Consider the following 72,089-nt stretch of genomic DNA (forward strand, 5'->3'; position numbering starts at 1 on the left):
GCCCCTGCTGTGAGGTCGCAGGTCGTTGCTGAATGTCCAGCTTCATTTTTTGGTCGTCACTCTCCCGCTGTGACACACACATCGCTGTGTGTGACAGCGAGAGAGCGACGAAATGAAGCGAGCAGGAGCCGGCGTCTGGCAGCTGCGAAGCTGTAACCAGCGTAAACATCGGGTAACCAAGGGAAGCCCTTTCCCTGGTTACCCGATATTTACCTTCTTTACCTTGCTGCCGGCGCCGGCTCCTGCTCTGTGCACATGTGGCTGCAGTACACATCGGGTTAATTAACCCGATGTATACTGTAGCAAGGAGAGCAGGAAGCCAGCGCTAAGCAGTGTGCGCGGCTCCCTGCTCTGTGACATGTGGCTGCAGCACACATCGGGTAATTAACCCGATGTGTACTGTACCTAGGAGAGCAAGGAGCCAGCGCTAAGCGCGGCTCCCTGCTCTCTGCACATGTAGCACAGCGACGTTATGATCGCTGCTTCTGCTGTGTTTGACAGCTAAGCAGCGATCATAACAGCGACTTACAAGGTCGCTGTTACGTCACAGAAAATGGTGACGTAACAGCGACGTCGTTGTCGCTGTCGCTTAGTGTGACCCCAGCTTATGACGTTCCCTGGGTCAAACAAGGCGTCTGAGCAAAATTGTGTGATGATTGTAAATGTGACAGTACTGATTCCTTTAGTGGACACACACACACACACACACACACACACACACACACACACACACACACACACACACACACACACACTCAGCTTTATATATTGGATTGTAATTATCCAGAGGTTCTGGTAGTCTGGACTGTAGCAAAAATGTCTACCCATCTCCAATCTTGTTTTCTGTATTGTATTGGTAGTCTTTCAATTCTGGCTCTAGGGAATTCATCTAGATCTTCCAAATAATGTGACAGTGCACAATGTTGCATTAATCACACAATCTATGATATATGTTGCAAGTGCATACAGCCATGGCACCATTTTTAAGGAACCTAAAAGGACAGTCTTCATCCTTTTAATACAGAATATCAAGCTTTTTGCTTATCTGGATATATGGCATATTTAGTATGCGACAATATTCCCCCAAAAAGTCCCATTCCCCCTCGTGAAAGCAATGTCAACTTCCTCAGTCTGCAATCTGACACCTCCACAGATTCTGAAGCTTGGCAGACACTCCCTCCCTCTGTGTGCAGCACATCTTTCCTCTGTGATCCCTGCACATTTTGCATGCGGTGCCTGCAGACTCTATGTGAATTTCCAGGAGCTGTGTACACCCTGATACTGTCTGAACCCCTTTACATGGGCAGATGCACTGGTATAATGTCTGTATATATACACCACTGCTCAAAAAACAGCTTGCATGCATGGACTGTACTCATTAGTGACTCACTGGAAGAGAAGGAGTTAATTTAAAAGAAACCTGAAGCAGGAACCACTGTTACCCTCAAGGGTTAAAACCCCTTCATTGGAAGGATAAAATAGTCCCTCTAGCTCCTGAATCTTTATATAAAAAAGTGGGGTGTCCATAAATAATAAATCTTAGGAGGAAATAAACAAATAAATAAATACAACAAATGATACATTGTAACAGTGTGAGGATAGAAAAGTCACAACAGGAAAGGGAGATTTCATTATAGGGATACAACTGGTCAGGATACTGGAAGGAAGCATGCTGGAAGGGGGAGGGGCAAACATTATGGGACCATTATACATGGATTATTAATGGGGGCACAAATGTGCTGGAGGAATAGGAGCTCATAGAAATGGAGGTTTGTGTGGTCTCCTTATACAGGACTGGATCCTGTCTGGGGACAGAGACAAGGGAATTTGGGACCTGGAAGGTTTAAAACTTGGAGATATGATTTCAGGGGTCATTGCCAGACCCTTCTGTATATACTGAGGAGCCAAATAAGGTTGTAAGAACCCATTAAAAAAAATAAATAAATATACTGTATATAGGCAATGATTTCTATGGATGGTATTGAATGCTCTCTCTGCAGTGGCTCTGCAGGCAAACTGAGCCTGGCAATAACAGATCATGATAGGGATCCTGCAGTCTTAAAGGGGTTGTCCATACTGGGTGCATGGCCTTACACAAGAGAGCGCCTCCACCATGGAAACCTGCAATGATCAAGTAATGATCTAGGCTTCTATGGGGAGCCTGGATGGAAAAAAAAATGCAGCATGAGTCTGCACCAAAAAAGCATAAAAATTTGCAAATAATCCGAGCACATTCCCATAGTAAGAAAAAACATAGTTTTTTTGCAAATGGAAACATGGTCAAGATAAGCACCAAGAGATGAAGACAACATTGTTTTTAAAGGGAATCCGTCACCAGGTTTTTGCTCCCCCGTCTGAGAGCAGCATAATGTAGAGACAGAGACCCTGATTCCAGCAATGTGTCACTAAGGCTACTTTCACACATCCATTTTTTTGCTCTGCGGCACAATACGGCGCTCTGCAGAAAAACCGCAACCGTTTTTTTTTGCTGCCGGTTGCGGTTTTTTTTTGCATAGACTTACATTAGTGCCGTATTGTGCTGCATGGGCTTGCGTTCGGTCCGGTTTTTGCCGCATGCGGCAGATTTAGCCAATGCCACGGCCGGATGGAACGTTGCCTGCAACGTTTTTTGCTCCGGCAAAAAAAAACGCATCGCGCCGCTGCGACGAATTTTTCAATGCATGCCTATTGACGCCGGATGCGGCGCGATGCGGAAAAAAAACGTATCCGGCCGCCGCATGCGGTTTCTTCCACTGCGCATGCTCAGTAAAGTGCCGCAACCGGAAAAAAACGGACGGGCCGCATGTAAAAACTTATGCTAAGGATGCGGTGTTTTCGCCGCATCCGTTGCATAGGTTTCACAGCCGGATTGAGCCGCACTGCTCAAACCGGATGTGTAAAAGTAGCCTTACTGAGCTGTTTGTTGTCATTTTGATAAAATCAATGTTTTCTCTGCTGCAGATCTAGCAGTTATACAGAGCTCATGAATATGCTGGACTACCTGCAGCACGCCAAGTAGTGCTGTAATGATAATCTCCTGCTGCTTAAACAGTGATTTTTATCAAAACTACACTAAGCAGCTGAGTAAGTGACACATCACTGGAATCAGGGTCATTTTGATAAAATCAATGTTTTCCCTGTTGCAGATCTAGCAGTTAGGCTATATTCACATAGTGCATCTTTTCTAACCACAAAGATGCAGCGTTTATGGCACCAAAAAACACACCAAAAACACACCAGTGGCAAAAACGCATCAAAAAACGTATGAGTTTTTGACACGTTTTTACCGCATTTTGCCCAATGTGTTTTTTTTTCAGTCAAATCTATTGACTTGAAGGGCTCAAACGCTGGAAAAACGCAATAAGAATTGACATGCTGCATTCTCTGGTGCATCTTCAAAAACGCAGCAAAGATGCAGACAAAAAAAAGATGCACTGTGTGGACAGCAAAATAGAAATCTCATAGACTTTGCTGGGAGAAGGATATGCATGCAGTTTGGTGCATCTTTGTGACCTCAAAAATGGAGTAATGCCCAGTGTGAACATAGCCTTACAGAGCTCATGAACATGCTGGACTACCTGGCAGCAGGACAAGTAGTCCTGTAATGATAATCTCCTGCTGATTAAACAGTGATTTTATCAAAACTACACTAAGCAGCCCAGTAAGGGACACATCGCGGGAATCAGGATCTTTGCACCTACATTATGCTGCTCTCAGATGGGGGCAGGAAAAACCTGGTGACAGATTCCCTTTAAAGGGGTTGTTCGTTATCATAGCTTGCTGATCACTGAGATCTGCCTGCTAGGACTCCCAATGATCCGGAAAATAGAGCGGAGCTGCGCATGCTGTCCTCTGCTTCAGTTATCGTCTACTGGGACTGCTGGAAATAGAGGACCACCGTGGTCCCATAGACAATGAATGGAGCAGAGGTCGAGCATGCGCAGCACATCTCAGTTTTCAGGACCACTGGAAGTGATTAGCATTTTATTCCCTATTCTCTCTCTGCTCTCTTCTGTCTTCTCTTCTCTCTCCTCTCTCACCTCTCTCTACCCTCTCTTCTCTTTCTCTACTCTCTTCTCTCTCTCCTCTCTTTTCTCACCTCTGTCTCTCTACTCTCTTCTCTCTTCTTTCTCTCCTCTCTCTACTCTCTTCTAATATAATCCTCTCTACTCCCTCTTCTTTCTCTCCTCTCTCTGTCTTCTCTTCTCTCTCCTCCCTCTTCTTTCTCACCACTCTCTTCTCTCTCTACCAACTCTTCTCTTTCTCTACTCTCTTCTCTCCTCTCTTCTCTCTCTCCTCTTTCTCTCCTGTTTCTCTTCTCTCTCTCCTCTCTCTTCTAATATAATCCTCTCTACTCCCTCTTCTTTCTCTCCTCTCTCTACCGTCTCCTCTTTTTTCTCCCCTCTCCCCTTCTCTCTCTTCTCTCTCTTCTCTTCTCTCTCTGTCCTCTCTTCTCTCTCTACCCTCTCTTCTCTCCTCTCTTCTCTTCTCTCTCTCCTCTTTCTCTCCTGTCTCTCTTCTCTCTCTCCTCTCTCTTCTAATATAATCCTCTCTACTCCCTCTTCTTTCTCTCCTCTCTCTACCGTCTCCTCTCTTTTTTTCTCCCCTCTCCCCTTCTCTCTCTTCTCTCTTCTCTGTCCTCTCTTCTTTCGCTGTCCTCTCTTTCTCTGTCCTCTCTTCTTTCTCTCTTCTTTCTCTCTCCTCTCTTTTTTCTCCCCTCTCCTCTTCTCTCTCTCCTCTCTCTTCTCTCTCTGTCCTCTCTCTCATAACGATATATATTTTTTTGACTCTTTATTGATCTTATCTACAGGTATTTGGAAGGGTTCATTTTGATACCAGAGGGACTACTTTTTTGTAAGGAAAAAAAAAAGGCTCCAACCTGGAAATCTATCTGTGTGTCAATGGCCAGATCTGATGAGTGTCGGCCGATCCTGCATAATGGAAGAAAACAAAGTGACTGCCACTGGAAAGTAGGGGAGATGCTAGAAAAAAAAAGGGAGTTTGGAAAAGGCATGGAAAGGGACTGAATGGCAGGGGGATAAGGAGGGGCGACATGTGGGTGGAGGGGAGAGGGTAGTAGCGAGCTGGGAGGGTGAGGAAGGGTTAGAGGAGGGAGGTCACATTGGGTGATGCCGGCAGCTGTGCACTCACATGGTGGGAGACAGAGCAGTGCGCGGCGGAGGGATGCCTCCGCGGGAGTGAGGCGGCGGGGCCGGGTCTTGATTCGTGAGCAGGCTGCTGGTGTGTGGCTGCCTCTCATTGTGGCTGAGCGGCACAGGAGCCGCTGGACTCCCCTTCCTCTGATACTTTGTCACATCCATCCCATGCCCTGTGCTGTGGCTTCCAAGGGAGACATTGCCTCTGCAAACTTTTGTCTGTGCCCCACAAGAGGCAGAGCTCCAGGTATAGATGATGCTGCTGTATATCCTCTCCAGAAATCCTGTCCTCCTGAACTCTCACGTCCCCCCTTTTATTCCTCACCTAAAACAATGTCACCGGGGTTCTTTGTTATCAGGGCTTATTGCTGTCCTCTTCCTCCAGTTCTGCACTGGATACAATGATTTCTGCTCATTTCATATTTATTTGTTATTTTTTTAAAGCAAAAAACAACTTTGTAGCAAATGTGCATAAAAGACCATTCTTGGTCATTGCTGTCCCCCATACTTTACCCTGCAACTGTCCTCTCCAATAAAATAACTTGAGGCCATATACACCAATAAATGGATTACATGTGATGTAAAGGGATGATTGGATTGTAACTTTTTGTATTGTTTTTTTTTATTTTTATGTTTTTTGGAGGTTTGTCAAGGTGATCCAGCGTTCTTGTCCAGGACTGAAGGGTTAAAGGAACCAGCAATGCCCTCCGTGATGGATAAGTCTCCAGGCTCCACCGCAATCCTCTCTCGAAACCGAGCCAAATCAGACAGCTTGGGAAGCAATTCCGAGGAGGACAGCAGTGAGGATGAAGCGCCGAGGGGTGAGGGTTCAGGAATCTCACAAAAAATTGGACATGTCTTAGGGCTCATTGTCTTGCTAGGCTGCTCCGGTAGTGAATGGGTTAAGGGCTTCCTTGGAGCGACCCTGGAACTAAAAGGATTAAGGTCTGCTCTGCGTTACTTTGGCATGGAAGGAGTTAAAGGGAATGGGTTACAGAAGGGAAGGTTTAAGACCGGTCCACCATCCCTCCAAAAGGGTTAAAGGGAATGGGTTACGGTCTGCTTTAAGAAGGGAAGGGTTAAGACCGGTCCACCATCCCTCCAAAAGGGTTAAAGGAAATGGGTTACGGTCTGCTTTAAGAAGGGAAGGGTTAAGACCGGTCCACCATCCCTCCATAAGGGTTAAAGGAAATGGGTTACGGTCTGCTTTAAGAAGGGAAGGGTTAAGACCGGTCCACCATCCCTCCAAAAGGGTTAAAGGGAATGTTTTACGGTCTGCTTTAAGAAGGGAAGGGTTAAGACCAGTCCACCATCCCTCCATAAGGGTTAAAGGGTTTGGGTTACGTCTATTTTAAGATGGGAAGGGTTAAGACCGGTCCACCATCCCTCCAAAAGGGTTAAAGGGAATGAGTTACAGTCTGCTTTAAGAAGAGAAGGGTTAAGAACTGTCCACCATCCCCCTGAAAGTTAAAGGGTTAATGGCTGCTTTACAGCACCCTAGCAGGGGTCCAGGGCTTCAGTAACTGCTTTATGGCTCCATAGCCAGACAGGGTTAATCCCGCTGGTAGCCATTGAGGGTTTCCCCTACAGCTGCCTAGCAGAAAATGGGTTAATGTCTGCTTTATAGATCCCTAAAGGAAAAGGGTTAAAGGTTCCTTAAAGCTTTCCAAAATGTAGAAAAAGGGGTAAGGTTTGCCCCCATGGAAGAAAATAGATTAAGGGCTGCCATGTAGTTCTCTGGAAAATGAGGGATTGGGTACTGTCATGCTGTTCCCTGGCAGGAAATGTGTCGGGGGCTTCCTAACCGCCATGTAGCAGGAGAGATGGGGAGCCGCTTTCTGGTAGGATAAGGACTGAATGCAGCCGCACAGGTCTCCAATAAGATGAGGGCTGAGCGCAGCTCCGGCAGGACAATGGCTAAACGCTACCTCTGCCGCTGTTTGGTAGGGCAGAGGGCCGGGAGCTGCAACTGCAGGATTATGCTCTGATGAGGCTTTTTAATAGGGTTTAGTTGGTGCGATGCATCACTGTAATTAATGCAGTGCGAGGCTGAGATAACGATTATTATATGGACCGTGGCTACCGATTTCAGGGTGAACTAGATATAAAGCTGCTCATGTGACTCGTAGGAGCCCCTGTGTGCCAGGATGACGTCCTGTTATAAAATATGGCCAGCAGTATGTCTGTCTGGTCTTTGTTATACTTCGTTAACCTCTTGGTATATAGTGACCATTGTATTTCTGACCGGATATCGGAATCTGTCCTGGCTTTAGCTTGTGTTCTCTATATCCTTCTTGTCTTCAGTGTTTGGTCCTTTATAATATACATGTCTTCTATTCTCTTTTCTAGAAGCACCTACCCTCTGGACTTTCTGAGCTTTATCCTTTTGCTCACAAGGACCTCTATCTCTTTAGTACTTATAGATTGCATCTACTGGTGTCTTGCTGGCATCTACTGGTGTCTTGCTGGCATCTACTGGTGTCTTGCTGGCATCTACTGGTGTCTTGCTGGCATCTACTGGTGTCTTGCTGGCATCTACTGGTGTCTTGCTGGCATCTACTGGTGTCTTGCTGGCATCTACTGGTGTCTTGCTGGCATCTACTGGTGTCTTGCTGGCATCTACTGGTGTCTTGCTGGCATCTACTGGTGTCTTGCTGGCATCTACTGGTGTCTTGCTGGCATCTACTGGTGTCTTGCTGGCATCTACTGGTGTCTTGCTGGCATCTACTGGTGTCATCGCTGGCATCTAGGGTCTTGCTGGCTTTCTGGGTGGCTTTCATGTTGATGCTAGTGTTGCGGGCAGGGGACAGACCACGGCAGGGGGAATTGCTCGAGATGCTCGGATCCGAGCTCGTGGCGGTGGCTCGAGGGGAAGCCGGACCCGGACCTGAGCACCCGTCCGTCGTCCGCAAGTGAAATGGGGGGTTATTAAATGGGGAAGGTTTTGTCAGTGACGCCACCCGTGGGGTGTGGTGATTTTGGTGGCACCGCTGCTGCCGCTGGGGGGCAGTGATGCCCGGAATTGATGGAGTGGGGCAACTGAATGTTATCCCCTCCACTGGTAGGGGGGGTGTAGTCCCGGGGCCCCACTACAGGTGAGATGGTGCTTTGGAGCGCAATCTGGAGGGAGGGTTGGACCGGGTGGTATTGGTGTACTCACAGTTCCTGACTAAATGCACACAGAGTCCAGATGGTAAACCAAATTGCCAGTAACTGGTGACCTCCGGCGGGGGATGTTTGGATCCCACACCCTGGTACAGCAGACAAGGGTCCCTTCCTCCTGCACTTAGTGTTGTGTCCCTCCGCATGAAACGAGGAAGTCCACTCCCAGTGATACTGTGTTGGCAGCTGTGGCCCGCGAGAACTGACCCGTGGGATCTTAGCAGGCAATTGCAGAGCCCTATCCCCCTCGTTGGGCTTCCGTCTCGCTATATCTGGGCCTCCTGTGGGACAAGACCTGAAATCTTGCCCCCAGCTGGTCACTTAGTAAGGAGCGTGAAGCTGTCCTTGCTCTAGGGTCCAGGCACCCTGTCGTGCACGGCCTCCGAACCGGATTCCCGCTGTCGGTACCGGCGGGCTACAACCCTGCCCCGGTCCACTTAAGGTCTCCCGTGACCGGATCTCCGTCACCTGTCGACCTGTCTGCCAACTGCCACCTAGTCAGTAGTCCGGGACCTCGAACCCCTGACTACCCGGTCACTTCACACTCCTCTCTCTTCCTCTCTCTGAACTCAACTGTCTTGTTCCCTCCCAGGACACCTCAGGACCCCTAGGTGGGCGTCACCATCCGCTTGGCCCCACCCACTGGTGTGTCCCTATTGTCATGGGGGGTGACTAGGCTTTGCTGGCTGGTGTTGTGTACCTAGATGTGGGGTCTGTGATGGAGGGCCAAGGAGGAGAGAATCCTGCACCTGGAAGAGGGGTGCAGTCATCTGTGACACCCTGATTTTGTCAGGGCGTCACACTAGCTTCTACCCCCATGACTACTTGTGAGCCCAGTCTAGACACTTTTTTTTTTTTTTGTCCGGTCTCTACCTCTCTAGCACCTGTCTCCTTATTTGCAGTGTATTATCTTCTCTCTCTCCTTTTTCATTGTATTCTGATACCCTGACCTCTCGTACCATATGCTTCTCCTCATACGGCTACAGGTACAGAGTAAGCCTGATAGCCTATGTGTAGAGTGCCACAGGGCCTTCTATTTCCAGGGCTTCATGTCTCGGCCCCACCTCTTTTTCTGATCGGATCGATTACAATTCCATTTTATCCTCCCTTTTTCTCCAAGGAGCTAATATCAGAAACAGGGACATGCGAGTCGCCGAGGTCGTGTTTTCAATACCTTGCGTTTTGGATTTTGAACAATTTTCTGCTTTTGTCTCCTGTTCTTAGAGATGATGAGTGCATCTCTTTATGCTCTGGCACTGATGGCCTAAGAATGTTACAACCCATTGTCATATCCCTTTTTAGGGAATTCCGAGTCTCTCATTTGTAACATCCGTTAATTAGCCAGTGGTGATGAGCGGTTACAAAGGCTTTATCTGGAGGACCTAGACTTAACATTGATGTCCGTAGACACCACGCAATGCCTAGTCTCCCCTGTGGTGGCGCTGCAATGTCACCGAGGAGTCCTCCAGTGTGATACATCATGTCTTTAAATCCCATGATCATCTTCGGTTATTTATTTTTTTGAAAGAGAGATCTACAGAGCAGACATCCTCTTGGTCATAGACCCGGATCTTCCCTCTGCATTTACTGTTGTTTGCATTTGCTGTTGTGTTTTTTTTTTATTTTTTTGTCGGATATTGCTTGTAAAGGTTCAATTAAGGATAGATATTTATTTTCTAATTATTGCAATTATTTTTACATTTTGTTTGGTTCAACATTACGTCTTCGTCCTGCTTGCTTAGCTCAGAAGTTGGTAATATTGACTGCCCCCAATAGATTGGAACGTTCAGCTCGTCCGAGCAATTATGTGCTCTCTATGGGGAGAGTGGAGTAAGCAAGTATGCTGCTGCCAGATTCCTCTGATGGTGGCTTATCTACCTAGAAAAAAAAAAAAGGGGTCAGATATTTGCATCCCAAATAGCCATTTCTTAACTCCTCTGCATCCCAAATAGCCATTTCTTAACTCCTCTGCATCCCAAATAGCCATTTCTTAACTCCTCTGCATCATCTGTTGGGGGGAGAGTTGCTAGTCCGCTCCGAAACTATATACGGTAGTTATCAAATCTGGGCTAACAAATCTGGCTAGTTCAGATGTCATTGATTCAATGTAGTATATGTGGGGGTCTTTATGGTATATCTATCATCAACTGCTTTTTGTTGCCCCCCCCCCCCCCATTTTTTTTTTTATCTAAATCCAGATTGGATCAAACCTCAAGTTTTATAAAAATATATTTCTATAACATGAATGAAGATTTTTTCTTTTTTTTTTTTTTTTTTAAGTACCAAATATACTTCTCGTCTCACAATTTTAGATAAATGATTCTAGCTGCCTCTAGAGGCCGCTCACAATATACAACAGAAGTAGGTGTAAATTATCTCTGCAGCACCACCACAGGAGAAATTAAGCATTACACATTACCCATTCAAATCCTTTAAAGGGAATCTGTCACCAGGTTTTTGCTCCCCCATTTGAGAACAGCATAACGTAGGGGCAGAGACCCTGATTCCAGCGATGGCACTTACTGAGCTGTTTGCTGTCTTTGTGATAATATCAATGTTTTCTCTGCTGCAGATCTAGCAGTTATACAGGGCTCGTGAATATGCTGGACTACCTGGCAGCACGCCAATTAGTGCTGTAATGATAATCTCCTGCTGATTAAACAGTGATTTTTATCAAAACTACACTAAGCAGCCAAGTAAGTGACACATCACTGGAATCAGGGTCTCTGCCCCTACATTATGCTGGTCTCAGATTAGGAGGCAAAAATCTGGTGACAGATTCCCTTTAATTGTCGTTGTGATGCAGGACAAGTCCTTGAACTGAGATATTTGGATTATGAACATAGAATTACCCCTCTTTATTAACCCAGAATTGAGAAATATAATACTAATAAAATATTTGTCTAAGCTTTAGGCTGAGTATATTTTATTAAAGGTGATATTAACATCAGGCACAATGATTTATTATTGGGGATATAGTTATTACAAGCAGATATTGTCATGGTTGTAGCATAGTCGTATCCATTTTTATGCATATGTCCTCTTGCCGATTTCTGTATTCTTTTCCCTTTGTTTTGCATTGCTTTTGTTTCTTAACCCATTAGGAGGGGGAGGGATAAGAAGCCGTCTCCTGTATGGCAGTCTGCTCCTAAAATTCCTATTAATAGTTTATCATCATTTCTTTTCTCGTATCCTTTAGTCTCGGGTTTTTCGCCCTACTTACCTTTTTACCTTTGATTTCAGTCTGTACCTTTCCTTTTGCTCTGTCTTTTATATTCATTTTCCTATTCTTTTGCTTATGATTCCATAGTGTGTTTTCTTTAGTTGTCACAGTGCTTTTATTAAGGCGGAATTTTAACTCTTTTATTTACCTGTAAATAAACCCCATGTCTGCAGGTACATAGCATTTTTGCATGTTCGGTTCCCTTTAAATGTTGTTTTTGTGGGGGAAACTTCTAGATCGCCTTCCTATAACCAGTACCGGGGTCGCAATACACAGTAAAGAGGAGTTTGAAAATGTGGATGATCATGCACTCTGGGGGTAATTTTTTTTTTTTTTTTGGACAAAACCCCTTTCAAAGGGAAACTATTGGGTCCTCTGATTGTCCCCAAATGCTGCTGTAGTAGAATGCATACAGATTGTCAGCAATGATTGCATTGTTAGTATGACACATCAAACACATGCATACTGCTAAATTAGTGATTGGGGACAGTCTCAGGGGACATGACAGATAAGATGCCCAAAACAATCATTCAGTCAACGTTCAGTAGCTGGCTTTCTCAGTTTTTCTTTCACAAAAATTACTGCTTTGTTTGGCCAAACCTGCGTTTCTCTTTAAATTTGGAGAGACAGACCAGCCATTATCAGTAACGTCTTAGAGCAGATTTCTTCCGGCAGAGTAAATGAACATGGCACATCTGAGTTTTTCCTGACATCTGCCATTTGTGAACAGTGAGACTCCTCCCGAAAACATGAGATTATTAGCCAGATTCACTTACATGAAAGGAATCAATATATCAAAGACCACGCCTGTGAGATTGCCGCCTCCCAGGGCCGCCTCGCCCCGCCGCCTCCCAGGGCCGCCCCGCCGCCTCCCAGGGCCGCCTCGCCCCGCCCCGCCGCCTCCCAGGGCCGCCTCGCCCCGCCGCCTCCCAGGGCCGCCTCGCCCCGCCGCCTCCCAGGGCCGCCTCGCCCCGCCGCCTCCCTGGGCCGCCTCGCCCCGCCGCCTCCCTGGGCCGCCTCGCCCCGCCGCCTCCCAGGGCCGCCTCGCCCCGCCGCCTCCCAGGGCCGCCTCGCCCCGCCGCCTCCCAGGGCCGCCTCGCCCCGCCGCCTCGTGTCCTTCTCTCACAATCTGTATCAAATAGCTGATTTTGTTATGAGCTAGAGTAATGTATTAGATTGCAGCCATTAAGATCATTTGTCATTCTTTGAATGTCTTAAGGGGAATTTGTCAGCAAGTTTTTGCCATTTAATCTTGGAGCTTCATGATGTAGGAGCAGAATCCCTGATTCCAAAGCGATGTCACTTGGCTGTTTATTGTAGTTTCAATAAAATCAGTGTTTTATCAGCAGGAGATTATCACTAGAGGATCAATTCTGTCATGTAGTACTTTGTAATCCCTCCCCTACCACTGATTGGCCGATTTCAGCCTATGCACAGGGTACACAGAAGCTGTCAATCAGTAGTGTGGGTGGGATTATACAGAGCTCAGAATTCAGAGACCTGGTAGATCTACAGCAGCTAAAACAGTGATTTTATCAAACTAAGAGCAAGCAGTCCAGCAAGTGACACATTGCTAGAATCTGGATCTCTGCCCCTACATCATACAGCTTTCAGATTGCATAGCAAAAACCTGCTGATAGATTCCCTTTAAATTCACAAGTGTGAGCTGTTTTTATAGTGGAGTATATTAAAGGGATCCTCATTCTGAAATAAAATAAAAATATTCCGCAGCCCTTTACAGTTCAGAGGTTCGTATACAAACATTCATATGTAACAGTTCAAGAAAATACTATAAAGCAAAAATGACAACCCTGCTCGTAAGAGCTTACAATCTACAATAGAGTGAGGTGGGGGTGATATAATGCAGGTACTTATTTACAATGACTGTGCAGATTTCTCAAAGAAGTGGAAGATAAATGCTGCATGAACTGGTCACCAGCCAATGTTTGAGATTCTTTTAGGGGCAGTGGAGTCTGACGGCATATGTTCTCAGACGTTGTGGAGGGGCTCTATGTGAATTGACTACAATTAGGGAGTGTGATAGGCCACTCTAAAAAGATGTGTTTTTAGAGAGTGTCTGTAACTGTAAGCTGTGGTTCGTCCTAGTTTCTTGGGGTAGAGCATTCCAGAGCATTGGTGCAGCTCGGGAGAAGTGTTGGAGCCGGTAGTGGGAGATTTGGATTACCGTGGATGTTCAAAGTCGTTTGCAGAGCGTAGAGAACGGGTAGGGGGATAGACAGATGAGGGTGGAGATGTAGGGGGGTGCCGCACTGTGGAGAGCTTTGTGGGTGAGAACAAGCAATTTAAATGGGATCCTGTGATATATGGGCAGCCAGTGCAATGACTGGCACAGCGCGGAAGTGTATGAGTAACGATTAGCCAGATAGGTGACCCTGCAGCATTAAGGATGGACTGGAGAGAGGAAAGTCTAGTGAGGGGGAGGCCAATTAATAGAGAATTGCAGTAGTCAAGGAAGGACTGGATTAGGGCCACGGTGAGAGTTTTTGTTGTTTCCATTGTGAGAAAGGGGCAGATTCTAGAGATGTTCTTGAGGCGCAACGACAGGAGCGGTCAAGAGATTGTATATAGGAGATAAAGGAGAGATCGGTGTCGAGCATAACCCCCAGACAGCGAGCCTGCGGCCTAGGAGTTATCGTGATGCCGCACACAGAGAGGGAGATGTCATTTTTGGGGAGGTTCCTAGATGGAGGGTGGAAAAGTTGTTCAGTTTTGGTGAGGTTAAGTTTCAGATAGAGAGCAGACATGATGTTGGAAACTGCAGACAGTCACTGGTGTTCTGCGTGAGATGTATAATTGTGTGTCCTCAGCCTAAAGGCCGCTTTACACGCTGCGATATCGGTACCGATATCGCTAGCGTGGGTACCCACCCCCATCTGTTGTGCGACACGGGCAAATCGCTGCCCGTGCCGCACAACATCGCCCAGACCAGTCACACATACTTACCTGCCCGGCGACGTCACTGTGACCGGCGAACCGCCTCCTTTCTAAGGGGGCGGTTCGTTCAGCGTCACAGCGACGTCACAGCTGCGTCACTGAACCGCCGCCCAATAGAAGCGGAGGGGCGGAGATGAGCGGGACGTAACATCCCGCCCACCTCCTTCCTTCCGCATAGCGGCCGGGAGGCAGGTAAGGAGAGGATCCTCGTTCCTGCGGTGTCACACGGAGCGATGTGTGCTGCCGCAGGAACGAGGAACAACCTCGTTACTGCTGCAGTAACGATTTTTGAGAATGGACCCCCATGTCACCGATGAGCTATTTTGCACGTTTTTGCAACGATGCAAAATCGCTCATAAGTGTCACACGCAACGGCATTGCTAATGCGGCCGGATGTGCGTCACCAATTCCGTGACCCCAACGAGTTCGCATTAGCGATGTCGTAGCGTGTAAAGCCCCCTTTAGTCTATGTGCCCACGTTGCGTTGTCTCCCTGCAGAAATTTTTGCAGCGATTTGAACAGCACATGTGCGCTTCAAATCGCTGCAGAAACACTGCGTAATGAATGCAGTGAAAAAGCCGATTTCATGCGCTCTGGATGCTGCGCCCACCATAGACCGAGCAAGACCTGCATCCAAAGCGCACGGAATAAGTGACATGTTGCTTTTTAGAACGCAGCGATTTGGCAGCATGCAAATCGCTGCGTTCTAAAACGCAACGTGCGCATGGATTATGCACAATCTTCATAGATTGTGCTGGGTACGCAGGACGCATGCAGTTATGCTGCAGTGCAATACGCAGCGTAACTGCACGCAAATACGCACACGTGGGCACAGAGCCTAAACATGGTACTAGAAGCCAAATTTACTGATGGTCTGTCCGATTGGGGCATTGTAGAGGGATAAAGGTAGAGGGCCGAGGACTGAACCTTGAGGGACCCCAACAGTGAGAGGAAGAGAAGGGGGCCAAGGACCTGAACCTTGAGGGACCCCAACAGTGAGAGGAAGAGAAGGGGGCCAAGGACCTGAACCTTGAGGGACCCCAACAGTGAGAGGAAGAGAAGGGGGCCAAGGACCTGAACCTTGAGGGACCCCAACAGTGAGAGGAAGCAAATGATATGCTGAACGAGCAGTCAGAAAGATAGAACCAGGAGAGCACAGTGTCCTTACAGAGTTTCCTTAATTTAATGTATATTTGAAAATAGAACATATTTCTTTGAGATTTTATTTAATTCCCTTCTGAACAGCCTCTTGATCTAAGCTGGCTGTACACTTTTTATATCACTGTAAATTAAATGCTTAACTGGCCAATATATATTCCACCTGACCACAAACCTACGTGTGACAGTCTGACTTTCCACCTGATATGTACTGTCAGATGCACGAATTCTCAAAACTGTCTGCCAACTGATTATTTTGTAGCATTATTGTGATGTATATGGCATTACTTGGCATCAGAGTATACCCATTGATGGCAGTATGACTACTAGTATGCACATACAGTCATGGTTGAAAGTGTTGGCATCCTTGAAATTGTTCCTCAAAATGAACAATTACAATTGCAATTACACGTTTTGTTATACGCGTTTATTTCCTTTTTGTGTTTATTGAAACAACTAAAAAAAAAAATAAACTGAGGGGTAAAAAAGGCAAATTAGACATCATTTCATACAAAACACCCAAAATGTACTGAACAAAATTGTGAGTAAACAACTTTGTTTCAAGCATGTGATGCTCTTTCAAGCTCTCCTGTGGCAATAAGAAAATCACTCCTGAAACCAGATAAAAAAGGGGAGAAGTTGACTCAATCTTTCCATTGTGTGCCACATTAAGCATGGGGAACAGAAAGAGGAAAAGAGAACTGTCTGAGGACTTGAGAACCAAAATTGTTGAAAAATATCAACAATATCAAAGTTACAACTCCTTCTCCAGAGATCTTGATGTTCCTTTGTCCACTATACCTTTCACTATTTTTCAGTTGAAATAAATGGGCCTGAGCTGTAGGTCCCTGCACAGACTGTGTCCCTGGAGCGCAACTTTAAAAGGACCTCAGTGCTGCAGCCCCTTAAGCCTCCGGATTACTGAGGCCCCAACCGTTGAGGAATTATAGCATTATCAGGCAATGTTATCATTTTTTTTTTTGTAGGGAATAACCCTTAGAGGTTGTCCACTACTTTGACATTGATGGCCTTTCCTTAGAATAGGTTATCAATGTCTGATCGGCTGGGGCCCGACACCCCGCATCCCCGCCGATCAGCTGTTCTCGGACCCTGCAGTGGCAGCAGGCGGCCGGAAATGCTTCGTTCCGGAGCGTCTCCGTCGTCTTATAGAGGCCACGGCCCGGGACTGCACATCCGCCTCCCATTGTAATCAACTATCGTAAGGATGGCCATCAATGTCAAAGCAGTGGACAACCTCATTAACTAATTACTGGGAAATTTTATTTCAACTGTTATTTCTATCATCTTGATAAGTGTTTGTGGTTAGTGCTTGTTACAACCACTTCTGAAACTTACTGTATAATAAATTTTGCAACCGCGCTTGATACTAACACTTTATTTTTCTTTTGTTTACTGCTCGTTGCTTATAAAACCGACCACCACTTCTGTCTAGCTTTGTAAATGCTGCCATTCAGCCAAGATTATGCGAGAACACTGCGCTCCAATGATTCTGGGCAGCTTCAAAGCTGTGCTTACAAGCTCATTAAAAAAGCGCTTGTAAGCACTGTGCATGTTTAGCCAACATTGCTAGGTAGTATGGTAGTCTGTCCCCAAGGAAATAAGCTGTGTACAAGAAAGAAAAAGTGTTAATAATAGCTCAAGAATGGCTTTAAATTTTAAGAGTACATTTCAAAAGTGCTTATTTTAACAAGCACCATCTATAAACATTTATCTATGGAGATAAAATAATAAGAAATAACCTTCATCCAGTTTCTTCAACAGTTTCGAAGTGTAAATGATATGCCTGATCATACTTCTGCAAAGCTCAATTATCTCTTGCGTAAAATGGGGTCCATACATAGGAGATATTGGTCAGGCCAATGGCTATCCCTTTTGACTGCCCCATATGCATAAACAAACAAGTTAGCTAAGGGTATGGGTACTCGAATATTTGGATGCAGAAATTTCTTAACCATTTCTGCATCTGTTGTAAGGAAAAATATATCAAAAAGACTGACCCACACATCCAACAAGTGTGAACAGGTGCTAGCTGAAAACACATAACTACAAAACACATACAGCTGCACTCTAGAATGCAAACCATGAATAAGGGAACTCTGGTATTGCGTTACTGCTATTGGAATATATGAAATAGTTATTTAGCTTATGTATTGGCCAATGCATGTGAGCCTGGTAAAAAAAAAAAGTGTGTGTGTGTGTATATGTGTGTGTATATATGTATATATATAATATATATATATATATATATATATATATATATATATATATATATATATATGTATATGTATATGTATATGTATATGTATGTGTATGTGTGTATGTATATAATATTTAATATATATATATATATATATATATATATATATATATATATATATATATACACACACACACACGTACATAACTACAAAAACACATACAGCTGCACTCTAGAATGTGAGCCTGGTAAAAAAAAAAGTGTATATATGTAGGTTCCCGAGATATAGATATATCTAACTCAAATGCCTCTATCTGGGTTAAAAATCTACATATCTGGGCAGCTAGGATCCAGCTATAGAGGGGAATGAACACTTCCCAGACATGTGGGTTTTTAAGCCAGATAGAACTGAGACCCTAGTGGAGCTTCTCATTCAGCCAGATCAGACCTCATACTTTGCACTGACGAGCGACAATCATCCTGAAACACCGTGTCTGCAATTTGCGGAGGTTCTGATCTGGCATAAATCCTAGGTGATATGAAAAGGCTCGTTGGAGAGTCACTTTAGACTTTTAGGATTGCTACTTCCAATAGGTGGCGCTAGAGTTTGTCTCCTTCCTCCCTGAAGAGACAATTTGAATAACCCAAATAGAGGCATTTGTGTTAAGTTCCCGGTATATAGAGATATACCTTGCCGTTGGTGACCGGGCTTACATACATTGGCCAATACATAAGCTAAATATCTTTTTTTTTTTTTTCTTTTTTTCCCCAAATATTCCTTTAGCAGTAATGCAATACCAGAGTTCAATTATTCATTGTTAGCATTTTAGTGTGCAGCTGTATGTGTTTGGAAGGAAAAAGGCAGTGGCAAAAGTGTGTTCGGTTTTTCATCTGCATTTTTCTAGTGTTTTTGGACACCAATGAATACTGTAGAGATAAATACAGATTTATACGGTAGACATTCAAACATATAGACACTAATAAAATTGCACCCTGTGGAGATTATTGGAAATTTTTTAGGATTAAATAAATGGGGGGAAAAAAGAAAAAAACACCTGGGTTCCCCCCTATTTTTTTTTTTTTTTTTTTATCATAAAGGTTTTTATTGAATTCCCCCTATTTTTGATAACCAGTAAAGGTAAAACAGACAGCTGCTGGCTGATTTATCAGCCAGGGAAATTCTATAGTTATTGGTCCCTTTCCAGGCTAAAACCAGCAGCCTGCAGCTGCCCCAGAAGTGGAGCATCTAATTAGATGTGCTTCGCCTTGAATCTTCCCGACTGCCCTGGGACAATGGCAATTTGAATAATGGTAGTTTGGGTTGAGGTTAGCTGACATCAAGCCCTGGTGTTAGTAATAGAGAGGAGTCTATCAGACATCTCCATTACCAACCCAGTAAGTGAAAAGAACAAGAATACAAGCAGACAAATAAGCACTTCAGGATTCTCATTGACTTTGCTGGTATCTGGATTCCTTAAAGGTTTTATGACATCTGCACTCAAACTCTAAAGGTCCAGTCACACTAAGCAACTTACCAGCGATCCCAACAACGATAGGGATCGCTGGTAAGTTGCTAGGAGGTTGCTGGTGAGCTGTCACACTGCGACGCTCCAGCGATCCCACCAGCAACCTGACCTGGCAGGGATCGCTGGAGCGTGGCTACACGAGTTGCTGGTGAGCTCACCAGCAACCAGTGACCAGCCCCCAGTCTCCTAGTTACAGCACACATCAGGTTAATTAACCCGATGTGTGCTGCAGCTAAATGTGCACAGAGCAGGGAGCAGCGCACACTGAGCGCTGGCTCCCTGCTCTCCTAGTTACAGCACACATCGGGTTAATTGCCTGATGTGTGCTGCAGCTAAATGTGCACAGAGCAGGGAGCAGCGCACACTGCTTAGTGCTGGCTCCTTGCTCTCCTAGTTACAGCACACATCGGGTTAATTACCTGATGTGTGCTGCAGCTACATGTGCACAGAGCAGGAGCCGGCACTGACAGTGAGAGCGGAGGAGGCTGGTATCAAAGGTAAATATCGGGTAACCAAGGACAGGGCTTCTTGGTTACCCGATGTTTACATTGGTTAAAAGCCTCCGCAGAAGCTGGCTCCCTGCTCACTGCACATTAGTTGTTGCTGTCTCGCTGTCACACACAGCGATCTGTGCTTCACAGCAGGACAGCAACAACTAAAAAATGGCCCAGGACATTCAGCAACAACCAACGACCTCACAGCAGGGGCCAGGTTGTTGCTGGATGTCACACACAGCAACATCGCTAGCAACGTCACAAAAGTTGTTCGTTACCAGCGATGTTGCTAGCGATGTTGCTTAGTGTGACGGGGCCTTAAAGGCAACATGTGAAACCGTAGGGTCAGACATTGAAGGGAATCTGTCACCAAGTTTTTGCCACCTAATCTGAGAGCAGCATAATGTGGGGGCAGAAATCCGGGTTCTAGCTACAGTTAGGTCCAGAAATATTTGGACAGTGACACAATTTTGGCGAGTTGGGCTCTGCATGCCACCACATTGGATTTGAAATGAAACCTCTACAACAGAATTCAAGTGCAGATTGTAACGTTTAATTTGAAGGTTTGAACAAAAATATCTGATAGAAATTGTAGGAATTGTGCACATTTCTTTACAAACACTCCACATTTTAGGAGGTCAAAAGTAATTGGACAAATAAACCAAACCCAAACAAAATATTTTTATTTTCAATATTTTGTTGCGAATCCTGTGGAGGCAATCACTGCCTTAAGTCTGGAACCCATGGACATCACCAAATGCTGGGTTTCCTCCTTCTTAATGCTTTGCCAGGCCTTTACAGCCGCAGCCTTCAGGTCTTGCTTGTTTGTGGGTCTTTCCGTCTTAAGTCTCTGGATTTGAGCAAGTGAAATGCATGCTCAATTGGGTTAAGATCTGGTGATTGACTTGGCCATTGCAGAATGTTCCACTTTTTTGCACTCATGAACTCCTGGGTAGCTTTGGCTGTATGCTTGGGGTCATTGTCCATCTGTACTATGAAGCGCCGTCCGATCAACTTTGCGGCATTTGGCTGAATCTGGGCTGAAAGTATATCCCGGTACACTTCAGAATTCATCCGGCTACTCTTGTCTGCTGTTATGTCATCAATAAACACAAGTGACCCAGTGCCATTGAAAGCCATGCATGCCCATGCCATCACGTTGCCTCCACCATGTTTTACAGAGGATGTGGTGTGCCTTGGATCATGTGCCGTTCCCTTTCTTCTCCAAACTTTTTTCTTCCCATCATTCTGGTACAGGTTGATCTTGGTCTCATCTGTCCATAGAATACTTTTCCAGAACTGAGCTGGCTTCATGAGGTGTTTTTCAGCAAATTTAACTCTGGCCTGTTTATTTTTGGAATTGATGAATGGTTTGCATCTAGATGTGAACCCTTTGTATTTACTTTCATGGTGTCTTCTCTTTACTGTTGACTTAGAGACAGATACACCTACTTCACTGAGAGTGTTCTGGACTTCAGTTGATATTGTGAACGGGTTCTTCTTCACCAAAGAAAGTATGCGGCGATCATCCACCACTGTTGTCATCCGTGGACGCCCAGGCCTTTTTGAGTTCCCAAGCTCACCAGTCAATTCCTTTTTTCTCAGAATGTACCCGACTGTTGATTTTGCTACTCCAAGCATGTCTGCTATCTCTCTGATGGATTTTTTCTTTTTTTTCAGCCTCAGGATGTTCTGCTTCACCTCAATTGAGAGTTCCTTAGACCGCATGTTGTCTGGTCACAGCAACAGCTTCCAAATGCAAAACCACACACCTGTAATCAACCCCAGACCTTTTAACTACTTCATTGATTACAGGTTAACGAGGGAGACGCCTTCAGAGTTAATTGCAGCCCTTAGAGTCCCTTGTCCAATTACTTTTGGTCCCTTGAAAAAGAGGAGGCTATGCATTACAGAGCTATGATTCCTAAACCCTTTCTCCGATTTGGATGTGAAAACTCTCATATTGCAGCTGGGAGTGTGCACTTTCAGCCCATATTATATATATAATTGTATTTCTGAACATGTTTTTGTAAACAGCTAAAATAACAAAACTTGTGTCACTGTCCAAATATTTCTGGACCTAACTGTATATGGGTGCACTAAACGTTCGTGATTTTAGAATGAACATGACTGTTGCTCCATGCTGCCTGAACCATCGGCGAGGTATCTTATACTTTGGAACGCAATGGCATTTTCAGAGAAAACAATACATTTGTGCTGCGCTCACAGCCTATAACACGGACGAGTGCCATGTCCATTGTTATACTATAGGGTAGTGCCGACCAGCTCTTTCTTTCTCATACCAATTTGGAGCAGTGCCGACTAGCTCTTTCTTTCATATGCCAATTTGGAGCAGTACCGACTAGCTCTTTCTCATACCGATTTGGAGCAGTGCCGACCAGCTCTTTCTTTCTCATGCCAATTTGGAGCATTGCCTCTTTCTCATGCCAATTTGGAGCAGTGCCGACCAGCTTTCTTTCTTTCTCATGCCGATTTAGAGCAGTGCCATCGAGCTCTTTCTTTCTCATGCCGATTTGGAGCAGTGCCAACGAGCTCTTTCTTTCTCATGCTGATTTGGAGCAGTGCCGACCAGCTCTTTCTTTCTCATGCTGATTTGGAGCAGTGACGACCAGCTCTTTCTTTCTCATGCTGATTTGGAGCAGTGCCGACCAGCTCTTTCTTTCTCATGCTGATTTGGAGCAGTGACGACCAGCTCTTTCTTTCTCATGCTGATTTGGAGCAGTGCCGACCAGCTCTTTCTTTCTCATGCTGATTTGGAGCAGTGCCGACCAGCTCTTTCTTTCTCATGCCGATTTGGCATAAGAGAAAAATTGCTGCATGCTACGATTGGCAGCGTATTTCAGACAACGCTCACGCATTCAAGTCTATAGGTGCGTACAAAACATCGGATTGCACTGATGTCATCGGAATGCAGACCAATTTATGCCAACACAGACAATGGAGACGACGTAGAAATATAGTTCCCCATCTTCTCAGCACCTGTGGTACGATTCTATCATGTGAGAGAATCTGATCATCATTTTTAAAAACCCCATTAAAATAAAAGTTGTGCTGTAATTGGATGGTATCCATAACAAAAAGATGAACGTATGGGACAAAGTCATAGGGAGGTGGAATGCAGTTTTTTTTTGTCCTCTGGAGAAGGGAGTGGGCTTCTGCTGACATTGGTTGTCTTACAACCAGACACACAACACTAATATTACTTGTTGCATAAGAGCAAAGGAGATGAATGCAGTATATAAATCTATTGTGTTCTCCTGTGGAAGGGTCTGTGCAACGGAATCTTTTTGCAGAGTTTTCGAACCAAAAACTGAACAGCACCTCCACGTTTTTGAGGATTGGGCTATGTGCACAGAGTCTTTTTGCTGAGTTTTTGGAGCATTATTGCCAAAGTTTTTGAGAGGTTGAATATGGCTATGTTGACTCTGTCTTATTCAGGAGGATTCTGCCTGAAAAACCTATCAAAAGAACGAACATTTGTATTTTTATGTAAAAATGACTCGCTGTTCACCTGTCCAGGCTTTTAAGCATCTTGTTTTTAGAAACCAGAAGTGGTTACGCCAAGCGGATAAAAGAAGTGACCTTAAAGGCCACTTTACACGCAACGACATTGCTAACGAGATGTCGTTGGGGTCACGGAATTCGTGACGCACATCCGGCCTTGTTAGCGATGTCGTTGCGTGTGAAATGCAGGAGCAACCGTTAACGATCAAAAATACTCACCATATCGTTGATCGTTGACACATCGTTCTAATCTTAAATATCAATGCTGCTGCAATATATATATATTGTATTGTATTTCTGAACATGTTTTTGTAAACAGCTAAAATAACAAAACTTGTGTCACTGTCCAAATATTTCTGGACCTAACTGTATGTGTCACTTACTGGGCTGCCTAGTGTAGTTTTGATAAAATCCCCGTTTAATCAGCAGGAGATTATCATTAGAGGACTACTTGGCATGCTGCAGGTAGTCCAGCATATTCATGAACTCTGTATAACTGCTAGATTTGCAACAGAGAAAACATTCATTTTATCAAAATGACAGCATACAGCTCAATAAGTGACACACCGCTGGAATCAGGGTCTCTGTCTCTACATTATGTTGCTCTCAGATAAGGGAGCAAAAACCTGGTGACAGATTCCCTTTAAATGTAAAGTGCCTGATCCTTCTCTCTCCTGACATGTTCTGTTGGGGACAGTTGGGTGACCTCAGCACATTAGATGGTCAACCAGCCTTGACAATATAGATGTTTGCGCAATTTTGGTTTAATGTATATGGGGGGCTGAAGGTAATCAGATTTTCATCTTTCTCATTCTGAATCTATTCCTTATCTACTTGCATATACGGTAATACTTGGAAAGTATTATATGCATGTACATAAAATGGGTAGATTTAGAATTCCGAGCTTCCCTGACTCCCATCACTTCTCTATGATCATTTGATCATACTGTTCCATACTGACTTCCTATTGATGTCAATTAAACTTATACTAGAAATCCAAATTTAAAATTACACATTGTGTGGATTTATATGGGTCATTAGCTTTTGCCATTGTTTTCTAGATAGTCTGGCTTCCCCTTCTTATGTCGCTGTGTGCTATAAGGCCATGTGCACGTGTTGCGTTCTTGATGCAGTTTTGAGTAAAGATGTTATCACAAAATCTAAAGGGTTTCCTGATGCCAGCAAAGTCCATAAGAATCCTGAAGGGTCTTGCGCATGTTGAGTATTTTCTTCTTGCAGATTTGGTGCAGAATATAATCTGCAGCATGTCAATTCTTTCAGCATTTCTGCAACGTTTCTACCCATTTACTTCAATGGATTACCATCAAAAACGCTATAAAAACGCAGGTAACACGATCGCGGATTTGCTTTTTTGCATGAGTCCATCTATAGAGATGGATAATAGATCTAGATTGACAGACGTATAGATGGGCAGGCAGAGAGATTGGACAGCTTTTGAAGAAAAAAAAAAAAACATTGGGTCCCCCCCATCTTTGATAATCAGCAAAGGTAAAGCAGACAGCTGTGCGCTTATCAGGCTGGGAAGGTCCATTTTTATTGGGTCCTTCCCAGCCTAAAAATAGCAGCCCGCAGCTACCACAGAAATGACACAACCAATAGATATGGCTGTTCTGGTCCTTTGCCTCAGCTCTTCCTGACTTCCCTGATATGGCAAAGCAGAAAGTTAGGTCCTGCACCACCGCAAGTTACCTGCGGTATCGCCTGCAGTATCACCTGTGCCTGGGTGGAGAGCCTGGGAAAACCAAAGATCCAGGAGCAGAGTGCCCGTCACAAGGAGGAGTCTGTTCCTGTGGACCCGTGGAAGCCCAATTTGTGGGCGAAACGGCCGTCGTCCGTCTTAGAGGAGCCAGCTCACAGTGCGTCTCCAGCCCTCCACCCTGCACGTGTTTTGAATAAATGACATCCAGCACAGCGGACAGAGTGCGGTTTCTTTATACTCTCACCCTATTATCCATGACTTCCCTGATACGCTACCACTCAGGGTAATGGTAGTTGGGGGTTGATGTCAGCTGTGTAGTTTCTGTTGACATCAAGCCCTGGTGTTAGTAATGGAGAGGTCTCTATCAGACACCCCCATTACTAATCCAGTAACTAAAAGGTAAAAAAATACACATAAATACGTGATTTAAAAATCACCCCCTCACTTTACCTGGTAAGCTTCCACGCAGGTTCAACGTAGTCCACAATGTAAACCTGACCAACATAAACAGAGATAACTTAAAACAAGATACTGTCCCAAGTACATCAATTTATTAGAAAGTAAAGTTACCGTGCAGGTCCAACGTAGCGCAGAGTGAGCAGGAAGGTCTGAAGTCACCACTCCCAAGACCCAAATCCTCTGCAGAGCGGTGATGTCAGTCCTCTCTAGGGGTTCCTGCTCACTCTGCGCTCTGGACTACGTCTGATTTGGGAGGACTACGGAGAACCTGCACTGGAACTTTGCTTTCTAATAAATTGGGGAATGAGGAGCAGCGTCTCGTTTATATTTAACTCTGATTGTTTTTTAAGGGTTCCATTTGTGGACTACCTCAGAATCCCTGGACTGTCTGACTTCTTTTTTTTTTTTTTTACAAAATAGTGAACCAGGTAAAGTATTTTTATGTTTTTTTTTTGTTTTTTTTTCTTTTTACTTACTGGGTTAGTAATGGGTCTGTCTGATAGGTGCCTCGTCATTACTAACCCCTCGGCTTGATGCCAGATGATATTATACAGCTGACATCAACCCCAGCTACCATTACCCCGATTGCCTCTACACCAGAGCAATCCAGAAGAGCCAAGGCGAAGCGCTTTAATTGGCGCAACTGATCTAATGCACCACTTCTGGGCAGGCCTTGGGCTTTTATTTTTAGGCTGGGTAGGGCTAATAACCATGAACCTTCCTAGCTTGATCATATCCGCTCACAGCTGTCTGCTTTACCTTTGCTGGGGACCGCACTTTGTTTTCCTATTTAAGCATAAAAAGCTGTCCAATATGCCTCAAGGTTGTGATTATATTTCTATGTCTTTCTATACATTGCCTTACGAAAATTTTCACCCCCTTTGCATTTTTTTGTTTTAGGACCTAGCGACCTGGAATTTGACTTGACTTTTTTTTTTTTTTTTTTTTGAGGGTTTGCATCAGTTCACGTAAAGAACTTGGCAACAACTGAACATTTTTTTTTTTTCTTGTGAAGCAAACAACAAATGCGACAAAATAACTGAACACTTCAGTGTGCATAACTTCAACCCTACAGTCAATACTTTGTAGAGCCTCCTTTTGCAGCACTTTAAGGTGCAAGTCACTTTGGATAAGTCTCTGAGCTTTCCACATCTTGAAACTGGAATTTTTGACCATTTCTTGAGCTAAAACTGCTCCAGCTCCTTCAAATTAGATGGTTTCCTCTGGTGAATAGCAATCTTCAAGTCTGACCACAGATTCTCAATTGGATTAAGGTCTGGGCTTTGACTAGGCCTCCCCAATACATCTACACATTTCCCCTTAAACCACTTGAGTGTTACTTTAGCGTTATACTTTGGGTCTTTGCATCATCCACCTTCCACTTGACACAGACCATTTTCCCTATACTTTGCCGTGAAAAAGCATACCCACAGAATGATGTTGCCACCAGCATGTTTCACTGTGGGGATGGTGCTCTTGATGCCAGACATAGCGTTTACCTTGGTGGCCAAAAAGTATCAATTTTGGTCACATCTGACCATAGCACCTTCCACCATACATTTGGGAAGTCTTCCACATGCCTTTTGGCAAACGGAAAATGAGTCTTCCAATTTTTGGTTGTAAGTAAAGGCTTTTTTTTCTGGCCACTCTTCCATAAAGGTCAGCTCTATGGAGACTATGGCTTATTGTGGTCATATGGTAGTCTATGCTTGGGAACTCTGCAGCTCCTTAAGGTTACCTTTTTGGAGTCTGTGCATCCTCTTATTAATGCCCTCCTTGCGGTCGGCAAGGTCGTCCCCCTTTTGGCAGGTTTGTTGTGGCACCATGTTCTTTCCATGTGATGATAATTGATTTGATGGTGCTCCAGGGGATCAACAAAGATTGGGATAACCCAACCCTGACATGTACTTCTCAGCACTCTGACTTGTTTGTAGATCTCCTTGCTCTTCATGATGGGTGTGGTTTGGTACCTCGTTGCTCATCCTAGTGGGTGTGGTTTGGAGATCTCCTTGCTCTTCATGGTGGGTGTGCTTTTGAGATCTTGCTCTTCATGGTGGGTGTGGTTTGGAGATCTCCTTGCTCTACATGATGGGTGTGGTTTGGTACCTCGTTGCTCATCCTAGTGGGTGTGGTTTGGAGATCTCCCTGCTCTTCATGGTGGGTGTGGTTTTGAGATCTTGCTCTTCATGGTGGGTGTGGTTTGGAGATCTCCTTGCTCTTCATGGTGGGTGTGGTTTTGAAATCTTGCTCTTCATGGTGGGTGTGGTTTGGAGATCTCCTTGCTCTTCATGGTGGGTGTGGTTTTGGAGAAAAACTCGTGCAAAAATACATCGAAAACGTGGCAAACTGCGTTTTTTCCTGCCAAGAGATGCAGAAATGGTGCAAAAATTACTGCATCCAAATACGGTACTCAGCGTGCACACACATCCTAATAATTTTTGGAAAACTTTGTGGTGCATTTGCTTCTACCTGACCATTCCTCAGGTAGCTGCTTTTTCATTATCCTGCCCTATATGAATGCATATTGTATTGTTTGGACTTTTTTTTTTTTTATATTGTTTCATTTAATTTTTCTTTCTTTTCTTTTAGACAGCATGATCCGTGTGGGTTCGGATTACCAGGCTCAGATTCCAGAGTGCAAATCAGGTAAATCCTATTTAAGGTAACATTAAATATTGAAACACCTATTGATACCGAGCTACGAATTCCGTGCATAGAACCTTTTTTAAAGTTTTACAATCTAATTATGTTGCCTGCAGCAGCCACTTTGTTCAGCCTGCCGTGTGTGTGTGTGTATGTATATATATATTGCGCACACACACACACACACACACACACACACACACACACACACACACACACACACACACACACACACACTGTGGTCCAAAAGTAGGTGGACAGTATGTGTAATAGGGTCATGAAGAGGGAGATTTACCAAACATGGTGTAAAGTGAAAGACTCAGTTGCCCTTAGCAACCAATCAGATTCCACCTTTCATTCTTCACAGACTGTTTGGAAAATAAAAGGTGGAATCTGGCTGGTTGCTAAGGGCGACTGAGTCAGCTTCACAGGTCCAGTTATTTTCTGTTCACCTACTTTTGGATATATAATTATATATAGCGCTAACATATTCCGCAGCGCTTTACATACATCAGGAACACTGTCCCCATTGGGGCTCACTATCTAAAGTCCCTATCTGTATGTCTTTGGAGTGTGGGAGGAAACCGGAGAACCCAGAGGAAACCCACGCAAACACGGGGAGAACATACAAACTCCTTGCAGATAGTGCCCTTGGTGGGATTTGAACCCAGAACCCCAGCGCTGCAAGACTGCAGTGCTAACCACTGAGCCACCACAAGACTGCAGTGCTAACCACTGAGCCACCGTACATATTATATTCCATGTGATAGACAATCATTTACTAAAAAACCCCTGATGAGTCCTATTTTTACCTTCAGATATTCTTAGTAAGGAAGGACTAAACGGATTACATGTTGCTGTTATAAATTATAGCTCATATACAACTATATTAGTATTGATATTTAAGGGGAACCAAACATCAGGATTTTCGTGTATAAGGTGCAGCCAGTGCAGTACTGGCACTATCGGGCACATTGTGTACATACCATTGGTGGGCAGCTCGGATGTTTAGGCTGTGAAATCCAACTTTATAAAGTTTGAAAATTCATCCACTTTTTGATTGACGTGTGCTGGTAATATCCGGGTGGGTTATGCACATGATTCCACACACCCCCCCCCCCCCACCCCGCCGCCTGTTCCTCCCTATCTGGCCGTATGTGCATTTCTAATCTTCAGTTACACGGCGTCGGAGTTGGCGCCTGCACATAGCGCTTATCTCCGGCGCCGTGTTTCTGAAGCCCGCAGTAACTAGTATTGTGCATGAGAGGGCGGCGCATGCGCCCTCGATTTTTAAGATCTCGTTGTGACCACAGGAGCGCGCGCGGTCACAACAGGACTGGAGAACAGCTGATCTTACCGATTAGCTGCAGCAGATGATATCGTAGCAGACGTCTGCTGCAGCTAATCGGGGTAAGATCAGCTGTTCTCCAGTCCTGTTGTTACCGCGAGCGCTCCCGCGGTCACAACGAGATCTGAAGAAGCGAGGGCGCATGCGCCGCCCACTCATGCACAATACTAGGTACTGTGGGCTTCAGAGACACGGCGCCGGAGATGAGCGCTATGCGCAGGCGCTAACTCCGACGCCGTTTTTTTAAATAGAGAAATTTACATACAGCCAGTGAGAGGGGGGAACAGGCGGCGGGTGGGGGGGGCGGGGAATCATGTGCATAACCCGCCCGGACATTATCAGTAGAGGTGCACACGTCAATCAAACTTTATAAACTTGGATTTCACAGCTTAAACATCCGAGCTGCACACTAATGGTATGTACACAATGTGCCCGATAGTGCCAGTACTGCACTGGCTGCACCTTATACACGAAAATCCTGATGTTTGGTTCCCTTTAATGTAATCCTCTTGAGTTTCAGGGGTTTGAAGGCTTTCTTTTAACCCTTGCAGCTTTACTTATTTTTTATTCTCTTCATTCACATTTGAATGAACACATTTGTGTCTTCCACAAAGTCTTGGCATAAGAGTATATTCACATTAGTCAGATTTTGTTGCAGAATTTTCCGTGAGTGAAGATAAATTTTCTACATCTGAATGAATGGGGCATTTTCATCAGCACAAGCCTGGATGTCTACAGGTTCTATTGAGATAAATTACTCAAATTTTCGCTTCAACGAAATGGTGGAAAACTATTGTTTGGGTGCACGGCAGGGGTCTGAAGGGAAGGAGCACCATTTAAACTTTTGTAGCGCAAAATTGGCTGAAATAGTTAAGCAGACGCCATGTCGCGTTTGCCGAGCCCCTGTGTACTTAAATAGTGGAGCTCCCCCACAAGTGACCCCGTTTTAGAAACGAAACCTCTCGAGTAATGGATCTAGGCATGCAATTTTAAGCCTCAGGTGAGTCACAGAATTGTATAACATTAAGCGAAGTAAATTTCACATTTTTTTTTCCTTTTTCTAATAAATGGTTGCTTTGGCCCAAGTTTTTAATTTTCAAAAGCTGTAATGGGAGAAAATGAATGCTACAAAATGAACTGTAAAATTTGTTGTGCAATTTCTCCTGAGTACACGAATACCCCATATGTAGTTGAAAACTACTTTGAGGCACAGTGCAAAGCGCAGAAGGGAAGGAGCACCATATCAGAGTTCATACGTTGCTGCAATGGTTTGAGGATGCCATGTCACATTGGCAGAGCCCCTGAGGTGCTAGAAATGCAGACCCCCTCTCCCCTATAAGTGACTCCACTTTACAAACTACACCCCTCAATGTATTAATTTAGTGGTGCAGTGAACATATTGACACCACATTGACATTTTGGATCACATTTATCCTGTGCTCTACAATGAGCACTTTGAGGTTTACACCTAAATCTCCGAATGACGGGATTCAGATTCAACAAATGTTTGATCCTTTCACTATAATAAGGCAGACAAAGCTACTTTGTACTCTGACCTCTGTTCAGTGGAGTCCATCTTTTCAGAATTGTACAAAATTGTGGTCGACCGCACTTTTATGAATGTTTGAGAAGACGGACACCATCGAATCACAGGCCAAAGAGTGTCCAAAGTGACTCAATCTGCCTCATTATAGGGAATATTCAGTCGGGACTTCTGTCTGAATAACGCATTTCAGATATTTACATGTAAACTGCGAAGTAAGTGCTCAATATAGAGCGCAGGATAACTGTGAGCCATGCCGTACTGTGATCTTACGGAGACAGAATAAGAAGTAAGCGCTCAGCATAGAGCACAGGATAAATGTGAGCAAAGCCTTTGGGATCCAGAATGAACAAATGAAGGTGAGGTCAAGAATTTTTGATTTTTGTATGCCGTTCATTATGCGGTATAAATTATATGGTTTTATTTTTCGGGTTGGTGCGATTACAGTGATGCCAGGTTTATATTGTATTTTTATGTTTGGCTATTACCACACACTGAAACAACACTTTGAAAAAGTGGAACACATCCTCATATTTGGAAGCTATCATTTTTTCATCCTTCTTCCAGTCATGTGAGGGCTTGTTTTTTGCTGGATGAGTTGGCGTTTTTATTGGTACCATTTTGGGCACATTACATTTTTTTGATCACTTTTTATTCTGATTTTTCTTTTGGAGGCAAAATGAACAAAAACCAGCAATTCAAAAATTATTTTTTTTTTTTTTTTGTAACTATGCTGTTCACTGTTTGGGAAAAGTAATAAACAGCTTCATTCCTCAGGTCAGTACGAATACATTGATACCCCTTCTTTTTTTTTTTTTTCTTCCTCCTTCACACAATAAAAACAAACTTATGGAAAAAAAGATTTTGCACAGCTATGGCTTTTTTTTTTTTTTTCCGCTGACAGAGCTGATTGGGGGGCTTGTTTTTTTGTGGGACGACATGACCTTTTCAGGGATTCCATATTTTATTTACATTTAACTTTTTGATCTTGGGTGAAAAGCTTAATTTTTGCTACTTGTTTTTAACCACATTATGCTGACAGAACGTCTGTTAGACCATGCTCTTGGCATGGTCTAACAGGCTACCTTAGATGACAGATCAATAGGTCATTCTTTGAGCTACTGCGGTTATGGCAACCATCCACCCGTGATCTCTTCAAGGGTGACCTCATTGAGTGAGAGAGGGGGAGCCCACTCCCTCTCTCAAGCTTCTATATGCTGCAATCACTATTGATTACAGCATTTAGAGGGTTAAACAACCAGAGACGGTGTGGGGACCAGCCCTGGCTATGACAGGCAGAGCTTGGCTATCACTGGCTGTGATCGCGCGTGTACAGCTCCGGTGCCTGCATGATCTCCAGGACGTACCAGTACATCCAAGGTTAGCAAGGTTTCATTGAAGTCTGTGAGTCACAATGAGGCTCTCATAGACTTGTATTGATTTTTGCGACCTCTGGCGAGCTACATGAAACACTGACACAGCCGGCAGTTCACAAACTGACGAAAACCGACTGGAGTAATGCAGATAAAAGATGTAGACGCTGGAGGGTGAGTATAAGAGAGAGGGCATGGGACATAGATTGAAAGCACCACTCTGACAGTGAAATAAAATAAGAAACTCCGCAGTGGTGCTTTAAGAGTCTATGGATAAAAAAAAAAAAGCATCCCCTGAAGAAAGTACGCTGAAACGCGCGTCGGGATATATGCGGCATACCTAACAACCCTGACCATCTCTAAGGTATTTTGTATTCAGCAATATTCATTGCGGTTTATTGGCACTTGCATTATAATGATTTTTTACTTAAATGCCTTCCTTACCACAATTGTTTGGTGTTTTCTATAATGAAAAAGCACTTTGCACTTTATGCTTTATTTTTTGAAAAACATCAAAATTATATTACATACTAGTTGGTCTAATAATTAAAAGGTTGTAATTTTTGGTTTAACTGCTGCTGTTGTATTATGGGCATTTTATCCAGTCCTTTTATTAGTATTTATAAATATGCATTTGATGTAATTTTAACCAAAATATCTGAATAAAAAATTATTTTTTAACGTGAAAAAAGACACCTATTCCTTCTTGAGGTATTTTTTGATTGATAATATAAAAAAAAAAAGTTGTCTACCTCCATCAGAATTTTAAAAACAGATGAGGAAAATAAATGGATGTTACATAGATAAAATTAGGATGACAACCAAGAAAAAAATGGCCTTTTTCTGTTTGTGGGGAGTGCAGCGCTAGGGTACGGAGACTTTTGGGGTATGCAGTGCTCCTCTGGGAATTTAAGTATGCAAATACATTCACAGAGGAAGAAGACCTATTGAATGTAGCAATCCTAAAAGTCAACATTGACCCATCAAGGAGCCTTGCCACATGTCTTGGGCTAAAAATCCAAAAGCAAACACTTGATTTGCAGAAAGAGGGTTTCAGGTTGTTTGCCCTTCATTAGTGCAAAGCAGGAAGTTTTGATTTGGCTGAGACAGTGGCTTCTAATGGGGAACATTTACACCAGTTTAGCATTTTCCTCAAGGAGAAAGGTTTCCCCTTAAAATCGCGATCAATCAATCTTTGGTTTGCACTGATGATGGGCAAACAACTCGAAACATGTATCTGCAAATAGTGTGTCTGGTTTGGCCATGTATGTTTAATTCTGAAATGCAATGGCTTTTCAGGGAAATACATACTGTATTTTTCATTTTATAAGCACACCGGATTCTAAGGCGTACCCCAAACTTAAAGAGAAAAAAAAATAAAATAAAGCAGTCCATCTTATACTCAGGTGGTGTCTCACCGGAGGGGGGGCAGCAGTGGTGGTAGAGCAGGGTCACAGGAGGCAGGGACGGTGCTGGAATAGTGCAATGCTGCAGGCACTGTGGTGGGGTCTGTGCTGGCTGCAGTGGGGGCTGTGCTGCCTGTGGGCGCAGTGCTTTCTATATGGAACAGGGTGGTGCGGCAGGTGTCACTGATGCTCTGTTGGTGGCAAGCTTCAAAGAAATGGTGTCTGCAGTCGGCGCTTGCGCAGATTGAGCTCTCGGCTCAATGACAAGCCAAGTTCTCATCTGTGCATGCGCCAGCTCTGGGGCAACATTTTCCTTAAGTCCACCCTTGGGAGATCAATGGGCCGGAGGCGGCGCATGCGCAGATGAGATCTTGAGCCGAGAGCTCCATGTAGGCATGCACCGACTCCGGGGGCTATTTTTTGAAGCCCGCACCGCCAACAGATCATCTCACCCACCGCGCTGCCATGCTCCATACAGCCCCTACTGACAAGTCTATCCCTATATATGTACTCGGGTAGAGGGAAGAAGGCGGAGAGAAGCGGCTAGGGACCCGCCTTCCTGACTAGTCATCCTTTGCGACTTTTAATGTATGTTTGACTCTGAAATGCTGCGGTGTTCCAGAGAATAACATCCATGGCTAACATCATGGCAGTATGTTTCAGCTGTCAGGCTCCCTTTTAAGGATTTTGGGCTTATGTTGCCCCCATTGTAAAGGTCCTCTTCCAATCTTTTTCCTTGCCAAGAAGCAGTCGGCTCAATTAGATGGAACATTTCCTTCTACAGACTTGTCATTGCCTTCTTTCAAGTCAACCATTCAATCAGCGGTGTTGTTAGGGGAAATCGTAAATGAATACAGTATATTAATATGAAGTGTATAGAAAATGAGGGTATAAGAATAAGTGGGTTTTTTTTTTTTTTCTTTTCTTTTTATAACCCGCAACAAGAAAATCTTTTAGTAGAATTTCTGAATTTCTCTACAGATTATGCCGCACAGATTAACGTGGAGATGAAGGGGATGTTGGTGTGGTCACCCAACCATTTTGTATCAGATGCCAAATGTAAGTGCATGTTGTTGCCTTTATTCTTCTTCTGCTGAGGGCTCTTCAGTGTCATTCAGGCGTCTGATGGAAAGAATAATGCAGCATGGAGAGGAGATTCATAGCAAGATGATGGAAACACTGACCGCTCCATTCACAGCCAAAATGTTTGTTTTCTTTTTGTTTGTTGCAAATTTAGAATTAAGAAACCTCAAAATTTAAATCTGTGGCTTTTTTATATTCAGATTAATCATCTTTGGTTTTACACTGGCCTTAAGTCTTCATATAAGGCAGAAGGTGATGGGTTAAAGATGAAGGGATCCTTTTTAGATTGTGTTCTTTATGCCCGCTTGCTTTTCGTTTTGTAGTGGATGAGTACATCTCAATGGCAAAGGAGAAACATGGCTACAATGTGGAGCAGGTAATTAGGACCAAAATGGAGCTCTTTATTTTCTAAAAATCTTCATCCTTCAGTCCGCTAGGCAGGTGTCCCCAAAAAGGTAGACTCTCTTGTCCATACATTTTTGTAGAGAAGCTGTTGCTTGTGTCATATATTCTAAATGAAGGAATATAGATCAGCAGCGTGTGTAGTAGTACTTAAACAACACTGAAAATTCAGCAGTCTCATTATCACCACAGGCAGCATTACAATAACTGGTAACATTCAGCAGTCTCATTATCATCACAGGCAGCATTACAATAATCTGTAACATTCAGCAGTCTCATTATCACAGGCAGCATTAGAATAACTGGTAATATTCAGCAGTCTCATTATCATCACAGGCAGCATTACAATAACTGGTAATATTCAGCAGTCTCATTATCATCACAGGCAGCATTAGAATAACTGGTAATATTCAGCAGTCTCATTATCATCACAGGCAGCATTAGAATAACTGGTAATATTCAGCAGTCTCATTATCATCACAGGCAGCATTACAATAACTGGTGATATTCAGCAGCCTCATTATCATCACAGGCAGCATTACAATAACTGGTAATATTCAGCAGTCTCATTATCACAGGCAGCATTACAATAACTGGTAACATTCAGCAGTCTCCTTATCACAGGCAGCATTACAATAACTGGTAACATTCAGCAGTCTCCTTATCACAGGCAGCATTACAATAACTGGTAACATTCAGCAGTCTCATTATCACCACAGGCAGCATTACAATAACTGGTAACATTCAGCAGTCTCATTATCATCACAGGCAGAATTACAATAACCTGTAACATTCAGCAGTCTCATTATCACAGGCAGCATTACAATAACTGGTAACATTCAGCAGTCTCATTATCACCACAGGCAGCATTACAATAACTGGTAACATTCAGCAGTCTCATTATCATCACAGGCAGCATTACAATAATCTGTAACATTCAGCAGTCTCATTATCACAGGCAGCATTAGAATAACTGGTAATATTCAGCAGTCTCATTATCATCACAGGCAGCATTACAATAACTGGTAATATTCAGCAGTCTCATTATCATCACAGGCAGCATTAGAATAACTGGTAATATTCAGCAGTCTCATTATCATCACAGGCAGCATTAGAATAACTGGTAATATTCAGCAGTCTAATTATCATCACAGGCAGCATTACAATAACTGGTGATATTCAGCAGCCTCATTATCATCACAGGCAGCATTAGAATAACTGGTAATATTCAGCAGTCTCATCATCACAGGCAGCATTAGAATAACTGGTAATATTCAGCAGTCTCATTATCATCACAGGCAGCATTACAATAACAAGAAACATTAGGCAGTCTCATTATCGAAACAGGCAGCATTACAATAACCGGTAACATTCAGCAGTCTCATTATCATCTCAGGCAGCATTACAATAACAAGAAACATTAGGCAGTCTCATTATCATAACAGGCAATAATAGGTCACAGCTCTATAAACAGCTGATAACAGAGGTGATGTCACAGCTCCCTTGCTCCCCCTCCCTTCACATTCACCTTTGCACACGCTCATTAGATGCTTCAATGTAAAAGATAAGGTCAGAGTCTGTTTGTTTATTGCTGCTAATGTATAGGGATAATTTCTGAACACCCCCCCCCCCCCACCCCCAGAATTATGAGTCTAGAATGCCTTCAATACAAAAATTAAAAGGTTTTTATTTATTTTTCTTTATTTATTTTATAATACATATTCTGATATCAAAAATAAAATATTTGAAAGAAATCCTGATTTTTAACAGGTTATTTATTAATTCAGTCTTGTTTGTTTTTAAATCCCTCCCTTTTTTTCATGCATTTTTTCTTTTTCTCTTAATTTCTTCTCCTTATTCCATCCCACTCCCTACTCCCATTTCTTCATCGGTCTGTCATTTACTTTTCCTGCCACGCTTCTTATCTCAATCCTACTCCTTCACTTCCTACTCTGTCACCCGGACACTAACAGGCACTCGGCATGCTGCTCTGGCACAAACATGATGTTGAACGCTCTCTCGCTGACCTTGCAAATTTTACTCCGTTTCCTGATGAGTGGAGTGTGGAGGATAAAGTTCTTTTTGAACAGGCGTTCAGTTTTCATGGAAAATGCTTCCAGCGAATACAGCAAATGGTAACCTTAATAGCTATATACTGACGCCATATATTTACTGACTACAATTTTATTTACTTTTGTGAAATGATGGAGGCATATCAGTTGTTATGAATGTGTGCTATAGGCGATGATACTACTACCATAAAGGGACCTTGGTCTCCTACTGGATATTGGGCTACCATAAAGTGGCCATGTTCATCTCCCGGTATTGGGCTGTTATAAAAGGGCCATGGTCACCACCCCACATACTGGGCTACCATAAATAGGCCAGAGTCACCTGCCGCATATTAGGCTACCATAAAGGGGCCATGGTCACCTGCTGCATATTGAGCTACCATAAAGGGGCCATGGTCACCTGTTGGATATTGGGCTACATAAAGGAGCCATGGTCACCTGCTGGCTATAGGGCTGCCATAAAGGGGCCATGATCACCACTTCACATATTGGGCTACCATAAAGGGGTCATGATCACCTGTTGGATATTGGGCTACATAAAGGAGCCATGGTCACCTGCTGGCTATAGGGCTGCCATAAAGGGGCCATGATCACCACTCCACATATTGGGCTACCATAAATGGGTCATGATCATTTGCTGGATATTGGGCTGCCATAAAAGGGCCATGGTCACCTTCCGGATATTGGGCTGCCGTAAAGGGGCCATGGTCACCTGCTGGATATTGGGCTTCCATAAAGGGGCCATGGTCAACTGCTGCATATTGGGCTGCCATAAAGGGGCCATGGTCACCTGCTAGATATTGGCCTGCCGTAAAGGGGCCATGGTCACCTGCTAGATATTGGGCTGGCAGATATTGGGCTACTATAAAGGGTCCATGGTCACCTGCTGGATATTGGGCTTCCATAAAGGGGCCATGGTCAACTGCTGCATATTGGGCTGCCATAAAGGGGCCATGGTCACCTGCTAGATATTGGCCTGCCGTAAAGGGGCCATGGTCACCTGCTAGATATTGGGCTGGCAGATATTGGGCTACTATAAAGGGTCCATGGTCACCTGCTGGATATTGGGATGCCATAAAGCGGTCATAGTCACCTGCTGGATATTGGGCTGCCGTAAAGGGGCCATGGTCACCTGCCGGATATTGGGCTGCCGTAAAGGGGCCATGGTCACCTGCCGGATGTTGGGCTTACCATAAAGGGGCAATGGTCACCACTCCACATATTGGGCTACCATAAAGGGGTCATGATCACCTGTTGGATATTGGGCTACATAAAGGGGCCATGGTCACCTGCTGGATATTGGGCTGCCATAAAGGGGCCATGATCACCACTCCACATATTGGGCTGCCATAAGGGGGCCATGGTCACGTGTTTGATATTGGGCTAACCATAAAGGGGCTATGGTAATCTGCTGGATATTGACAGTTTTGGGGCATTTAATAGTAGCAACTTTACATGTTTGACAGTATTTTCACTATTTTTTTGTAACTTTTGTGACTTTGAGATAGTCAAAGTAGGTGGAATTCAACAGAGGAGGCCTGGCAAACGACTGTCCGGCATATGAAGTTTGAGGCCATAATTTGACAAAAGGCACAAATTTGGACCTAGATAGATATAATTTATAGGCTGATAAAGCCCAATATGTGCCAGGCTTGTTTAGTGTCCCGTTGCACTCCGCCGATCTTCAGTCTGACCTGTGTACGAATAGTCCATGTAAGTGTCTTCACTGTTTCAGCTGCCAGATAAACTGATCCCCAGTCTGGTGAAGTACTACTACTCCTGGAAGAAGACACGCAGCAGAACCAGCGTGATGGATCGGCAGGCCCGTCGACTGCAAAGCAAACGGGAGGAGGGGTGAGACCAAGAACCCGTGAGGGAAAAGGAATGCAATATATAGTACTGTCAAGCACTGGAGGCTTGTGGAGAATCGTCATACAGGAGGGGGATATGATAGGAATGGTTCAAAGTAATGTAATGGGCAGTCAGGCAAGGAAACCAGTAATACTCTGCATAGAGTTGGGCTTTCTATGATTTTAGTTCTTACACTGAATTCTCACATCTTTTTCATAGCAGTGAAGAAGCCGATAATGTTCAGAAAATTACTAACAATGACGTGGATGCTGCCGACATTAAGAAGGAGGTGAAATAATTTTCTACATCCTCAATTTTCATCTGGGATGCTCACTGTGGTTTTGGTTCATCACGTTGTTTTTTTTAAAGTGCACCAATCACCAGGATTTTTCCATATAACCTAAAGCCAGCGCTATACTGGCACTATTATGCTGTCCCATACATACCTTTACTTGTCAGCTTGGATGTATAAGTTTTGAAACACAATTAAGTAAAGTTTGTAAAATGAGCAGCTTTTTGAGTGGCAGCGGCTGCCGATCAGCTGATAGCTGGGGGGTATTTATAGTGATTCCCGCCCTCCCCCACCTGTACGTCCTCCCCCTATCTGTTAGTAAAACAAAATCAGCATAAATAAGTGGTTAGAAGGACCTGTGCTGATGTCATACCCATGTGACCAGAAGGGGCAGGGCCTCAGCCAACATAGCTGATACCAGGAAGCAAGATTATTTTTCTATTGGCTGATGCCCCGGCCCTTCTGGTCACAAGAGTATGACCTCAGCACAGGTCCTTCTAGCCACTTAGCAAAACGCTTCTATAATAGAATTAGCATAAATAACAGGGGGAAGAACAGACAGGGGAGCGGAAATCACTATGAATACCCACCCCAGTTATCAGCTGATCAGCACAGCTGCTGCCATTCAAAAAAAACAAACAAAAAACAAACTGTTCATTTTACAAACTTGCTTGTGTTTCAAAACCTATATATCCTAGCTGACAACTAAAGGTATGTATAGGATCAGCATGATAATGCCAGTATAGCGCTGACTTTAGGTTTTATAGGAAAATCCTGGTGATTGGTGCACTTTAACTTTTTCCCAATGGAAATTTTCACTTCTGTTCTTTGTTTCTCGAATGTTCTAGGACCCTCAGAAATCTCTAACAAGCGGAAAGCCCGGACCGGTCAAAAAGGAACCTGTGGTGTCTCAATACCGACATCACCCATTAAGATCACGTAGGAGGCCACCAAAAGGCATGCATCTGATCAAAAGTGATATTTCTGCGGTGTGCGCCAGTTCCGAAATGCCGTCACTCACTCTGAGTCACTTGGACACCCAGCTGGTCTCACTTAAGCGACAGGTAGGAACGATTGTCATCGGTATTGTTCTATATAAACGGTTACCAGTACGGATTGAAAGGTTCAAGGATGTTTTTCCTCTGGTCAAATAATTACTTGCATGCAAACTTGGTGCTTGCTCTAGATTTTTGTCCTACCTGTTTTGTATGGGTCTTGTCTTGCTAAAGACATTATATTAGCAGCTAGTTAGGGAATCTATAGACTACAATACAATATGATAAATTATTTTGTAGTAGATCCCTGATAATGTTGCAGGCTGGGGTGTAAGGCTAGTTTCACATATCTGGCTTTTTGCCGGTTTGACGGATGTGGCGCCCGCAAGTACAGTATGATACAGCACAGTGGCAGCGCCGCAACTTCCGGGTCACATGACAGCATGTGACCGGCGCTTGTTGCGCTGCCAGTGTACTTGTATACACCTTACTGGTGTGTGCCGCATCCGTCAAACCGGCGAAAAGCCGGATGTGTAAAACCGGCCTAACAAAGACCTGCAGTGCCCCATGTGACCACTAGGTGGCACTTTATCATCATCTTATCCTGGCGGTAGTGATGAGACCAGCCCTTGTGTTTTCTATGATTATGCATTAGTGGTCATACTAAAATATTGTTATAAGACTTTGTTGCAGCTGGGTTAATTTTCCATTTCACAACCAAATGTATTAATTTTGGTAAAAGTGGATATAGTCACCGCCATGTGCACTTTTTTAGGTACAGAACATTAAACAGATGAACAGTGGCTTAAAAGAGACTATAAGCGAAGGGATAAGTGACCTGAGACCCCCGGAGGTGAGTCTGCTCAACATCTGAGCATTTCTATTAGCCTGATTTGTATTTATTGAGCATTTTACCATTTATTTCCCATAGCTGAACATGAAACTGAACGCTCGCTGGACTACGGACGAGCAGCTCCTCGCTGTACAAGGTACGTTCAGGTGTGGGGTGTGGAGCAAATGTAGCGTAACTTGTGCTGTAAGATGGCTGGAGGTGACTCTGCTTGTGACGTGTTACTGGGGCGGGATGGAACCACCCTGCAACGTACAAATAGAGAATAGTTTCTTGTTGCTGTTCTAGCTGTAAGGCGATATGGTAAGGATTTTCAGGCTATTGCAGAAGTTCTGGGTAATAAAACTCCAGCCCAGGTGAAGACATTTTTCATAAGTTATCGTAGACGGTTTAACTTGGAGGAAGTGCTTCAGGAATGGGAGGCGGAACAGGACGTCGCTCCATCGAATTCACCAGCGGACTCCACGAGTAAAACCTCCGGCTCCTCTCAGACAGTAACTGAAGATGAAGACGAGGTAAGACTTTATCAGAGACATCTGTTTTACTTAGTTTTCCACCAAAAGGTGTGTTTTTTTTTTTTGTTTTTTTTTTTAAAGAAAAACTAGAGTAACAATCTGGATAGCTGACTACCAAATCAGAACTATGTAACGATGGCACCAAACAGATTGTTAGGAGGCTACTGCTTTATAGAAATAACCACCTGAATGTGGTCATCAGAGGGTTTGTTCTGCGTTATCTGACACTGGAGAATGGACATCAAGATCTGCTGCTCAGTCCAAGTTGGCGCCGAACAGCGAAAGATAGGGGTCTGCACCTAAGGGTATGCTCACACGAGCATATGTATCAGACGAGTGCAATGCGAGAAAATCTCACATTGCACTCGGACCAATGCTATTCAATCAGGAAGAGCAGATGATCAGCTTTTTTTCTCATCCAGATTCTGGATGAGTGAAAAGTCACAGCATGCTGCGATTGTCAGTGAGAACTGTGTCACTTGCACTCATACTAGTCTATGGGTGCGAATGAAACATCAGACTGCACTTGGATGACACCGGAGTGCAGTGCGATAATCGCATCAGCTTACAATGGAGGAGATGGGGAGAGTAATTCCTCCCTCTCCTCCGCAGCTGTGAGCCGATTTCAGGAACAGATCACAGTTGCATGACACTCGGCTCATCCTGGCAGCACAGCAGGAGCTGAGGGTCATTAGCATATCTCATGGGATGCCATACCATTGTATGAATGCAGTCTAAAGCTCACTATAATGTCCATGTTATCCATAGTCTTCACTACTCCTTATACATTTTTGATACATTTTACCTTGTACGATATTTTAAAAATGTATCCTCCCCTTCTTATTATATTAATGGCAACTAGAGTGGACATTACTTTAGTCCAAATTGTGGATCTATAAGCTGATTCATGCTAGGCAGACCTCAGTGTAGGCAAGTGGAGCGGGGGGGGCCAGGGGGAAGCCTGCGGGGGGCCAGGGGGAAGCCTGCGGGGGGCCAGGGGGAAGCCTGCGGGGGGCCAGGGGGAAGCCTGCAGGGGGCCAGGGAGAAGCCTCAGTGATTGGTCATCTAAAGGCACCATATGCACTAGAATTTAACAGTTTGGTGATAGCAATTCTCCTGATCCCCATCATACCCAGTAAAGCTCGCATCTGGCTAGAGTTGCACAACTGTAGATACTCTCATCCGAGAGAATTGGGTCCATTATACTAATGACACCTAGTGTACTCAGATTCTCTCATTTGAGAGAATCAGATCATACTATGAAGAGAAGATAAAGAACAAAACTTCGCCATTTTCTCCATTGTGAGTGTTTGGAAATCGGACTGCTCTCGGATTTACACGTACTCATACACATGACTCAGACTTTACCAATCTGTGCTGTAAATCGCAGCATTTTGCAATTTTTTTCAGTCCCTTCGTGAAAAATCTGGCTCCAGCACTGTGCTGTTGAATAACCTTGGTCTGATTGCAATCAGATAGAAAAAAAATCTGATCACACTCATCCGACTTAATACAGTGGTGTGAGTGCCCTCTCTGTAAGTTTTGATAACAGAGAACAATTGTAGAAGAAAGGGTTTTCTATACCGCGCCAATGATCACAACAGGGGAGATCGGATTGATGTGGCTTTATTGTAGCACAGGTCTACGCGTTTCAGGAGCTCTGCTCCCTTCCTCAGGACCATAGAAACAACATCAAATCTATTCCTTTCTATGGTTTCTATGGTCCTGAGGAAGGGAGCAGAGCTCCTGAAACGCGTAGACCTGTGCTACAATAAAGCCACATCATTCCGATCTCCCCTGTTGTGATCATTGGCGCGGTATAGAAAACCCTTTCTTCTACAATTGTTCTCTGTTATCAAGTCGTCTTGGGTTGCCGCTGCCTGGATCTATTGTATATGCGATTATAGTAGTTGTGACTGTCACAACTACAGTTGGTGAGTATAATTGCTCCCCTTGCTTATTGCCCTGTGCCTATAAGGGTAAGACCCTATTGCGCTTTATTTTCTCCACAGCTCCTCCTCCTCTCTGTAAGTTTTGAGACCTTTTATAGAATTGGTGATTTTTCATTTTCCACTTTCTCAATGCAAAGTGCCTCTTTAATTAGACAAGTCATTAGTGTAAATTGTGGCTGTCATGGCCCCCACCGATCCACAGAGTGATTATTTACTTGTTGCACTCTTTTATTGAGTTGGAATATGCACCTGCCCTTTCTTTTCTATTAAGAACTATTTGTTTTTACTTATAACTTAGTTGTTTATGAGGAAACTATTCCAATATTACAAGTTGTGGTTGATGAATTGCATCTAAAAAATTTTTTATTACAAAAAATATTAATCTTTGCCTTAATTGGACCAATGACAAGGAATAAATAACATTTCCATATTATTTGTCTATAGGTACAAATCACATCAGTCTCCTCTACCACGCAGACAGTAATGCCAACTACGACAGCGCCACCTGCTGCCGCCGCCGCCACGTTGTCGCTTCCTCCTCCACTACTGCGTCCAGCTCTTCCATCAGCTCCCACGTTGCACCGCCAGCCACCTCCGCTCCAGCCGGGACGCCTCCTCCAACCTCGTCCTCCACCTCTCGTGCGTCCGGCTCCCCGGCAGAGCCCTCGTGCACCCCCTGCCCTTCTAGGAAATCATGCAGAGCCAGCCTTCTCATGAAGAAGAATCGTCATACCTTACCTATGGCAAATTGTGAATGGGGTGGGTTTATTTATGGGGGGGGGGGGCTAGCAGTGAAATTGTAGTATTTAAACATCTGACCTGTGAAACTACTCATCCATTCAGCCCTAAACATGGTGCGGGAGGGAGCCTTGTCCAGTTCATGTGGAGCGATGAATCGTAGAGCACAAAAGGAGGAATAAAAAAGCCCTGAAATATGAATTGCCTTTAAGGGAATTAAGAAGGGAGCTTTTTTCCCATTGATTATGTATGTATGTGCTGTTGCCATCTTAAGGCTCATTGGACTCTTCCATCTCGGATTCAACTATAAGAACAAACTTAAAACTGCTGTTTTCTTTGGGGATGTGTCTGCTGTGGCATTATTATGTATACTTAAAAAGTAAACGTCTACAGCTGTGGGGAAATGTCTCCAAGAAGGCTTTATTTCTACGTCCACATGAGCGTGGTGGCGATCGGTAAGCCTATTATCAGGGTGGTGTCATTAGACAGTTGGTGTGACGTTGTTGTTCGGCCATGCTAGGATACACTTACCAGGTATGTAGTAGTGACTTATCTTTGTGAATAGTTAATAAAAATCACTTCTTTCCTAATGTCGCTTCAGATTAGTGTTTGAAAATGTATCTAGATGATTTAGTATCATCATACCGTCTTCTACTGATCTTGCCGGCTTATGCTGACTATATTCCATAGATCCTTACAAAATGACTGAAGGGCAATTTTTCCAAACCTTTCCATTACTTTGGAAAAGAATGATACTTTGCTGATTAGCACAAAGTGATACATTTATTTTATACACAGAAATGTGATTTCTCTAAAATGTTGGTGTAAAATTGTTCCACCAGTAAACTAGGTTCACAATGAAGGTTTTCTGGTACTTCGTCCCTTTTACATAAACCAGTTCTACAAACCACCGTTTATGTCCCACTAAAAGAACAGTGCGAGAAAAACTGATGTAATTGGTTATACAGAACCATAACCCAGGCTGGGTCAGTTGAGTGCGGAAATTTTTTTTCACTCAAAATGGATGTAATCAATTTTGTTTAAACTTTTTTTTTTTTTGAGCATCCATTAAAGGGAATCTGTCACCACTTTAACCTTGTTAATCTGTTAATATGTACATACAGGTTATAGAATGCTTAAAAAGTCCATACCTTTGTCTCATATCAGAAGCCTTGTTGTGGAAATATCATCTTTGGTCGCTTTATGTAAATGAGATCTTCCAGGCTATGGAGTGGGACAATAATCCCGCCTCCACAGCGGGATTTTAAATATTAGGGGCGTTACTAGTGTGATGTGTGATGGTCGCTCTCTAATCTCACTGCAGAGTGGTGTGTGATTATAGCTGACACTTCTGCAGGTTCCTCTCAGCTTCAGCCTCCACCTCTCAGGCAGACAGTGTTGCAATGAAGCAGAGCTCAGGGAGCTGCAAACAGTGTGTGACACAAGATAAATTTCATTTCTCCCGTTCTGTATCAATTACTCGTTTCACACTGGTAATGCCAATTTTGAGTCTTGCACCCTGTTCACACCATTGGTGTTCCAGACATACATTCTTTAGTCAGTATGATTACCTTGGCGTTTGGTTTTAGGGCTCCTTTGCATTGATCAATACAATGGCTAAATATCTCTCATTCCTATTTTTCATAGCAGTTATGCAGATACTATTTTCATATTTTTCACTTATTTCAGATAGTCCATTGTATTTTTCAGTCTAGTATTCCTATAGCAGTTATGCTTTTCATTATTCCCCTATACATTGTGACTGGTGTGCAATTCTTTATCCTATTGTTTAGTTGTATATTTTTGAGTCTTGCACCCTGTTCACACCATTGGTGTTCCAGACATACATTCTTTAGTCTGTGTGTGATTTATAGCTGACACTTCTGCAGGTTCCTCTCAGCTTCAGCCTCCACCTCTCAGGCAGACAGTGTTGCAATGAAGCAGAGCTCATGGAGCTGCAAACAGTGTGTGACAGAAGATAAATTTCATTTCTCCTGTTCTATATCAATTACTCGTTTCACACTGGTAATGCCAATTTTATTTAAAATAATCTCTGGAGGCGGAGTTATCTTCCAAGGCAGCATCCGCCCCATACCCTGGAAGAGCTCATTTACTTTGTTGTGAAAAATCATCTGAAATGAGACATAAAGGTATGGATTTCTTTGTCGCTCCATTGGGAGACCCAGACAATTGGGTGTATAGGCTATGCCTCCGGAGGCCGCACAAAGTATTACACTAAAAGTGTAAAGCCCCTCCCCTTCTGCCTATATACCCCCCGTGCTCCCACGGGCTCCTCAGTTTTTTTTGCTTTGTGCGAAGGAGGCAGACATGCACGCACCGCTCCACAGATTAGTCAGCAGCAGCTGCTGACTATGTCGGATGGAAGAAAAGTGGGCCCATATAGGGCCCCCAGCATGCTCCCTTCTCACCCCACTCTTGTCGGCGGTGTTGTTAAGGTTGAGGTATCCATTGCGGGTACGGAGGCTGGAGCCCACATGCTGTTTTCCTTCCCCATCCCCCTTAGGGCTCTGGGTGAAGTGGGATCCTATCGGTCTCCAGGCACTGAGGCCGTGCTCCATCCACAGCTCCTGAGGACTCTGCTGGATAGGAGCTGAGTATCGTTCAGGGACATGGCCCTGCTACTTGGAGGTACTCTGCGTCCCTGTGGGGACCGCGCACAGCAACACTCCAGCATTGCTGGGTGTGCTAGTGCACCGGGGACCGCGGCGCTGACCGTGTTAAATGTGCCATTACACACTGCAGCGTCGCTGAGTGTGGTTGTGTATGGGGACTACCGCGCTGACCGCCGCTGCCATTGTTAACACTGCGGCGCGGCTGGGACTTTTAGTGCGCCGGGGACCTCCGCGCCGGCCGCGCTTATACGGCGGCCGCGCTTATTACTCGAGTCCCCGGCTTTTGCGGCCTAGTCTCTTTTCCTCCCGCCCCCAGCCCTGCCAGTCAGGGGAAGGGCGGGACGCTGCACAGGACGAGCAGCACTGAGGGCTGGAGCATGCTTTGCATACTCCACCCCTCTCACTGTGCACAGTGGGGCACCAGTTCCCGCACTTTCTGGGTCACGCCCACGGCTCCCTCCTCTCCTCAGGACGCCGGCAGCCATTCCTGTCAGCTCCTTGAACGCTGCAGAAGGGGACAAATTCTGGGAGACCCAGGCAGGGATTCTGGTGGCCTCACAACCGCTTTAAGCGGGTGGTAAGCAGCACCTGTGGTGCTAGCCCCATTTGTGCAGAAGTGTAATTATAAATTATATGTTTATAGGATATACTTTACACTGTATGGTGCACAGTTGATTCTGGCTATATACCCTATTGTGTTGCTCAGGGAAGACAACAGCATGGCGCCCACAAAAGGCAGGGGTGCCAAACCACAGGCTTACTATGCTGCCTGCGCCGCATGTACGACCCCGCTACCGGCAGGTTCCACTGACCCTCATTGTGTGCACTGCTCGGCCCCTGTGGCACTTACTCAGCCGGAGCCTCTGCTAAGGGGGGCCCAGGGGGAACCACATGCTGACACTATCCAGGTGACGGGGACAGAGTTTGCAGTCTTTACGGATAAACTCTCTGAGACTATGGCTAAGATACTAGAAGCCTTGCAGTCCAGACCGGTATCTCAGCACAGGGGCACTGTTGAATCATTGCTCCCTGGCCCCCCTCAGTTGGACCAGCAAGGTCCCCCCGGGGTGTCTCATAGATCCCAGGGTGAGGTCTCTGACACAGACCCCAGCCCCAGACCGACTAAGCGAGCTCGCTGGGAAATTCCCTCGACATCTTCATATTGTTCAGGGTCTCAGCGGGGGAATCTCTGGATGATGAAGCGGAGACAGCTGATCAGGATTCTGATCCTGAGGCCGCTCTCAATCTTGATACTCCTGACGGGGACGCCATAGTGAACGATCTTATTGCGTCCATCAATCAAATGTTGGATATTTCCCCCTCAGCTCCTCCAGTGGAGGAGTCAGCTTCTCAGCAGGAGAAATTCCGTTTCAGGTTTCCCAAGCGTACACAGAGTATGTTTCTGGACCACTCTGATTTCAGAGAGGCAGTCCAGAATCACCATGCTTGTCCAGATAAGCGTTTTTCTAAGCGCCTTAAGGATACACGTTATCCCTTTCCCCCTGACGTGGTCAAAGGTTGGACTCAGTGTCCCAAGGTGGATCCTCCAATCTCCAGACTGGCGGCTAGATCCATACTTGCAGTGGAAGATGGGGCTTCACTCAAAGATGCCACTGACAGGCAGATGGAGCTCTGGTTGAAATCCATCTATGAAGCTATCGGCGCTTCTTTTGCCCCAGCATTCGCAGCCGTATGGGCGCTACAAGCTATCTCAGCAGGTCAAGCGCAAATTGACGCAGCCACACGCACGTCCGCGCCGCAGGTGGCGTCCATAACCTCTCAGACGTCGGCATTTGCGTCTTACGCTATTAATGCTGTCCTGGACTCTGCAAGCCGTACGGCGGTTGCATCCGCCAATTCGGTGGTACTCCGCAGGGCCTTGTGGCTACGGGAATGGAAGGCAGATTCTGCTTCCAAAAAGCGCTTAACCAGTTTGCCAATTTCTGGCGACCGATTGTTTGGCGAGCGTTTGGATGAAATCATCAAACAATCCAAGGGAAAGGATACATCCTTACCCCAGCCCAAACCGAACATACCCCAACAGAGGAGGGGGCAGTCGAGGTTTCGGTCCTTTCGGGGCGCGGGCAGGTCCCAATTCTCCTCGTCCAAAAGGCCTCAGAAAGATCAAAGGAACTCCGATTCATGGCGGTCTAAGTCACGTCCTAAAAAGACCACCGGAGGTGCCGCTACCAAAGCGGCTTCCTCATGACTTTCGGCCTCCTCAATCCGCATCCTCGGTCGGTGGCAGGCTCTCCCGCTTTTGCGACACCTGGCTGCCACGGGTAAAAGACCGTTGGGTGAGAGACATTCTGTCTCACGGTTACAAGATAGAGTTCACCTCTCGTCCCCCGACTCGATTCTTCAGGTCATCCCCGCCTCCCGAGCGAGCCGAGGCTCTTCTGCAGGCGCTGGACACTCTAAAGGCAGAAGGAGTGGTGGTCCCTGTTCCTCTTCAGCAACAGGGTCACGGTTTTTACTCCAACCTGTTTGTGGTTCCAAAGAAGGACGGGTCTTTCCGTCCTGTCCTGGACCTGAAACTGCTCAACAAACACGTAAAGACCAGGCGGTTCCGGATGGAATCCCTCCGCTCCGTCATCGCCTCAATGTCCCAAGGAGATTTCCTTGCATCGATCGATATCAAGGATGCTTATCTCCACGTACCGATTGCTCCAGAGCACCTGCGCTTCTTGCGCTTCGCCATAGGAGACGAACACCTGCAGTTCGTGGCACTGCCGTTCGGCCTGGCGACAGCCCCACGGGTTTTCACCAAGGTTATGGCTACTGTAGTAGCGGTCCTCCACTCTCAGGGTCACTCGGTGATCCCTTACTTGGACGATCTGCTGATCAAGGCACCCTCTCAAGAGGCATGCCAACACAGCCTCGACGCTACTCTGGAGACTCTCCAGAGTTTCGGGTGGATCATCAATTTTCCAAAGTCAAATCTGACACCGGCCCAATCGCTGACATATCTTGGCATGGAGTTTCATACCCTCTCAGCGATAGTGAAGCTTCCGCTGATCAAGCAGCGTTCACTACAGAAAGGGGTGCAATCTCTCCTTCAAGGTCAGGCACACCCCTTGAGGCGCCTCATGCACTTCCTGGGGAAGATGGTGGCAGCAATGGAGGCAGTCCCTTTCGCGCAGTTTCACCTGCGTCCTCTTCAATGGGACATCCTACGCAAATGGGACAGGAAGCCGACGTCCCTCGACAGGAACGTCTCCCTCTCTCAGGCGACCAAAGCTTCCCTTCGGTGGTGGCTTCTTCCCACTTCATTATCGAAGGGGAAATCCTTCCTACCCCCATCCTGGGAGGTGGTCACGACGGACGCGAGTCTGTCAGGGTGGGGAGCGGTCTTTCTCCACCACAGGGCTCAGGGTACGTGGACCCAGCAAGAGTCCTCACTTCAGATCAATGTTCTGGAGATACGGGCAGTGTATCTTGCCCTGAAAGCGTTCCAGCAGTGGCTGGAAGGCAAGCAGATCCGAATTCAGTCGGACAACTCCACAGCGGTGGCTTACATCAACCACCAAGGCGGAACACGCAGTCGGCAAGCCTTCCAGGAAGTCCGGCGGATTCTGCTGTGGGTGGAAGCCACGGCCTCCACCATCTCCGCAGTTCACATCCCGGGCGTGGAAAACTGGGAAGCAGACTTTCTCAGTCGCCAGGGCATGGACGCAGGGGAATGGTCCCTGCACCTGGACGTGTTTCAGGAGATCTGTTGCCGCTGGGGGATGCCGGACGTCGACCTAATGGCGTCCCGGCACAACCACAAGGTCACGGCATTCATGGCACGGTCTCAAGATCACAGAGCTCTGGCGGCAGACGCCTTAGTTCAGGATTGGTCGCAGTTTCAACTCCCTTATGTGTTTCCTCCTCTGGCACTGTTGCCCAGAGTGTTACGCAAGATCAGGGCCGACTGCCGCCGCGCCATCCTCGTCGCTCCAGACTGGCCGAGGAGGTCGTGGTACCCGGATCTGTGGCATCTCACGGTCGGCCAACCGTGGGCACTACCAGACCGACCAGACTTGCTGTCTCAAGGGCCGTTTTTCCATCTGAATTCTGCGGCCCTCAACCTGACTGTGTGGCCATTGAGTCCTGGATCTTAGCGTCTTCAGGATTATCTCAAGAGGTCATTGCCACTATGAGACAGGCTAGGAAACCAACGTCCGCCAAGATCTACCACAGGACGTGGAAAATATTCCTGTCGTGGTGCTCTGCTCAGGGTTTTTCTCCCTGGCCGTTTACCTTGCCCACTTTTCTGTCCTTTCTTCAATCCGGATTGGAAAAGGGTTTGTCGCTCAGCTCCCTTAAGGGACAAGTCTCTGCGCTCTCTGTGTTTTTTCAGAAGCGCCTGGCCAGACTTCCACAGGTACGCACGTTCCTGCAGGGGGTTTGTCACATCGTCCCTCCTTACAAACGTCCGTTAGAACCCTGGGATCTGAACAGGGTGCTGATGGTTCTTCAGAAACCACCGTTTGAGCCAATGAGGGATATTTCTCTCGCACGCCTTTCGCAGAAAGTGGTTTTCCTAGTTGCAGTCACTTCACTTCGGAGAGTGTCTGAGCTAGCAGCGTTGTCATGCAAAGCCCCTTTCCTGGTGTTTCACCAGGACAAGGTGGTCCTGCGTCCGGTTCCGGAATTTCTCCCTAAGGTGGTATCCCCCTTTCATCTCAATCAGGATATCTCCTTACCCTCTTTTTGTCCTCATCCAGTTCACCAATGTGAAAAGGATTTGCACTTGTTGGATCTGGTGAGAGCACTCAGATTCTACATTTCTCGTACGGCGCCCCTGCGCCGCTCGGATGCACTCTTTGTCCTTGTCGCTGGCCAGCGTAAGGGGACACAAGCTTCCAAGTCAACCCTGGCTCGGTGGATCAAGGAACCAATTCTCGAAGCTTATCGTTCCTCGGGGCTCCCGGTTCCCTCAGGGCTGAAGGCCCATTCTACCAGGGCCGTGGGAGCGTCCTGGGCCTTGCGGCACCAGGCTACGGCTCAGCAGGTGTGTCAGGCAGCTACCTGGTCGAGCCTGCACACTTTCACGAAACACTATCAGGTGCATACCTATGCTTCGGCGGATGCCAGCCTAGGTAGGCGAGTCCTTCAGGCGGCGGTTGCCCACCTGTAGGACGGAGCCGTTACGGCTCTATTATGAGGTATTATTTACCCACCCAGGGACTGCTTTTGGACGTCCCAATTGTCTGGGTCTCCCAATGGAGCGACAAAGAAGAAGGGAATTTTGTTTACTTACCGTAAATTCCTTTTCTTCTAGCTCCAATTGGGAGACCCAGCACCCGCCCCTGTTTTTTTGTGTACACATGTTGTTCATGTTGAATGGTTTCAGTTCTCCGATATTCCTTCGGATTGAATTTACTTTAAACCAGTTTATAATTTTTTTTCCTCCTTCTTGCTTTTGCACCAAAACTGAGGAGCCCGTGGGAGCACGGGGGGGTGTATAGGCAGAAGGGGAGGGGCTTTACACTTTTGGTGTAATACTTTGTGCGGCCTCCGGAGGCATAGCCTATACACCCAATTGTCTGGGTCTCCCAATTGGAGCTAGAAGAAAAGGAATTTACGGTAAGTAAACAAAATTCCCTTCTTTTTCAGCATCCTATAACCTGTATGTCCATATTAACAGTTTAAAAAGGTCAAAGTGATGACAGATTCCCTTTTTAAGTTCTATGGATGAGTTTTATTTGTAAAACAGAAGAGGCTAAGGCTACTTTCACACTTGCGTTGAACGGTATCCGTTGCATTGCGTTGTGTAACGGATGCAACGGATGTGTTGCATATAGTGACACAACGGATGCAACGGATGCTGCAAAACAACGCAATTCGTTTTGATTTTTTTTTTTTTTTTTTTCCCGGTTTTACCAGCGGCAGACTATAGTGAACGATCAGCTGATCGTTCCCTGCAGCCGGCCGCTGGGTGATCAGCTGATTGCTCCCTGCAGCCGGCCGCCGGGTGATCAGCTGATCGCTCCCTGCAGCCGGCCGCCGGGTGATCAGCTGATCGCTCCCTGCAGCCGGCCGCCGGGTGATCAGCTGATCGCTCCCTGCAGCCGGCCGCCGGGTGATCAGCTGATCGCTCCCTGCAGCCGGCTGCCGGGTGATCAGCTGATCGCTGTCACTTGCCGGCGCCCGGGCATGCCGGCGGGCGGGCGCTCAGCTGAGCGCTGTGACTTGCCGGCGGCCGGGCATGCTGGTGGCCGGTCATTCAGCTGAGCGCTGTCGCTTGCCGGCAGCCGGGCGCTCAGCTGAACGTTCGGCCACCGCGAGCCAAAATAAAGTTTGATTTAAAAAAAAAAAAAAAAAAAAAGAAGAGCATGCGCAGTGAAATCCAGAGGATTCCGCTGCTCAAAATAACGTTACATGCTGCGTTGCTCCCGCTGGGCGGAAGCAACGGATCGTCGCCCAGCGGAAGCAACGCAGCTCCTTTTGGTACAATCCGTCAACCATACAAGTCTATGGGAAACAGCGGAATCCGTTAACGGATTCCGCTGTTTCCCAAAAGGGCGGATTGTAACGGAAGGAAAATAACGCAAGTGTGAAAGTACCCTAATAGTGCATGGTCCATAGTGGTGGGGGAAAAAAATGTTTGTCTGAACAAACCCATTCAACCTGCATTGGTCCAATTTACACAGAAGGAAGATGCTAGTCCAAAATGAGGTCTTAATAGAAAAGCATTCCCTCTCTTAATAACGCAATAAATATTATACTGTCTGCAGAATTGATGCATAATTTTGCTAATGAAATTTCTCATTGGAGGGAGGGGGAGAAAATCAATATCAGAATTAGAGATGGGCGAATGGTGAAATATTTGGGTTTGGATCAGGCTATCCGAACACCTAGTACTATTCCAGTATTTGTAATGAACTTGACGTATGTCAATGGAGAATGAGCATTTTTCTTGAAGACTTCCCAGAAAAATGCTTGGGTTCCCCAGTGACTTGCATTAGATTGGTTATTAGTGACGAATACTGGAATAGTTACTAGGTATTCTGATAGCATAATCTGAACATTTCACTGTTCGCCCATGTCTAACCATAAGCACATGTAAAGTTTTTTTGCAAACCAAAACAGCTTTCTGTTCCTGCCCATGGTGTCATTATGTGCCAATTGACTTTTTTTTTTTCTTTGCAGTATGCTTTCATTTCACTAACACATTTACAAATACCTTTTTTTTGTTTGTATGACCGAAGCATAGATTTAGATGTATACACTGAAGTCTAGTTAAATCCCACACAACTACTCAAAGCCAAGTATTTGGCCTGTTTAACCCACTGGAATGGTACTTTACTTTTTTTTCCCAGCACTGGCGTGGTGCTAAGTCCTGTGTAGAGTTGAGCGAGTACCTAACAATTCGTAATCGCGATACTCGTAACGAGTACTGTCTAATATTCGGAATGAATACACGAGTAGCGTGTGCAATGCAAGTCAATGGGGAAAACTCTCTCAAAGTAATGAGCAACCAGAATGCTGTATTATTCGTGCGAATAGTGCGGCATTCGGGTTACTCATTACTTTGCGAGTATTTCCCCATTGACTTGCATTGCACACGCTACTCGTAACAAATACGCGAGTATTAGACTGTACTCGTTACGAGTATAGAGAGTACGAATAGTTAGCTACTCACTCAACTCTAGTCCTGTGCTCCATTTCTGGTCCTACGGTGCCATCTCGTGACTGCAACTTCTGACTTGTATTGGGAGTTAGTGACATAACTTCTGGCCAGTCTGAGAGCAAGAATGAGGCTCTCATAGACTTGTATTGAGTTGTGACCTCCAGAAACACTGGAGCAGCTGGCAGTCCACTAACTGGGCATTGGTGATGACAACTGAGGAGGAGTATAAAACTAAGTGCATGTAACTTAGATTTAAAGCACCACTGGGGAAAAAAAAAAAAAAAGAAAAGCACTGGAGTCCCGTGACATGTCTCATACTCCCCTACCACCATCTTCTGTTATTTTTGCTGCACCTGTCGGGCTGAATCTGGGATCTGCAGGCTGCTCCAGTGTTTTCTGGAGGTCACAACTGAATACAACGCTATGAGAGCATTGTTCTGGCTCTCTGATGTATTGAGCGCTTGTGACATAACGTCTGACTTCCGGCCAGTCAGAAGTTAGTCAAAAGATGGCGCCACAAGTCTAGAGAAATGCTGAAAAAGCATGACAATGAAGAGAGGGTATTATGGGGGTAGGGGACTTGGTATTAGGGTAGGATTCCACTGGCGAGAGACTCGAGCGTATCTCGCATCGCACGGCCTGCCTCTCTCCCGACAGGAGTGGGTTAGCTGCATCTATTTCTATGCAGATGAGACGCTCCCGTCGGGAAAGAGGCAGGCCGTGCCAGGAGATGTGATGCGAAATACGCTCGAGTCTCTTGCCAGTGGAATCCTACCCTTAAAGCACCACTCCAGCCTTTTTTTTTGTCAGCGCTGGAGTGGCGCTTTAAGGCTATGTGCGCACTTACCGGATTTTGCCGCGGATTTTTTGCGGTTTTGCTGCATGTTTCGCTGCAGAAAATGTTCATAACATCTCTGCAGTGAATCACCAGCAAAACCTATGGGCAAAAAAAATCCTAGACGGAATTTGACAGCTGCATGTTTTGCTGCGGGATTCCCGCAGCAAAAACAATTGCATGTCAATTCTTTTCCGCACGTCGCTGCGGGATTTCACTCCATTGACTCCAATGTTAATCGTGAAATCCCGCAGGGAATAACGCAGGCAGCAAATTCTGTGCGGTTTACTGCGTTTTTGCTGCGTTATTCCCTGCGGTATTTCGCGGTTTACCTCCAGTAATGTACATCGCCTGTCTGCGGTTTTGCAGGGAAGTGATGTCATTACAGGAAGAGGAAGCGGAGGAGAGAGTAAACACAAACACAGATCACAGACACACAACACAGACACACAACACAGACACAGGACACATAGAAAGAAAACGGAAATATAGAAAACAAAGAACGTGGGCTCCGCTGTATATTTACCTTCCAGCCAAGGTAAGCACACAGCGGCGGCCCGGTATTCTCAGGCTGGGGAGGGAGAGGGGCAGGGTTAATGTCCCCCGCCTCACTCCCACCTCCCGCAGCCGAGAATATCAGCCGCAGCTGCCCCGGGACTGTCGCATGCATTATGTGGCAGCACCGGCGTGTCCCCGGCTCTTCCTGCAGCCGTGTAGCAGTGGCAGCAGGGTAATACAAGGGGTTAATGGTGGTGGATCACCGCCATTAACTCCAGGCTTGATCATGGCAGCGTCTATGTGACAGCTGACATGATCAACCCGTAAGTAAAGTGAATAAAACACAGACACCGAAAAATCCTTTATTTTAAATAAAACAAACAAGCCTCGTTCACCATTTTATTAACCCCTCCCGCACCAAAGCTCCGGCGTAATCCACACCGCTCAGACGTAATCCACAGGTCCTGCGCTGCTTACATCCAGCCGCGACTGTCACAGACACAGTGCTGAATCAATGCAGCAGACAGCAGAGGTAATTACCGGTCATTTCCCACGGCCGGTAATGTGAACTCACTGCCGACCGTGGGAAATGCAGCGATCTGTCCTCTATCTATCCCTCTATCTATCTATCCCTCTATCTATCTACTATCTCAGAATTAAATGATTTTTTTTTTCCAATGTGCTTTATTGCATTGAATGCAATAAAGCACATCCCAACCAGCACGGCAAAACCGCGGCCAAACCGCATGCGGTTTTCGGGTGCGGTTTGCCGCGGTTTTTTACTGCAGGTGCGGTAATCTTTGAGAGCATGCGGAATTTTCAAGAAAATTCCATTTCCCAGTGCGCACATAGCCTAAAGGGCTAGCCTTGGCATATAATACCTAGTTGAAGCGTTCAGCAAGACTTGGTGGACTCTGTCGTGCTGCTCATCTCCAATAGGCAGAAATGATGCATGACAGAGCACGCTGTGATTCAGTCTGCATCATTATATTCAAGGCCCCATCAGCACATTTACCAACATCCACTTTTGTAAGGTTTAAGGTCCCACGAAGAGGTTGACACTGTATTTTTGCTGCACAAAAAGTGGATGAGACATAGAACTCTCATACCCACAGTGTGTTTTTTATTTTTTTAACTTGGTGTCAACTGACCTGGGGAGTACGTTTCGAATCTACGTCAATTTCTCTTGCAGGTACGCTGAGTTTTATTTGCCGGTTTCCCCCCCCCCCCCAAAGAATTGCATTAAGGTTGAGGACACTGGCATTATTGCATGTCAATCGCATGACACTCAGCTCCCGTTCTGCTGGAGTATAAGCCGAATGTCATGCAATTGACATGCCACTGTGCTGCGATCCTGTGATCACAGCACAGCTGCGGAGGACAGGGTGGGCGCTGCAGAGGAGAGGGAGGAAGTAATCTCTTCATCGTCTCCCGTCAGCTGATGCGTATATCGCACTGCACGCTAATGCGAAAGTAATGCGATATTTCTCTCTCATCCATAGACTTGAATGGGTGTGAGTGGAAACAAATTTGATTCCATCCCACAGCATGCTGTGATTGTTTTCTCGGTCCAATTAGGGCTGAGAAAAAAAAAATCGCTCATGGGAGCTGCCCCATAGAGTAACATGTCGCATTCCACTTGCTCAGTTTTTCCTCCCGTGTGTCTTTACCTTAAATCTGCATATAAAAACAATTGAAATGTGCAGAGGAAAAGCACATATACTCATGTGCATATTCTATTAAAGTTTTGACAAAGCCAAATACCAGGAGGTATCAAAATCAAAGATTTGTTTAAAACCGAGCACACCAAAAAGACAAAAAAAATAAAAAAAAATGGGATAAAGATGTGAAAAAAAAGCACTAAAAAAATGCAATCAAGAAAAACTCAAGTAGCCTAATTTACGTAATAGGTGCAGAAATGTTGCAAAAAATCTGCAAGATCAAAAACTCATTGTGGGAATGTAACCTAAGGCTGTGTGCCCACAATTTGGGTACAGAAGTGTTTTGGATTTAGCGTGTTTTTGCTGCATCCAAAATGCTGCATTGTACAGTACAAGCACAGTGTATGGGATTGATAGAAAACACATGCCCACTGTGCTTGTTTCCCGCAGCATAAACTGACCTGTGGTGCGACTTCCCAAGCCGCAGCATGTCAATTTATTGCTGCAGAGCCGCGAGTGTTCACCGCAAAGAGAATAGAGAGAGACTACAACGCCCCAAACCCTGATCGTGGGAACGGGCAGCTGCAGTCTCCTGGGGAGAAAATTTACGGCCCCGCTGGACGGCTGATGCAGATAGGGGCCACATACCCTAAGGGAACCACAATTCCTGGCCTGCTTATTGGTCTCCTTGCTCTGAACTAACCTCATATACACTTTAAAAGCTGTTAATTCATATCCAAAAACTTGTGGTCAGGCAGTGCGTTTTACTTAACCCCCCCCCAGTCCAGTAACATGAATATATCTTTATACTCCTCAACTAGCATAGAAATCCCATTAAAGATCGATTTGGTGTCTATTCTCTTACCTTTTCTCCATTCTTCTGGTCTTCTTAGGTCACAAAACTCAAAATTTCAATTAGCTGAAAATCCGCGTGGCTACAATAGATCAGCTTTATAAGCAGTGAGACCGCAGGTATTGTTCCTACAGTTTTCCTAACACTCACCAGTTTCTGAAACACGTGAACACATTTTCAATACACAGGTTCTTACAATAAAGAATTTAATTTGTTTAAATAAAGCTGTGGATTTTATTAGAAAGAGTGCATGAGCCATATTTTCTGTTGAAAAGATACGTACAATAGCATCGCATTGACGAAACTCGGCACACCTGCACGTCCGGTCATTGGGTGACATCACAGATGTGCCTTTGTGCAGCAGAATACCGGTAAGTTACTGTTTCGCCGGCATAGGAGCTTCATCAGGTCACCAAGTGGTTTTGCACTCATATCTTACCGCATGTGTTCTGGATATTGACGTCTTCGAGCTGCTCGAAGCTGAAGGATTTTTCAGCCGTAGAAAACTGAACATAAATAATAATCCACAAGCTAATAACGCACTGGCCCGACAGTTCATAAGTGTCCTTTATCAGGGTGATATGCACCAACACTTGTTTTTAAATTGTACAGAAAAGTCTATAGCAGACAGTGATAAACAATTGCCCACCACAAAAAAAATGTATATTGCGCAGTATCAATTTTTTCTTTTTAGGTGGTGTCCAATGGCCAACATCAGAGTATTGCTTTATAGTGGTGGTACATGTCCGGATATTGTGATATAAACAGACCCTAAAGTACATCTTGCTTTACAAGGCAGCGGTCCTTGGCTATCGATGGGCCAGCTCACCCTCTCTGTACTGTAAACAGGACTTAAAGGGGTTTTCCATGATCAACTGTCGTGGTCTGAAATGCTTGTATACATCTAAAGCCGGTTTAAGACGTCTGTATATAGATCGCAGTGCCTAGAATGAGGCTATAAATTTGGGTCAGGAAGCTTGCGGTCAATCAGGATATTATGCCCCCCCCCCTCCTCGATCCAGTTTACTAAATTGTCACAACTACAATGCACAACACCATTGTGATCAATCACTGCAGCAGTGGTGATGTGCAATCATTGAGTTTAGGGGATCTGCCAAGGTAAACATCACAGAGGTGAGGGCAGGATCGACTGCAGCGGTAATGTGCAATCATTGAGTTGAGGGGGATCTTCCGAGATAGATGGCACAGAGTTGAGCTCGGGATCGGCCTCAGCAGTGATGTACAATCATTGAGTTCAGAAGATCTACCAAGGCAGATGGCACAGAGCTGAGCGCAGGATTGGCTGCAGCGGTGACAAAATTGAGTTCAGGGAATATGCCAAGATAGACGGCACAGAGCTAAGCAGAGGATTGGCTGCAGTGGTAATGTGCAATCATTGAGATCAGGGGATCTGCAGAGATGGATATCACAGAGCTGAGTGCAGGATCAGCTGCAGCGGTGACATGCAATCATTGAGTTAAGGGGATGTACCAAGGTAGACGGCACAGAGCTGAGCTCGGGGGTCGGCTGCAGCGGTGATGTGCAATCATCATGTAAGGGGATCTGCCAACATAGATGGCACAGTGCTGAGCTCAGCTGCAGTGATTGGTGATGTGCAATCAGTGACCTCAGGGGGTCCGCCAAGGTAGATGGAACAACGCCGAGATAAGGATCGGCTGCAGCGGTGATGTATATTGTATTTGAGACATCACCACTGCAGTTAAAAAACTAAAATCAGAAGTGGAGGTCGAGCACTGGACCCAAAGAATCTAGTAGGGTTTTTTTTTAGACATATACAAGCTTTTGTGGACATGAAAGCTGATTGTGGAAATCATAAGCTGTTGGCCGAACTATCTCCCCCAACACCCGCCATAAACAGGAACACTCGGTTAAGCGTTCCAGTGCTCTGTATAAGAAGCATCTCACCGCTGAACAAATAAATGAGCGATTGAATTCTAACCATCTGATCCTTATCTTGCACAATATCATCTGTCTGGGGAAAGGCAGGAGGTCCACGTCCAATATACCGGCCAATACTAATGTGTATGGGGCGTTTATGGTTTTGTTTTTTTTTTTATAAGAAAAGCACATGTGTGAAGTGACATCATCTGAGAAGGGAAAGTGGGTCGCAACTCACAGGGCAAAGACAAACGTCTGACAATCTGATCTTTTAACCTTTAGATATACTGCAAATATAATTTTACGGGCCTAGAAAATGCCTAAAAAAATGCAAAAGAAAAAATATTATTCCATTGGAGATCTGCAGCTTTATTCCTGAATAGTGCTGGGACGCAGTGTATTTAACAGCAGAAATTGTGTCAAAATTATCACAATGTGAAATGAGAACCAGCTCCTAAATGTCCAAATCATGAATTGCTCAATTATAGAATAAAAGAGGGAAAAAAAAAAAAAGCAATAAACTTGGAATTGTGCATGTGTGAATAGATATTGTACTTGGATCATTATTAACAAGCGGAAACATATAAGCAATCAATAGACGTATTACAGCTTAATAATAAATAGTGAATGGAGCATTGTATAAAACATGGAGACTCCAAGGACTGCGGAGGACAAAGTATGGGGGTGGAGCAGGGGGAAAATATCCCCAAGTAGGATAGAAAATTGCTAAAACAGTTATTTATAGTGAAATTATTTCTCTGCATAGTTTTTACATTTTTGATTTGATGTGTAAAATACAGCAATGAGTTAGAAATAAGAATTAAACAGGTTTACATGTAAATAAAGCTTTACCATTGTACGACAAAAGTTCCACAAATTGGAAATATACATTGGGGGACATTTATTTATAATTCCACAGTGAGAGCATGTGTGGTGCATGGTAAAAACATCGCCAGGTTGGACTTTATCTACTTAGCACAATAATAATAAAAAATCTGATGTTTCAATGACCAACAACGTCTTGTAACATTTGTATGGATCAGAATAAGCGGCAAAGGCATCACAAGTTTGGAGTGAAATCATTCCAGAGACTCTAAGGACCAGGCCTATCTTCTGTTAACTACAAAATAAATATTATAATATATATTTTATTATTTTTTTTTTATTGTATGATTTTATTTAGCTGGCATTAGATGCATATTTTCATGTACGTGCATGTGGGAAGCGATTAGTGAGCACGGCACGCGTTTCAAGTCTTCATTCACTGAATATACCCAAGAACATTTCTATTCATTGCCAACCTTTCTAGATCGTGGAAATGAAGGAACAGAACTGTATAAAGTGTCAGAACTTAATTATACAATGATTAAGCTTTATTTATAGAAAACCAAATAATTATTTAACAATAAAGTGGGAAAAAATAAAAATTATATTGGCGGTTCAACATGTCTGAGAAATTACAGATGTCCGCTCTACTGACATGTCTATTTTAGCACAGCAAACAGAAGTATTTACTAAAACAGACATGGAGAGGTTGTAGATCTTCTTTGAATGGGATCTGTCAGCAGGTTTTTGGTATGTAATCTGAGAACAACATGATTTAGGGGCGGATACTTTAAATACAGCAGTGTCACTTATTGGACTGTGTTTTCGTTTGGATAAAGAAGGGAATTTTGTTTACTTACCGTAAATTCCTTTTCTTCTAGCTCCTATTGGGAGACCCAGACAATCAGTGTTTTATCAGCAGGAGATTATCACTATAGGACTAGATGTCTCGTGCCTCCTGGTTACACACATCCTCACCAATGATTACCAGCAATGTCAATATACAGTGTACACAGAAAGCTGTCAATCAGTGGGGTGGACCAACTCTGCTAGATCTGCAGCAGAAAAAAACAGTGATTGTACCACCCAGTAAACTGATACATTGCTGGAATCAGGGTCTCGGTCCCTACATCACACGGCTGTCAGATTACATAGCAAAGACCTGCTGACAGACTCCCTTTAAAAGGAAAACAGTCAGACCAATAGTAATATGACCAATGCAGATAGCTTGATGGAAATTGTGTTGGCGGATTCAATTTAAGGCCATATTCACACATCTATGTTTAAAGCGGAGCATTTATTTACCCTGTCATGCACATCACAGTTTAACCTATTGAAATGTCTGAATTTGATCCATGAATTGGGTCAAACTCGTACATGGCTTAAACTTTTTTTTTTGCTGATCACAAAAAAAAAGAAACTATGTGTGGAAATCACCATGGGCTAAAAAATGTCCGTGTTGTATCAGTTTTAAAAATAAAAATTGCACAGGTACGCAAAATAGATGTGTGAATGAGGTCCAAGACTGCTCGAAGGCTGGAATACCGTACTATTGCATTATAGCGTCCTAATGATAGCAGCTGCATGCATAGTATTACTGAGTGGGAAATGGATGTCCAGTGTATGGGCATCATTTCCCATGGGATCAATAAAGTGTATTGTATCGTATCGTATGCTCTGTAGTGCAGTTCACATGTTACAATCGTATTAAAAGGGAATCTGCCACCTAATCTGAAAGCAGCATAACGTAGGGGCAGAGATCTTGATTCCAGCAATGTGTCACTTACTGAGCTGCATAGTGTAGTTTTCATAAAAATCACTGTTTAATCAGCAGCAGATCATCATTACAGGACTACTTGGCATGCTGCAGGTAGTCCAGAACATTCATGAGCTCTGTATAACTGCTAAATCTGCAGCAGAGAAAACATTGACTTTATCAAAATTACCGTAAACAGCTCAGTAAGTGACACATCGCTGGAATCAGGGTCTCTGTCTCTATATTATGCTGCTCTCAGATGGGGGAGCAAAAACCTGGTGGCAGATTCCCTTTAAGGATTCTAATATACAGCATGAGAACAGTTATTGGGGGTCACTGTTCTTCTCAATTTAAGGTTATGTCAAACATTTTTTTTTTTTAGAGAGAAAAAAAAAATACACCCAATTTTGACCCCGAAGCCAGAAGTGGATTCAGCAGATAGGATCTTTTTGGATCTACTTCTAGCTAAGAAGGGTCAAAAAAAATAAAAAATAGAATTAGTCTTACCGGTAATTCGGTTTCTAGGAACCCTCCACGACAGCACCAGAGAAGGTTTACTCTCCTGTGGTGCTGTCATGGAGGGTAACCGGAAAAAAACCCACATTAAATTTTCAGTGGCGTTTTTCCAAAAGCAAACAAATCCCCCTTTCCCATGAAGCCGTCCCCTGCAGCGCCTTTTCTGTTATTATTTAGCTGTGATAGGTCTATTGTTGCACGAATATCCTTTTTGTATTGCTGGAAGCCTTCATGTGATGTCAGAAAGTGAATGACGAGGTTTGGGTTTAATGAAAGAATAAGAAAAGTCTTAGTCACAGAACTTTTTTTTTTTCTTTTTTCCAAACAGCAATGAAATCATTCACACAAAGAAAAAAAAACAAACAAAAAAAATTGCAAATTTGATAAGTAATCACCACCTGTCGGCCGAAGGTAACCACTGCACCCCTGAGCTGCAGCCGGGAGCCACGCACAGATCTGAGATTGATATATACAACAGAAGAAAAAAAAAATAATCCCGCAACTGCTGCTGAGGGGGTGTGAGAAAGTCCGATATGACGCACTGGTTGATCCGCTGACACACGACAGCCTCCATTCACTCCAATACAATAACTATTTCACCGATACTTTCCTGGATTTAGATCTCGCTGTAGATCGATATTTACATTGAGCTCTGCAGTCATGATCTGCTATTGCCACCGTTCAGACAAGCATTGGAAAGGGAGCATGGTGTGTACTGTGATGTACTGCCGATGGGAGGTGCTGGGAACACTGGACATGGAGGAGCAAGTCAGAGAGGGCGCGGCCCATGCCTTTTATATAGGGAACATGTATTCAAATTCGACTTGGATAACTGCTCTTTTTCTTTTTTTAAAGAGGACCAACCACCAGGATTTTCCTATATAGTTTCTGAAATACAGGCAAGTAAAGTTTGTGAATTGCACAGGTATTTGATTGATAGGTGCAACGGAATATCTAATAGGTGGGTTTGGTTTTGTTAGTTATTCCCGCCACTGTCTGCTGCCTGTCCTTCATCCCCCTGTCTCTGTTATTACAGGGGGGGGGGGGGGACAGAGAGGGGAGGGGAATTAAGAAATGACAGGGAGAGGAGGAAGAAAGGACGGGGAGGGGAATTAAGAAAGGATAGGGAGGGGAATTAAGAAAGGACAGGGAGGGGAATTAAGAAAGGATAGGGAGGGGAGGAAGAAAAGGACAGGGAGGGGAATTAAGAAAGGACGGGGAGGGGAATTAAGAAAGGACGGGGAGGGGAATTAAGAAAGGACGGGGAGGGGAATTAAGAAAGGACGGGGAGGGGAATTAAGAAAGGACGGGGAGGGGAATTAAGAAAGGACGGGGAGGGGAATTAAGAAAGGACGGGGAGGGGAATTAAGAAAGGACGGGGAGGGGAATTAAGAAAGGACGGGGAGGGGAATTAAGAAAGGACGGGGAGGGGAATTAAGAAAAGACAGGGAGGGGAGGAAGAAAGGACAGTGAGGGGAGGAAAGACAGAGGCAGGAATAACTAGTAAAACCTGACCCACCTATTAGATATTCCGTTGCACCTATCAATCAACAGTGCATTTCACACACTTTACTTGCCTGTATTTCAGAATGTATACATCCGATCTCACAACTAAAGGTCTGTATAGAATCAGCATGATAGCGCCAGTATAGCACTGGCTTTAGTTTATATAGGAAAATCCTGGTGGTTGGTCCTCTTTAAGTAAATAATACATAAAAGGGAAAGGAGAAGACGTGTTAAACTAGACAGAAATTTACTACCTACATTTGGGTTAGACCTGCCGTCTGAATGATGTACCACAGAGTAAGGCTGTACCCACCATTGTGCCGCACTGATTAGCCAGCTTATACCGAGTGAAACTGCAATGTTTTGCCATTTTTAGTGATGGACAAAAAAAACAAAAACAAACAAAAGAATAAACAAAAACAAAAAAAACTGGTTGCCCACTAATTTTCCTCCTAGCAAACCTAGTTTCCCACACAAGCTTCCTCCATGCTGGGCGTCTCCAGTACCTGTGTTGTATAGCCACCCCTGAGCTTCTAGTTCAGTGTCTTAGACATGATTTTTTTTTCTTTTTTTTATAACAAATTCTGTACAAAGGAACTGTCTGTGAAATAAAGGGAAGGAACAGATATTTACCCCGTCAATCCTGCTGTGGTTCCTTTCTTAAAACTGTACTAAATACAGCTGGGAGGGGGCAACCATTCTAGCTCGCTTTCTACAAGACTTATTCTTCTTAGCAGTCTATTAGATAATCTGAGTCCCAAACCCAATCTTAAAAAAAAAAAAATAAAATAAAAAAAAAAAATTATAAATCTATTTCAAATAAAATAACCCTCAAAACCTACAATGAAAGGAGCAGTAGTTTATCCCAGGGCACCCTGCCCGCCTCCATTTATATCGCTGCGGAGCCCCTTTTCCGGGACATTCCAGCACAGAGAGCCACAATGGAAATCCCGGCATCCTCTTGCTTTAGAAGAGCTGGTCGGGCTGTGGGAGGGCGCCTGCTAAGTGTCTCATTTTGTGTCTCTATCCCTTACAGAGGAGAAAGCCCTGTTAAAGTTTGAGTTCGTTGGCAATTTTGGAGGCAATGTTCTTAAATGCCATGGAGGTGCCGGAAATTCTCTTGAAGCGCACGCCGTTGAGGGATAGCCGTGGAAGCTTGCACACCTCCATCTCCCACTGGACGTAGCTGTCATGGCCCGGGGAGCCGTGGACACAAAGCAGCATGTACTTCTCTTGTGACTCGTGTTGGCAGTTATTGGCATCCAGCACTTTGCGGATTTCGCTCATCATCTCGTTGGGCTCCATCGAGCTGGTGGTTTTCATGCTCCACGTGAAGCGCAAAGAGCGTGGCTTGGAGTCTCTCAGGTCATCTTTCTCTTTTTCTGCAACAGTCAGCTGAGGCCTGGAGACGTAAGCGAGATACAACCACAATTAAGGTCACATAAACGTCTTCTAAGATTATAGGGGCCATCCACTACCTTTACATTGGTGGCCATCAAATGTGTGATCAGCCGAGGTCTGAAACCCAGTAGAAAACAGAAGCGCAGATAGGGTCTTAGCAGATAAAATAAATGAGTAATGTATAACATTATACACTTACCAAATGAGGTTGTGAAGGGTCACAACCACCACAAATAGCATGAGATAATGGCGGCTGCCACAGCCCCACGTGCATAAGTCTTCAAAGCAGGAGGAGATAATGGGTTAACGCCGCGCAATCCGCCAGAAAAGGATGTAGAAATGTTGATTAATAACTTTTATTCCATAGGTCTACGCGTTTCGAGGTATGAAACCTCTTCCTCAGGACCAGAATATCAACAATGCATTGTTGATATTCTGGTTCTGAGGAAGAAGTTTCATACCTCGAAACGTGTAGACCCATGGAATAAGAGTGTTATTAATTAATCAACATTTCTACATCCTTTTCTGGCGGATTGCGCGGCGTTAACCCCTTCTCTCCTCCTGCTTTGAAGAGGTCTGAAATCCAGCACTCCCACCGACCAGCCGTTTTCAGTGCCGGCAGCCGGAAATGCTCCATTTCGGAGTTGCCCTGTCTTCTGATAGCGGTTACAGCTGGTTACTGAACATCTCCCTTCTATTCTAATCAATAGGAGGTGGATGTTCAGTAGCCGCTGCTGCTATCAGAAGATGTGGAGCACTTTCAGCTGCTGCCGCGAACAAGAACAGCTGATCGGCAAGGGTGCTCGGTGTTTTTCCTTGGCCGATCAGACATTGATGATAGGCCTTCAACGTAAAGTAGTGGACAACCTTTTAAATATTTCCCCACCAAACTGTTGTCAAAACGTCGTAAATTGATCAGTGAGCAACTTAGCCTATGTTCACACCTGCAGAAGGACACCATCTACCCCCATTAATTATCACGGGGTTTGCCATTCTAAAAATACAATTTCTGGATGATGTTTTGCTTATATTTCCATCTTTTTGCAACAGTTTCACTTTGAATATCAATTTTGTCTGTTTTAAGGATGAAACAGACAAACGAAAGTCCCAAATGCAAGTGTGAACTTGGCCTAAAATCACTTACATACAACGGTTTCTGGAGGCTCTAACAATTGTGATATCACTAAGGAAAAACACTTTTTTGTGCAATTTGTCTTCACCCGCTTTTGAAATGGAGAGAACCACGTGTTCCTTATCATTGTAGAAACATCCCCGCAATCACTTATCGGTCATTTATCTTTCCGTGTAAAGTGCGTTTCACACATCCGACATGCACAGTTCTCAATATCTGGCCCGGTTGAAGGTCTCCAAAAGTTTGGACACACCTTCTCATTCAAGGAGTTTTCTGTATTTTCATGACTCTGAAAATTGTAGATTCACATTGAAGGCATCAAAACTATGAATTAACACATGTGGAATGAAATACTTAACAAAAAAGTGTGAAACAACTGAAAATATGACTTATATTCTAGGTTCTTCAAAGTAGCCACCTTTTGCTTTGATGACTGCTTTGCACACTCTTGGCATTCTCTTGATGAGCTTCAAGAGGTAGTCACCGGAAATGGTTTTCACGTCACAGGTGTGCCCTGTCAGGTTTAATAAGTGGGATTTCTTGCCTTATAAATGGGGTTGGGATCATCAGTTGTGTTGTGCAGGAGTCTGGTGGATACACAGCTGATAGTCCTCCTGAATAGACTGTTAGAATTTGTATTATGGCAAGAAAAAAGCAGCTAAGTAAAGAAAAACGAGTGGCCATCATTACTTTAAGAAATGAAGGTCGGGGGGCGTGGCCTGGCCATGGAGGAGAGAAGACACGAGTAACTTCGCTCCCGTGCTGAGATCGGCCCCAGGTCCATAAAACCCCATAGTGCACAGCCAGATACACCCTCAATGTCGGCCAAACGGAGGGGAAACAAAGACAGACGTGCCTTGGACTTACCGACACCCTGCAGTCCCGGAATCACGCGATTCCTGAGAAGCGCGTCCGGCCTAGGGCAGCAGCGATTCAGCACTAAGATGGCGGCGGCAGCTTCCCCTGCAAACACCTCAGCGTGGAGAAGCAGAGTGGATGCAGAGCGGGACACCGGGGCTCAAAGCGCTGAATATGCAGCAGCGTTCCCACCACCCTCCGGATCAAAGCAGGAGATGGGGAGAAGAGAGACGCCTCAGACGGACCGGCACACAGATAACTCAGGCAAGATGGCGGCGGGGAAGCAGGGAGGAATGGAGCCACAAGATATGAAACAACCGAAGGTGGGGGGAGAGCGGCGATGTCCCAGTGGAGAGGAGGGGAACACAGGCAGGGGTTCTCAAGGCCCAACTGCAGTAGAGTCTGACATAGCCAATTTATCTCAGACAGATCCCAGGCATATATCCTCGGGCCTGCAGGGAAACACAGGAAGACAGGCATCAGGAGCTGTAGCTGTGACACACAGCTCAGATAAAGAGAGTCACTGTCACCCTCCTGAAAGTAATATCGACTGGAATATACAGCAGGAGAATAATAAGACCCTCTTGGCCCCAGATGCTAATATGGATGCCGCTACCCCCACTATGTCAAATGGACAAAATACAATAACATCTATGGTAGCTGTACCATCCTCCCCTGAAAGAGGACTGCTCCCTCATTTACTCAGGCCCACTGCTGCCAATGGGTTGACAGGAGAAACACCACAAAATGGTTCTCAACAAGATGACGGAGTATTGGAAGATTTAAAGGCACGGATACGGACCATCCCTACCAGGGAGGAGATGGAGAACTATATTACAAGAATGGAAGCCACATACAAGGCGGAATCATCCGCGATAAGAGGAGACATGCAAAAACTGACAGAAAGAGTGGAGAAATCTGAACACCTCACAGAAAAGGTTTCACAACAAATCACCACACAGGAACAGGCGCTAACTGAACAGGCTTCACAAATTGAATACCTGACAGATTTACTTGACGATTTAGAAAATAGAGGAAGGCGTAACAATATCAGAATAAGGGGTATCCCCGAAGCGGTGAGCCCACAGGATCTTGATGTAACACTGCGCCATCTGTTCAACTCAATATTAGATCTTCCTCCAGATGCTAAACTAGAATTGGACAGAGCTCACAGGGCGCTAGGCCCAAAACCAACACAAGGTGCTAACCCACGAGATGTCATATGCAAAATACATAAATATAAGAAAAAAGAAGATATTTTAACTAAAGCACGCCAGAAGGGCCAAATTATACTAAGGGGCACGCCTATTCTGCTCTTGCAAGACCTCTCTCGCCATACTCTACAAAAACGAAGAGTATTGAAACCCCTTCTTGATGTCTTAAAACATGAAAATCTTCTTTACTCGTGGGGATTCCCCTTCAAGCTACAGGTACGCCAAGCAGGTTCCCTACGGGTTCTCCGTGACCTAGCTGATATTCCGGAATTCTGTGCCGCTCTACAGATCCCTTTGATCCATATCCCTTCAGCGGACTGGCCTAGGGTACACAGAAGGGGGGAGAGTTTGCCTGCCCTGATGCCTTCGCTCCCACAACGACCTCGTGTCCAGAGAAACAGGGATGCCCCCCAAAGAGGAGGAATCAGAAGATCTAACACCTCATCTACACCTTAGAATTGACCTACACCTCCTGACACTCACTGAGCTTTCTCTGTGGAACTTTCCATACAGTAAGCCCCAATGGAGGGCCTTATTTTGGACGTCTTTTGCTTTTCACTTTTGTGGACAGTCTCCTGATCGATTACATTGAGCGACGATTTTCGATAGGATGGCGTTATCTATATGATTCCTACACTTACTTATGGCCTATGTAATATGCTATCGTAAAATGTTGCCATACTCGTATATGAGTATTACCAGAGCAGGCAGTTTGGCCTGATATTGCATATATCATATTTCACATTTCATATTTTATGGTTCATGTCTATGTCTTTGTTTTCACCTTTTCACCTTTGCTTACTTCATGGCTGTGGATGTTCCTGGGTGACCGGTCGTAGATCAAGGGTCACCGTATTAAGCATTTGGGCCTGGGGCTGGTTTGGCAGGGAACCAATCCCTAGTGGAAAGACAGTCCCCCCTATTGGGTCTCTACTCGCTGCAGGCAGGAGTAGAAATTAGTGACCCCCACCTTTTGGATTTATTGACTTATAGTCAAACTTCTATAATATATTTCATTTTCCCAAACTTCCTACATTCTATCTTTCCCCCATACCAACCCATCAGTTGAGTACTATACTTAGATCTATACTTAAATATTTTCACACACCCTCTTCTTCCTCTTCACTCTCTTTCTTTTCTTTTCCTCTTCTCTTCTTCTTTCTTTTTCTTTTTCTCTTTCTCCCTTATCCTCTCCTTCTCTCTTCTTTTCTCGCTTCCGCATAATACCAGCCCTACTTTCCTACATACATCCCTGAACCCAATCCTCTCGACCTCATCCCCTTTCCACTTCCTAGTGTCTTATATATATTTTTGATAACACCTGTCCCCCCCCCCTTTTTTTTTATCCTCTGAGGTCCCCAGAGCAACATGACTACGCTTAACTGCTGCTCAATCAACATACGGGGCTTCAACACCCCTCAAAAGCGTTCACAGGTCCTGTACTCCATGCATAAGAAACAAGTTCACGTCCTTATGTTACAGGAGACACATTTTAAAAAAGATCATGTACCCACACTTAAAGACAGATTTTTCCCTGTGTGGTTTCACAGCACCAACCCCGACTCTAGATCAAAAGGGGTCTCAATTGCACTTCATAAACAACTGGTGCACACTATAGTAGACTCAGACATTGATGAACAGGGTCGATATATTTTTCTTAAACTGAAAATAGCAAATTCTCTGTTCACACTGGCAAACTGGTACCTTCCCAACACTAATCAGATCTCTCATTGCAGAACCCTTTTAGCATTACTCGCTGTTTTTGCAGAAGGAACAACAGTAATCGGAGGGGATTTCAACTTTACAATGAACTCGGCTCTGGACTCTTCATCTGGACGGAACACCACTCGGGTCAGAGAATTTCGTGCCCTGAACCGGACCCTCCATGCCCTCCGGCTGATCGACGAGTGGAGAATTCTAAACCCTCAAGGTAGAGACTATACATATTATTCCCCACCACACAATACATACAGCAGAATAGATCTCTTTTTGGTGAGCCATGGGGCACTGGCATGGAACCCAAGAGCGGACATTGGGGAAATTTTCTGGTCTGACCACGCCCCTGTTTACGTGTCCCTTCAGGTCCCATCCTTTCCCCAGCGTTCGTGGACATGGCGACTGAACAGCAATCTACTTAAGGACACTCTTTGCTTAGAGGAGTTGAAAACTTCAATTGACTCCTTTACGCAAATACACAGCTCTGATCAGACTTCTTTGCCCAT

General features: G+C 44.9%; 2 protein-coding genes across 10 annotated transcripts in view; one reads left to right on the plus strand and one right to left on the minus strand.

Moving 5' to 3' along the window:
* Window positions 1-5,189: 5,189 nt before the first annotated feature.
* On the plus strand, window positions 5,190-45,236 carry RCOR2 (REST corepressor 2). Of its 3 annotated transcripts, none has more exons than XM_075326086.1 (13): window positions 5,190-5,403; window positions 5,800-5,977; window positions 28,186-28,242; window positions 34,891-34,968; window positions 35,316-35,368; window positions 37,368-37,529; window positions 39,202-39,320; window positions 39,537-39,606; window positions 40,458-40,673; window positions 41,380-41,457; window positions 41,536-41,593; window positions 41,782-41,969; window positions 44,366-45,236. In XM_075326086.1, exons 2-13 carry the CDS (start codon window positions 5,857-5,859, stop codon window positions 44,636-44,638), a joined length of 1,473 nt encoding a protein of 490 aa, XP_075182201.1. In that variant the 5' UTR covers window positions 5,190-5,403; window positions 5,800-5,856; the 3' UTR covers window positions 44,639-45,236. The 3 variants fall into 3 exon arrangements, with proteins under 3 accessions (XP_075182201.1, XP_075182200.1, XP_075182199.1); XM_075326085.1 differs by having other exon boundaries at window positions 39,540-39,606; window positions 41,743-41,969; XM_075326084.1 differs by having other exon boundaries at window positions 5,191-5,403; window positions 41,743-41,969.
* Window positions 45,237-64,739: 19,503 nt separating this feature from the next.
* MARK2 (microtubule affinity regulating kinase 2) overlaps window positions 64,740-72,089 on the minus strand; it is a 227,280-nt gene continuing 219,930 nt past the window's right edge. For all 7 annotated transcript variants that reach the window (XM_075326656.1, XM_075326661.1, XM_075326660.1 and 4 more), the window contains one exon: window positions 64,740-66,664. In XM_075326656.1, the coding sequence (XP_075182771.1) occupies window positions 66,313-66,664 (352 nt within the window). In that variant the 3' untranslated portion in view covers window positions 64,740-66,312. The remainder of the gene's footprint in view (window positions 66,665-72,089) is intronic.

Source organism: Anomaloglossus baeobatrachus, chromosome 10 (genome assembly GCF_048569485.1).
Source record: "Anomaloglossus baeobatrachus isolate aAnoBae1 chromosome 10, aAnoBae1.hap1, whole genome shotgun sequence".
NCBI classification, from domain to species: domain Eukaryota; kingdom Metazoa; phylum Chordata; class Amphibia; order Anura; family Aromobatidae; genus Anomaloglossus; species Anomaloglossus baeobatrachus.

Coding starts and splice junctions, on each gene's coding strand:
- RCOR2 (XM_075326084.1), top strand. CDS start 5,857: ATGCCCTCCGTGATGGATAAGTCTCCAGGCTCCACCGCAATCCTCTCT. Junction 34,969..35,315: donor TTTTGTATCAGATGCCAAAT/GTAAGTGCATGT, acceptor TTCGTTTTGTAG/TGGATGAGTACATCTCAATG. Junction 35,369..37,367: donor ATGGCTACAATGTGGAGCAG/GTAATTAGGACC, acceptor GGACACTAACAG/GCACTCGGCATGCTGCTCTG.